This window comes from Amblyraja radiata, chromosome 6 (assembly GCF_010909765.2).
Source record: "Amblyraja radiata isolate CabotCenter1 chromosome 6, sAmbRad1.1.pri, whole genome shotgun sequence".
Classification (NCBI taxonomy): domain Eukaryota; kingdom Metazoa; phylum Chordata; class Chondrichthyes; order Rajiformes; family Rajidae; genus Amblyraja; species Amblyraja radiata.
Window position 1 is genome coordinate 65,093,541 of NC_045961.1, and position 72,089 is coordinate 65,165,629.

At 41.4% G+C, this 72,089-nt stretch overlaps 1 protein-coding gene across 4 annotated transcripts; it reads left to right on the plus strand.

Moving 5' to 3' along the window:
* The first annotated feature begins 9,168 nt into the window (after nucleotides 1-9,168).
* On the plus strand, nucleotides 9,169-53,080 carry slitrk6 (SLIT and NTRK like family member 6). Of its 4 annotated transcripts, XM_033022930.1 has the most exons (4): nucleotides 9,169-9,731; nucleotides 27,096-27,209; nucleotides 35,546-35,600; nucleotides 49,347-53,080. In XM_033022930.1, exon 4 carries the CDS (start codon nucleotides 49,376-49,378, stop codon nucleotides 51,929-51,931), a length of 2,556 nt encoding a protein of 851 aa, XP_032878821.1. In that variant the 5' UTR covers nucleotides 9,169-9,731; nucleotides 27,096-27,209; nucleotides 35,546-35,600; nucleotides 49,347-49,375; the 3' UTR covers nucleotides 51,932-53,080. The 4 variants fall into 4 exon arrangements, with proteins under 4 accessions (XP_032878821.1, XP_032878823.1, XP_032878822.1 ...); XM_033022932.1 differs by lacking the exon at nucleotides 35,546-35,600; XM_033022931.1 differs by lacking the exon at nucleotides 27,096-27,209.
* The last annotated feature ends 19,009 nt before the right edge of the window (nucleotides 53,081-72,089 follow it).

Consider the following 72,089-nt stretch of genomic DNA (forward strand, 5'->3'; position numbering starts at 1 on the left):
CCTCGTGTCGACCATGCTGCAAATATGAGTCGAGGGCAAACTCGTCTAAACTCGCGAATTATGTCACTGCAGTGGGACAGGCCCTATACTCAACGGCGCTACCCACCGGATTCTACTGCCCTCTCGATATTTTATAAAATCACTGTAATAACAACATATAGATTAATTGCTAGGTTATGGTGTCTGGTGATCCAATATCAAGATCAGTGAAAATACTGCAGTCCTCCCCTCACACAGCCTTTGCACGCTGCAGTTTCAGTCAAATAAATTCACAAAAGTTGGAACTGGGAATGATTGGGTTAAGCTGAAAACCTAAGCAGTGTTCCTTTGTCCTGACTCCTTGCCAGTGACCCGCTGGATTGTGAGCAAGTATAGATGTCGATGAGAACAGATCACTTGGCTGTGATTCCCCCTGAAGCTGCACAGACTCACACACTGAATAGCCATTTGGCATGAAGTACCAGAGTGCGGTCTGTATTTCGAAAACACCATTCAAGAGATAAATCAAAGATGTTAGTGTAGGAGCAACTGTGTTCATTAATGAGCAGCTCCTCTCTTATTCACAGCCAACTTTGGAGACAGGTAGGGAAGCATCCAAGTGGGTAAATTTGATATTGACCAGGGACACCGCCATACCCAGTCAAGGTCACTCAGTGGAGCTGGATATTAAGTAGTTTACTGAATAATCTACAACAGTAAGGTGAGCCCCAAAAGAATCCCTGCAGTGACAATAAAACATTAATAGAGTAATTATGTATTCTTGAGTTTAATTTGTTTATCCTTTCAATTTTTCATATTATGTGGGTAATAGTGTTCTTTAATGTTGAAAGTGCTCTCTGTAGATTACTTAATGCTTTAAAAGATCATAAGAGCTTCCATTTCTTCCTGGTCTGCTCTTAACAGCTGTCAAGAACACCCCATGAGTATTATAATGATCTTCACTTCAGAAACAGATTAAGTACGAAATCTATGAAAGTGACAAGTTTGTTCATATCTTTTGTAAATATACTAAACGGGTGGCACATCAGGGAAATTTGAAAAATATAGTTAACAGGGTTTCTCTGCTTCTGGCGATGTTACCTCTCTACACATGTGACTTTAGCAGCTGAGAATAGCTAAGCACTGAATCACTTATCTGCAGCAATACAAAACATAAACACAGTAGTGCAACATTTCTACTGTTTTACTTTTTAGTTTTAGAGATACAGTGCAAAAACAAGCCCGTTGGTCCACAGAGTCTGCACCAACCAGTGATCCCAGTACATTAACTACACACACTAGGGACAATTTTACATTTATTCCAAGCTAATTAACATCTTTGGAATGTTGCAGGAAACCGAAGATCTTGGAGAAAACCCACACATGTCACAGGGAGAACATACAAACTACGTACAGATAGCACCCATAGTCAGGATCGAACCTGGGTCTCTGTAAGACAGTAGCTACGGCACAGTGCCGGCCATCACCACTGCTTCATGGGAGGAATTCCGGGGGGGGGAATGGACGGGGGGACGGGGGCTGTCCCCCCCATGTTTTGAGAGGTGGGGAACAATCCCTCCAAGTTTTGTAAAAAATGTTGCAGCAAATCTGCCTTGGAATTTTACATTTTTATAAAGCTCCCGGGATTCATGAGTACTGCAGAACAATTGGCGTCGTTTATCACTTGATTCCTCTGAGACAAAAACGATTTGTTAACTGCCACTGTTAGCGCTTGTTAACTGTACCTGTAGATTGAATTGAATTGAATTTCCTTTATTATCATTCAAGCAAGTTTGAACAAAATTTCGTACAATGCAGTCATTGTAGTGGCCATTTGGCTTAATTTTGTGTGTCATAAATTATGACATTTGACTTTAAATTTTGTCTGCCTGTGATTATGTGGGTGGGATTTATTACGTAGTCGAGGCGTGTTTGCTGCTTGGATTCTGGGGAGAAGCTTATAGTTTTAGTTAATTTGGAGGAAGCATGGTGGGAAGGCATATCTTTCGACCATTCGGAGCTTTCTAACATGGAGAGAAGTTTTCTAACAAGCCGGAGTTTGACCATGCATGAGTTTGACTATGAATAACACCAAGATGTACCTAACAAGAAGGAGTTTGGATGACTATCTTACTGTTTTACTTCAACAATAAAGAAACTATTAATTAAGAGACTGTGTTTGGGAACATTTATCTTTCGACGGCTTTTAAAGTCTCGTGGAGAGCTCCCATGCATATACGACACTATCTCCCTACCCTGTGTTTTCTCCTAGTGGCTAGAGGGAGCAATTCCTTGAACGATATAATAATCTGCCACTACAGTCATAACACAGTAACAAAACACACAATTAACACAAACATCCATCACAGTGAATCTCCACCAGACACCTCTTCACTGTGATGGAAGGCCAAAGGTCTTATCTCTTCCCTTCTTCTTCTCCCGCGTCAGGCAGACAAACTGCTGCATTGAGGCAATTGAGACTCTTGATGTTTAAGCCCCTGCTGGGCGATGGTAGATCCCACGGCCGATTTTAAGCCACGTCGGGCGATGAAAGGCCCTGCGTATGGGCAGATTCAAGCCTTATGATATGGGGCGGACAAAGCTGCTGTTCCTGGAGGTCCTGAAAGTCGGTCATCAACCAGACACATGTGAATTCCCGATGTTACCGTCCACAGGGCCCGCGGCCGAAGCCTCCGAAGTCGAGTCGCAACCGCAAGGCCACCACAACGCTGAAGTCAGCCAGCTCCATGATGGTAAGCCCACAGTCTCTGCGACAGGAGCCCTCAAGGTTGATTCCAGTTGGAGACCGCCAGCTCCTAGAATCTAGCAGCCCGAGACTAGCTGCAGTTCCCAGGTCGGCTCGCCTGCCCCTGTACTAGCTGTAGAGCCCAGGTGGGCTCGCCTGCGTGCCCCGGGATTGTTGGTGGTGGAACTGCTTTGAAAGGCTGCACTGCAAAAAAAAAATGGCTGTTGTTGGTGGTGGTAACTGCTTTGAAAGGCTGTACTGCAAACAAAATGGCTGTTGTTGGTGGTGATAACTGCTTTGAAAGGCTACACTGCAAAAACAAATGGCTGTTGGTGGTGGTAACTGCTTTGAAATGCTGCACTGCAAAAACAAAATGGCTGTTGTTGGTGGAAACTTGACAACTTCCTGTATGCACTGTATATTGATTTTAGATAAAATGCTACCACTGGCGGCTGTGATTTTTGGCCATCTTACTCAGTCCCCCACCGCTCATCAGGTGCAGAGGATTCTTCCCATCAATGAAAAATAAAATGTTAGCGGTTAAAAAAATGTTGAGAATCTCTCTCCTGTCATTCACGCCATGAAGACCATGCCCCTTCCGGTTGGAGGGGGATTATAAAACCCTTAAGTGTGGGTGTGGCTCCGTCTCTGCAAGATGGGGGAGGGTGAGGTCATGATTCTGTCTGAGTTGTGAATCAACTGAACACACTGAATGTCTACTGACCTGTGAGTATGGTGTTTATGTGGTATTTTGTGTGGTTTTATAGTGCTTTTATGGTGGTCTCATCCAGCTTGAAATGGTATGAATATGCATTTGAACGTGGTGGCCTGGTACCCTGCATGAAATGGTATGAAACTGTATTTAAACATGGTGGCCTGGCACTCTGCATGAAATGTTATGAAACTGCATTTGAAACCAGTCCCTTCAGCCCACAGTATCCATACTAACGCTCCAGAAAGCCCCTCCCCCACTGGCCACCAATATACTATACCTGGCCATGATGCAACCAGTTAGGATACTTTCAACCACACATCTTTGAAGTGTTTTAGAATATTTGGTGACATCCTGAATCTCCTTAAACTTTCCGCGGTCAATGATTAAATCCTTGGTTTTGCTGACATTGAGTGAGAGGTTGTTGTTGCAGCTCTACTCAATCACGTGTTCTGTCTCTCTCATGTACGCCAACTCATCACCTGTGATTTGACCGACAACAATGGTGTTGTCTGCAAATTTGTAGGTGGCATTGTTAAAGTATTTAAACACACAGTCATGCATGTAAAGAAATTAAAACATATACTTATTTTAGGCAAATTTAATTATTTGACTGATGTCATCATTTTTAAGCAAATGCAATTATTGTTAATTAGATTTGTATGTTAAGAGCTCGCGATTCTTTTGTATGTTGATGCTGTGTTTCATTTTTGATAATTCTTATACTTTTGTTTTTTTAATGGTGCTGGTAATCAGGAAACTTCACAAGAACTCAAGATCTTTGATAACTGTAGCAATTGGTTCAAACCGGGGGCCCTCACAACTTCTGCTTTCGAAAAGCATTTCAGTGGTATTGGCAACAGGTGGAGCTCTTCTCTTGGTGATCAGCTTGGAGCCAGCTTCTTTGTGAAATTTCATGACAGAGATCCGTTCAAGCAAAGAGTGAATAGAAAGTGCTCAGCTACCTGGCAGTGAGTAATTTGGCTGAAGTTTAAGGCCAAAGTTTCCAGTCACAGTTTCTGAGGCTCAAATTTATTCTCACAGCTAGCTTGTGATTAAATGCATTTTATTTCTTACAGCCAATTAATGTAACTTAGAAGTTTTCATATCAGCTAGCGTTTATTTCTTCAGTGATAGATGTTGACTCATTTTCCATGTCAATCTTCTCTGACGTTTAATGTTGGAACAATTGCTTAGTCCCTGCCTCTTATACTTTGACCTAACTCTGAAAACTGAAGGATAAAATGGGAAAACCTAAAATGTTATATTTGCCTGGATCTGTCTTGGCATGAGTATACTATTCATACGGTGCTATTTGGTCACAAAAATAGCAAAAATAAATAATTCAAAAGACTTAAAATCTGTGAAAGCTGCACATTCGTTGTGTAATTCAAATTTTATTATTATTACTAGACTAAGTGGGACCCATTAGGGCAAATGTTCACACGTGAGGGCTGGTCCACAACGCAATATTCCACCTCTCCACCAATTCCAATATTGGAGTGCTAGTATGGATGTTGTGGGCTAAAATGACTGGTTTCCAGAGGGCTAGTATGGACATTGTGGGCTGAATAGATTATTGGGCTGGCAGCTCAGTCACTCAGGCCTGGTGAGCTGGCAGCTCAGTTACTCAGGGCTGGTGGGCTGGCAGTTCACTTGCAGTTATTCATTGAAATTCCATTTCAAGCAAAGTGCAGGCCACCAAATTCAATTTCCTAACATTTCAAGCAGAGTGCAGGCCACCAAATTCAATTTCATAGCATTTCAAGCAGAGTGCAGGCCACCAAATTCAATTTCATAGCATTTCAAGCAGAGTGCAGGCCACCAAATTCAATTTCATAGCATTTCAAGCAGAGTGCAGGCCACCAAATTCAATTTCATAGCATTTCAAGCAGAGTGCAGGCCACCAAATTCAATTTCATAGCATTTCAAGCAGAGTGCAGGCCACCAAATTCAATTTCATAGCATTTCAAGCAGAGTGCAGGCCACCAAATTCAATTTGTAGCATTTCAAGCATAGGGCAGGCCACCAAATTCAATTTCGTATCATTTCAAGCAGAGTGCTGGCCACCAAATTCAATTTCATAGCATTTCAAGCAGAGTGTACGCCACTAAATTCAATTTCATAGCATTTCAAGCAGAGTGCAGGCCACCAAATTCAATTTCATAGCATTTCAAGCAGAGTGCAGGCCACCAAATTCAATTTTATAGCATTTCAAGCAGTGCAGGCCACCAAATTGCCAAACAACTCATTACATTGTCATTAAGTGCTAACAAATCATTTACTGCAAGTACATTGGAGGCTCACAGTCCAGTTGATTCACAGCTCAGAATCACAGTTGTGGACTCTCCCTCGCGATCTTCCAGAGTGACTGACTCACGACCAGGCATCCGGGGTTTTATAGTTCATGAGATCTATATTCCCCCCCCCCCTTCTCCCCACCCGGAAGGGGCATTACCTTCATCGTGGCGATTGATAGGCGAGAGGACCAATAAGCTGATCTCATGATTTTTTAAACACTCATAACTTTTTTTTTGATCGATCAGAAAAATCCTCAGGGCTGCCTCAGCGGAGGAGGACTGCGAGTAAGATGGCCAAAAATCATAGCGATATATGATAGCGTTTTTTTCTAAAATCAATATAGAGCGCAGACAAAAAGTGGTCAAGATGAGACTTTTAGTTATATAGATTTTAAAGAAATAAACCCAATTCTGCCTCAGGAAGAATTATTCTGTGAGCTAAATACACACACACAGATTTCTAGTGTTCAACTTTATTGTAAAGACATTGGAACACCAGTTTTATAACCTAAATGATGCTATATGTTCCTTCAAGCTCCACATATACAATTGATTATGAGAATCATCCCAACCTTCAGAATGGTAGGGATGCTCAATTTAACTGCTTGAATATCAAAACCACAGAAAATCCTGGTTTACTTGACAGCGGTGATCACCGTCTTCCTACATACTTCCAACTTTTAGACTACCTCCATATGAACCGCAAAACACTGATGCATGCAAAATCTTCCAAAACTAACGGCACCAATGTTAATGCCTCTCCCAGGTTAACAGCCTCAACATTGAACTGAGTCACTCAAATGTACAGGCCACATTGTTCCTTTATCCGACACTTGACTGCGTTCTATTCCAACCTTGGTCTTGGCAAGAAATTTCTAGGTGAAAATAATTCTAGAAATCTAGATTCTAGAAATAATTTCATGGTATTCTGAAACCTTCTTTGAACAAGTGTAATATCCCTAATGACTCATGGAAACCCGAGTCTGTGATGACTTAAAATAGATAACAAACATTAGGGTAGGTGTTGCAACTCCTGTGGTTGCAGAAGGTACCTGGGGAGGTGATGGGTTGGGTGGGAAGGGATGAGTTAATCAGGGAGTTGCGGAGGGAGCAGTCTCTGTGGAAGGCGGAAAAGGGTGGAGATGGAAAGGTGTGACTTGTGGTGGAATCCCTTTGGAGGTGGCAAAAATATTGGAGGATTATGTTTTATATGCGACGGCTGATTGGGTGAGAGGTAAGGACTAGGGGGACTCTGTCCCTATTGCAACACTAGGGGGAGGTGGAGCAAGGGCAGAGCTGCAGGGTGTTGAGGAGACACACGTGAGGGCCTCATCTATGATGGAAGAGGGGAGCACCCTGTTCCCTAAAGATTGAGGACATCCCAGATGTCCTGGTATGATACACCTCATCTTGGGCGCAGATGCGACGTAGACGGAGGAATTGGGAGTAGGAGATAGAGTCTTTGCAAGAAGCAGGGTGGGAAGAAGTGTAGCCAAGATAATTGTGGGAGTCAGTGGGTTTGTAGTAGATGTCAGTCGATAGTCTATCTCCTGTAATGGAGACGGTGAGACCAAGAAAGGGGAGGGAGGTGTCGGAGATGTACAGGTGAGACCGCACCTGGAGTATTGTGTGCAATTTTGGTCTCCTAATTTGAGGAAGGACATTACTACTATTGATGGACTGCAGCGTAGGTTCACCAGGTTAATTCCCGGGATAGCGGGACTGACATATGATGAAAGAATGTGTCGACTGGTCTTGTATTCACTGGAATTTAGAAGGATGAGAGGATATCTTATAGAAACATATAACATTCTTAAGGGATTGGACAGGCTAGAAGATGCAGAAAAACTGTTCCCGATTTTAGATGATCAGCCATGATCATATTGAATGGCAGTGCTGGCTTGACGGGCCTTCTCCTGCACATCTTTCCTACACATATTTTTCTATTTTCGATGGTCAAAGTGAATTTGAGTGCAGGATAGAAATTGGTGATGAAGGAACATTAGGGGGGCATTTAAAAGACCAACATAAATGTCAGGAGAATATTGCTTTCCTAACCATCAAACACCTGTTTGTGACAGAGACAGTAGATTCTGCATTGGTGGCACGACACATAAGACTTGAGTGGAAGCAAGTTATTCCAGACCCACAGGACTGCCTGGATGTAATCAAATTAATATGCCATCAATCCCTTTATATCCCTCGCCTGCCGTCAGAAGGGGGCGATGTTGAACTGTAGTTGAAACGCGAATCGCTAGCTGGAATTCACTTAAGCAATTTAGTTGTTAACACGACTTGCAATTAACTTTGCATTCCAAAACAATCAGACCACGGTGAGGTGGTTAAATCAACAACTCCACGAACGCTCTCCCAAAAATATTCCACTTCGTTTCAAAACTGGCGTGTCGAACACTAAACTATTGCTATTAATAGTGATTTTATAAGCAAAGTAACTCGGTGAAATTTGATGACAGAAATATCGTGGTACATTTTACCAGGGCAGGTTTATTGTGCGGCTCTGCAGTATCTTCATTTCAAATCAGGCGCTCAGCCCAATTCAATTGTATTTTGAGAGACGGAGTGGCTTTGGGTGTAGCGGATTCACCTGTAATGGTTCGTCGATTTGCGAGGAAAATGTATACATCAGAAGATCTTTATTCGTTCTCATTTAACGTTGGAGAGGCTGTTATTTCTTATCACAGTTATAATCCGCAACATTTTTTAACATAATTCTGTGTTTTGAAAGTTCGGCGTTTTCCCCAAAGCGTTGACAGGATTAAACAGAACAAACAAATGAGGATATGGTGTGAATGGCGAGATTAATGATTTGGCACATTAATCCAACGCACTTGGAATGGGAGTTAGTCAATGCGAAAGTTTATTTGTGTTTTTTTTCGCACGATGCATAAATCTTGTTCGTGCGCAGTTGGATTCAAGTTCAGGAGTTCCTGTTGTGTTTTATTTTATGTTTGCGATTAGATCACCGTCCCTTCCGTCGACCCCCTGAAAATGCAAATAATAAAATATAAGCCTTCCATCGTGCTGAGAAAGTAATGAAGCAGAAACTCGCTAGGGTCGGCAATCTATTCTTACATTCCCATTATCTCCCTATAACTTCAACCTATCCATTAGTGGACCTAAGAGTGAGTGACATTTTCATTCATGCACTGTTCTTCGGTAAAGCCGCAATTCTAGTCATTTTATATTCGCATAAATCTCTCTTTTTGCCAGGCGTTTTTGTCATCGACATACAATAATTCTAACATATAGAAGCATGTTTCTGTGATCTAAACTCAAAGACTGGAGAACTGCGAGTTAAGTAGCGATAGTAGAATTCGGGCTATTGTAGTTACGATGCAGGTAATAAGAATGGATGCCCGCACCTACACGAAATTCCGGGTTTCGAGGCGGTATCTTATGACGGCGGGGAGAGGATGCGGCGTTGTACAAATAGTCATGTCCCAGGGTGGAGCTCGCAAGCTTTCTGACGAGAGGAATTAAATGAGGGTGGAGCTTCCGAGCAGATTCAGAAGTCAAGAAGTCTCCAAACGAGAACCCTCTGGCAATCTGATTACTTGGAGAACACCAGGAAAGACCAGCTCGCAGCTCCGGTGTGGATTTGGACTATGTTGTTGTAGATGATTGTTATTGCTCTTTTATATAACAACCCGCTCTCGTCTTTAGTGGACAGAATAGCTCTGGGGAGAACCTGTAAACTCAGAGTCTGTCGGCCAGGAGAGTGACTGTCCCTTGTAGCTTGACCGACGCTTTCAATCATTTTTTTGTTAAACTGATTTCCGCATATTTTCTTGACTTCCACACCGTGCGATTCCACCGATGGTCTGTTGGAAAACTGACAGTCGAGGTCACGATGAGTTCATTTTGTTTACCGAGGGGGAAAAACCGAATTGACTGAAACTCAACTGACGTTACTGGTTTTAGCCCTCTGCATTGCCGATAAACTAGACGTTCGGGAGTTGACTGCACTGTGTCGGTAAGTCAACCTTGCGTTACACTTAAATCCTCCACTTGGCGTTTCGGCTTGCTCTCTCTACTGCATGTCAGATCTAACTTATGTTTTGTGGGACAGTCCAGCTGGACCGCAGGCAAAGGACCCATTCTCACCGCTGCTCCACACCAACGTGAAGCAGATGGTACAACAAGCACCGATTCGCGTTACCGAAAAACACGTTTATTTTCTGCTATCTTTTAAATGTTTAGTATATAAGATACAGATCATGTTGCCATTCATGCCTTGGAGTATGATTTATAAATCTTATATATTAATTAACAGGCAGTTCAATAGTTGGGGGGGGGGGGGGGGGTCTTTTTCAGCACAGTTATAAAGGAGGATCCACAGTAAATTATGTTGGTGGGTTTGGGGTATTCCTTATACATCTTATGTAGGCATTTCAGGTTGGGAAACCAAGCACCTCGAAGGTAAACAGTAGCAGATATTTGTTGTGAAGGTCTATTATACAACCTCACAAGGAAATACGTTTGTCTTTGAAGCATCAAACATTCAGCTGTTATTCAGATACTTATAAGAAGAAACCCGTTTGTGCATTGTTCAATTGATACATTGGTTCTTGAAAGTATGTTATTGCTTTGGATGTTGGTGGCCAGCGGTAATGAGTGGAGCACCAGTGCAGATGACGAAATCTCCACTGCGCTCCAGGAACATAGATGTGTTTGGGGTTGGTGTTCCGCGCAGTCAACGTTTGCTTCGGGATTGGATGTATCGACGTTTTTCTTTTTCACAGTTTATCTTGCCGGCCCTCTTAAAAAAAAAAAAAATAATAATAATAATTGGGGGAATATTTAAAGTATCTACTTCTGGATAGAGAAAATCTTGTCTTGATTTCTAAGTAAAACTGCAGAATAGAATCCAACTAATAATATCCGATCAAAGGAGTTCACTGTCAAAAATCTAAGTAAGAGATGTTTCGGTGCCTCAGATGTGAACATGGACAGATCTGCGTGCGTGAACATAAAATCCTGGCAGATTGTTATGCGGATGTCTTTCAATCTTTGGTAACTTGATCAGGGTGAATGGACATCTGTTGTCGATTTCTTTGCGTGCATGTTGATCAACGTTTCAGTTGACTTCTATTTTGTGCAGTAGGTGAATGCAGACGAAAACAAATGTATCAATTAACCAAACCATTGCACAACTGTGGGGGATAATGCAAGGGATACAAGCCACATTGGTAACTACATGTATCTATTGCAACTGGCGCCCTCGGGAATTTCGCGCAGTTTCCCTGCATTTATGCAGTCAAACAAATCCAAAGTTTTTTTCTGTACACCAGCATCTGCAATTAGTTGTTTCAAAATGCATGTTTTAGCTATTTTAAATTTGGGAGTGAAAATCCAGTGGTAATCTCATATTTCCACCAGCTATCATGTTTTATCTTAAAAAAAGCCAAGAGAATGAACATTGAGGTAGGTCAGGTGCAGGATATCCTACAGAAGGTTTTTCAAAATATGTATATTTTTCACACGCAATAGGACACCAGGCAGAAGTGCACTGGGCCAATCCCCACTTGGAATGGAATACCTTATTATCACATGTAACTAGGCACAGTGATATTATTTGCTGCATACCCAATTTATACAAATGGCAGCCACCTACAGCGCTGACAAAGTTATAAGACACGCAGGCTCCTCCTTGTGTCCTCCCCCCACCCCCCCACCCCCCCCCCCCCCCCCCCCTCTCACAGTGGTTATCCCAGGCCGGGCCCCCTTGTCCTTTGTTCTTTCCCCTCCATTATTGTCCATTGTTGTGTCCCCCCCACCTCCCTCACGGTGGTCCACCCAGGCCAGGTCCACCATTATTTTCCCCCTCCCTCCCTCATGGCAGTCCCCCTCCATTGTTCTTTCCCTCCCCCATCATGGCTGTCCCCCATGCCGGGTCCTCCATTTTTCTTCCCCTCCTCCCTCATGGTGGTCCTCCACTCTCTCATCGACCGTGGGTCGACCCGCGAGGCTTCACCACCGCCGAGGCCCCATTGTTGCGAGGCTTTATCATTGCCACCGCCGAGGCCTCACCACTGTCGTTGCCCCACTTCACACCTCCGTGATGCCAACCCAGGCCCCAGCCGTGACCTCCATCGTGTATGTTGTCTCTGCAGTGCGTATTCTCTCCTTTTTGGATCACACCCACTTACCTTGAGGAATACAGTTCCAACAACATTAGGAAGGCGTAACACCATATTTGTGGAAGATGCCCATTCTAGAGGCATTCCTTTCCACCCCAAAACATTCACTGCCTTCATCTGCTGCACCATGAGTTTTGTAAATTATTCACAAAAGGCACTGTTGTAATTATTCAAGGCAACTCTACAGTACCTAGCAAAGTATGTAACTACTGCGGCTCAGAGAATAAAGGACACAGGACACAGCCACAAAGACAAACCGCTCAAGTCCCAATTATGACTTGAATGGGATCTTCAAGTCATGATTACTTTGAGTTGGAAATGTATTGCTGTTCTGTTATGAATACTGGGTGTGAATAGTGGCACTGCCTCACAACTATTTGGAATTATCATTGTCATTATCAATGCAGTAGTTCAGGAGAGGGGCTTACCACATTCAGGGGTAGCTAAAATTGTTGGCCTTTCCAGCAGCTGCAGTATCCTTTAACTGAGTAAGGAATATGTATAATTTGGATATAAACTTTATTTCAACAAAATAATTTATAAAGTAAACAGATCAGATGGATAAATACGACTTTTAAAAATAAAGTTCTTCAAGCTGATTATCATGTGGAAGTGCACAGTAAGTTACCTCTGTAAAGACAAATCTTGCACATGGCAGGATCATAGGCACATATACACAGGCACACATTTTTAAAAAATGCATAAATTATATATTAACTCCGCATAAAACTCCAGTAAAAAGCAGTTTAATGAAAGAAACAAGATATAAGTGCAACAACATAATTGGAGAGAAGGAAAAAAAAACAAATCCATAGATGTGCAAGTGGTGAGCGGTAGTGTTTTGTTGTTGAGGGAGGGTTAAGTTTGTGTAGGCTGGTTCCAGAAATTGATAGTTTTAGGAAACTAGCTGCTTCTGAACTGATGGTATGAGACTTCAGACTTTTGTACCTACTGCCTGATGGTAGCAGTGAGAAGAGGGCACGGCCCAGATGGTGGGAATCTTCGATGATGAACACCACCTTCTTGAGGCAGAGCCTCGGTTAGATGCTTTTGATGGAGAGGAGGGCTGTCCACATGATGGACTGGGCTGAATCAACAACCTGCTGCAGCCACGTGCATTCCTGTGCATTAAAATTTCCATACCAGGCCACGATGCAATTCATGATTCAAGATACCTCTGCAAAAAATCTGTAAAGTTTTATTAATAAGATTCAGAGACATCCAAAACTCTTTTAACTAAGAAAGTAGAGGCATAGGTGAGCCTTCTTCGTGATTGCATCAATGTGCTGGGCCAGGGCAGATCATCTGAGATGTTAATGCCCAAGAATTTGAAGCTGTTAATGGCCCTGTCCCACGGTACGAGTTCATTCCAAGAGCTCTCCCGAGTTTAAAAAAAAATCAATTTCCTGGTAAGCACGGAGAATGAACATAGCGGGTATGTCGGAGCTCGGGGACGTCTCTTAGCGGCTCGTAACACTAACGGCAGGTACTCGGGAAGACTCACTAATGGCAGGTAAGCTCGGGAAGACTCGTGAAGATTTTTCAACATGTTGAAAAATGTCCACGAGAGCCCCGAGTACCGACGAGCGGCCATTACCGTAAATCTCCGGATTCGAATCAGGGCAAACTCGGGAGAGCTCTTGGAATGAACTCGTACCGTGGGACAGGGCTATAACTCTCTCCACCACCAGACATTCAATAAAAACTGGTGAATGGTCTCCTAACTTCCCCTTCTGAAAGTAACAATCGGTTCTTTGGTCTTATTGAGGTTAAGCAGGAGGTTGTTGTTGCAGCACCACTCAACCATGTGTTCCATCTCTCTCGTGTACACTGACATCACAACAAGAGATTCAGCCAACCATAGTGGTGACGTCAACGAGTTTAATAGATGGATTTAATAGATCAAAGACCATAGGTTTACTTACTTACTTTTTATTACAGACTCAAGGTCCAGATAAAAGTCAAGACATCACATAGAATAAATTACATAAAAAAGCACATACATTACATACAAAAGCACAATAAATGGTTTAAGATCAAGAATTTAAAAAAACAGTGTCCCACTACGAGACAACTATAACAATGTCTCCACAGCTGGGATTGGTAGCATGTCGTGCTAAACCTTATGTTTGATAAGGCCAAGATTATTTTATTTTCAGAGTAATTAATCTGGCAAATAAATGTATACATACGATTTCTTAAGACAGTTTTTAAAGTATTGACTCCTGCAGCCACAAACATTACACTTGCACTACATCATCTTGGTCTCTTAAGTAATATTCTCATAGCATCATTATAAGCTCCTTTAAGTCAGAAAAGCAAGCATACAGAGGTGTGCAGTATAGAGTGGTGTACAATATGCTCTGAACAGAGACAACTTCATTGCATCTGTACACGCACTAAACCTGCTGTAGTTGTTGTGATTCAAATATTCTCAAACAGACAAAAACGCAAATACAATCAGTAATCAACCAGTAATCTTTATTTTGCCAGGCGGGTGTGGTAAGGACTCTATAGTATATAGAGCTTTAATCCCCACACAAAGGGGCAGCGATTAAGTATATGTATTTATACTCCAATAATCAGTGATTAAGCAATACCTTATCTACAGAGCATAGTACAGCCTCTTGCTTCTTTAGATTGACAGATTCTTAAGATTGACAGGTTCTACTGACAGAGGAAGGGTTAGCCATATATGGTTTTATGAGAAGGCTATTTTTCTGCAGATCAAGCATCTTGGGGTTTTATTTTACTAATGACGCACATTATAATCTTATAGAGCAAGGGTAAGCCGAGAGTGTCTGAACATCCTCTTAATGTTTATATTATAGAGGAGACATTCATGAAGTTGTGCTTGTTATCTCATTTGTTTTTATGGGAAATAGAACATAAACATCTTGTTAGCCTTGTAAGAGCTCTCTGCTGGCTTTGCAATTTAATAGGAAAAGGTGACAGCTTGTCTTAGTTTCAGCTGAATCCATTTTTGTAAAGTTTAAATCTTTTAAACTTCCACATAGTGGTCATTTGGCTTAACTTAGTATGTTATAAATTATGGCATTTGTCTTTAAATTTTGTCTACCTGTAATTATGTGGGTGGGATTTATTACATAGTCGGAGGCATGATTGCTGCTGGGATTCTTGCGCAGAAGCTTGTAGTTTTTTAGTTTAGTTCGGAGGAAGCATGGTAGGACGGCATAGCTTTCATCCATTGGTCAGAGCTTTCCAACATTAGTTGGAGCTTTTCAACATCAAAGGAGTTTTCTAACGTTTCGGAGCCACATGCTGGAGTTTGACTACGAGTAAGATTAAAATGAACTTAAACAAGAAGAAGTTTGGATGAATATTTCACTGTTTTACTTCGACAATAAAGAAACTATTAATCAAGAGACTCCGTTTTGAAGCTTTATCTTTTGACGGCTTGGAATGTCTTGCGGAGAGCTCACATGTGTAAACGAGACTATCTCCTTACCCCCGTGACCTCATACTGGCTAAAGGGAGAAATTCCTTGAACGATATAATAATCTGCAACTATACCTGCGTAAGAGAATGTTTGCTTGTGCATATGGCGTTGCCTATAAATATCCTCATCTGTAATTTGTTCTGTAATAAAATGTCCAAGATATTTTACGTTATTACAGACACTGATCTTTATCAGACAATTTAAAATCAGGACATTTTAGACATTTAAGGGCCTATCCCACTTAGGCAATTTTTTAGGTGAATACAGACGACTAGGCCGTCGTCATATGGTCGCCGGGGTGTCGCCTGTATGGTCATGAGTAGTCTCCTCAGTCGCTCAAAGAGTCGTTGCGTTTTTCTGGTCACCGCTGGATTTTGAAATGTTCAAAACATTTCTGCGACAGTGGGCTTGACGCCAGTGATCGTAGCTTGACTTCTCCTGATGTAGGTTGTCGCCCGGTCACTATGGAATTCCATTAGCGCCTACCTACGTCAACCGGCGACAGGTACCGTTGACTGAATTGTCTTAAATTGTCTTCAGTTGTCGCCCACAGGGTCATAGCTTGTCGCGGGTGGATGTAGGTTGTCGTAGGTTTGGTCGTAGGTGAACATCCTAATGGGTCACTAGAGTATTACCAATCATGCACCCAGTATTACAGGCTTTGAATTGCTTGGACAGATCATCGATATAGAGATTACAAAGAATTGGGGATAAAATTCCTCCTTGTCTAACACCATTGCTAACCCCAAATGGGACTGAGACCTATTGCCCCATTTTATTTGCATAGTCTGGTGGGCATACCAGTAAGCCAGAATTCTCACAATGTACAGTATTTAGGCACCTCTCTTTGACTCAATTTAACAAACAACTTTCTATGATTAACACGATCAAAGGCTTTGGAAGCATAAATAAAGCACATCAAAATCGACGAATTTTGAACTCTATATTTGTTTACAATTTCCTTTAAGGCATGTATACACATCAGTGCCATGTTTAGCTATAAACCCAAACTGGTTATCTGTGGAGTTAACAAACTCATTTAATCTATCAACCAGAATTCTTTCCAGGACGTTTGACAGTATGCTGGCTAAACCTATGGGTCTGCAATTATTTAGGCTGCCTACTTTACCAGCTTTGTCCTCAATGACTGCCACTAACAGAACAGACAACATTAAATCTGGTAAAAAGCCATGATTCATATAGCCAGTAAAACAAATAGCAAGGAGAGGAGCTATCCTCATACTGGCAAATTTAAGATGTTCAGCAGAAATATGACCTAAGCCACTCGCTTTGTTGTCAGACAGCTTGTTCATAGCTTGATACACCTCATGTGACATAATCACCATTGAATCATTACTCTCATTATTGTCCACCCTATACAAATCACTTTGGACACTGCTGAATAGAGTACTATAATGCTGTCGCCATAACTCCGCAATATTAGCTGTGCCAGAGATTCCATCTACAGTGCATGGTAGAGATGTTTTGCAGTCGTTAAGAACTCTCACTTCTTTCCAAAAATCAGTAGCATTGTTACTTAGCAGCTTCTTAGCCATGGATTCAGCCATCACGGCTTGCTCATTTTTACAGATGAAGCGAACAGAATACTTATATCTTGCATTAATGAGCTTCTTGTACTCAAGCGCAAGCCCTTGTCTGGGTCTACCTGCCATAGCCCATGATTTAGTGGCTTCACGGACTTCACCATGATACTCAGCTTTATACTTATTCCAACCAGGCCTGATGTTATGTGTCTTGTTTTTATGCTTGCAGTAGGGCTTACTGCCTACATATATTGTAAAGCACTTACTATATCATTATACATGGAGCAGATATCTCTCCTATGCTTCACATCCATACAATTAACATTACAACTCACAATTGCATCTTTAGGTAGATGAATACTGCTTAAGGTTTTATCTGTATGAGCATGATAGGCTAAGATGTCTTCCTTTGTGAGGGTTGACCAGTCCAGTTTTTCTAGTGTTAACACTATTTCCAACTCTTGATACCACAGGTAGATGTTCAACATTTATTGACATAGCAACAGGTATATGATCAGTCACTGCTGTCCCATACAGAATGCTCATACACCCCAATGAGGCATGTGCATCAGCTGTACTAATACAATAATCTAGCCATGACGTAGTGTGCCAGGCTTCACTAATATAAGTATAACTATCTGCAGGTAAAAGCACTTGACAATATAAAATTATTACCTTGACAGAACTGAGCCATATGATTGGCAAATAATGAGTCCCTGTCTGAGATATCTGCATTCATATCCCCAACTACATATACACTAGAATAATTATTGTTTTGAATATAGGAATAGATGAATAATCCTCCTTAAATATACATCCTCATTCTGATGACATTTGGTGTATACACATTCAGGATAACAAATTCCTTGTCATTGTGAGCAAAGTGTATTGCAATACACCAGTCAGCAACAAGCCTAACCACATTTATTGATGAGTCAAGCTTCTTGTTCCATAGAATAGCCACACACCCCTGATATCCTACCTCTGACTATTCCCATGCCAAGGTCAGTTGTAGACTCCCCAGGCCCATGAAAGTTATCATTGAGATAATTTAGTTTGTCCAAGTCTTACTTCGGTCTCTTGCATATATAGTATGTCACAGTTCTCCAGAGGTTCTCAACAACTATGCGGCGAGCTTTATCCTCTGCGCTCTGGCCCAAACGCAGGCCACGACAGTAGTACGACAAAACTAGAATAGTCATTTAGCGAGACAAGTGAGTGCCCCTAGCACTAGTAGGCACACTCATTCCCCCCGCAGCAGGTGCAGTGCTTGATCCGATGACTCCTCCCCTGTGCGGCTCATAATTGCGCCGGTCCAATGCCCCTTCTAGCCAAAGCTCCGGATTGTACATTTCGCCAACCTCATTGCATTCATCAGACTTTAAATGAACAGTATCTACTGTAGACAGTGTCAATCTTTTGACAGGTAACCTTACGGCCAAGTTTTTCTTTATGATACACAGATAAAGTTTCAGCGTCCTGGCCTGGTGAAAACTTGGGTGCAAAAACACTCACCAGCTTAGCCTCGACCATTTGATGTTACCCGCAGCTCCGATGCCAACAATAGGCATAATGTTACCGGATTTATTTTTTTGTCCGGGGGTAATAATGCGCAACCTTGGCTTACCAGCAGTGTTCTCTGGAACATGATGTTGACCCTTTTTCGCAACATGACCACCTTGGAGAGCCTAGCAAAGACGTTAATCCACTGGGACTATCCGTTGTCATAGCTCTCTCTACGTTTAAAGTGAGGCCCCTCCGGTGACCAAGCCCGAGGCCCCTGCCGGTCCAGCCCCCAGCGCTGTGCCGTCCATGCCAGTGGCTCCATCCATCGCCGCCAAAGCATCCGGACCACTGCTCCGAGCCAGGATAATGGGGAGCTCCAATGCACACACTCGGCGATTAATTCCCACTGTGATGGCATAAAAATATTTGCTTACATCACTCTGTAGCTGCATGGCATGCTTCATAGAACAGACCTCAGCACACAACTTCTCCATTCTCCCAAGTAGGCTCGAGACATCCATTTTGGTAAATGTCGAGTCCAAGTAATGAGAGACAAATCTGGGAGTATTCTCCCCACACTCATTCACTACTTTAAGGCAACTCTTTATGTTGTTGACTGTCTTTCTGTGTCCCTTTATGGGAAATGTCTTGCTGTGTAATGGGGCAGTGTTCAAACAAATCTTTCTTCGAGAACTCTATCCACTCGGAGTCAAAAGTGTTTGCAGCCAATAGGACGATCTCGTCCTGGCTTTATGTCTTAATTTTTACAGCGAGAACGTTAAGTAGCTCATCCTCCACAATAACTTTACCGTCAACAGTCTTGTAGATCTCAGGGTTTATTCGAGACTGGCTATAAACAGGAGCAGCTGAACCGCATGGTGCAGTGTCCGCCATCTTTGCAAATAATCTCTCAAAGAATGAATGGCAATACAGGCTAAATAGCACAGTTTCTAAGGAGTGTGCAGGGGATAAATGTTTTAAAATAACGTAGAGACTGGTGCAAAACATATGGGATTCAAAGAAAGAGGAATGAGGTACAATGCAGGGAGGGCATGTCGTGCTTGTTGTAAACACTGGAAACAAGGAACTGCAGATTCTGGTCAGTAAACACTGGCCAAGCCGCTGCTGGAGTGGGTTGTATCCTATAACTTGAGGAAGTTGCAGGTTTCCAGGACGGGCTGCACAAACTATTCCCGACAATGTTGTCAGGGATTTCAACGGTGCGGTGATGGGAGAGACAGCGACTGCCCGCCTGGGAGCTGCAGAGGATAGGGCAACGATTTAATAGGAATCTGAGTGGTAACATTTTCACAGAAAGGGTGGTGGATGTACAAAACAAGCTGCCAGAGGAGGTAGTTGAGGCAGGGACTATCCTAACATTTAAGAAGCAGTTAAACAGGTACATGGATAGGACAGGTACATGGATAGGATGGGCCAAATGCTGGCAGGTGGGACTAGTGTAGCTGGGACATGTTGGCCGGTGTGAGCAAGTTGGGCCAAAGGGTTTGTTTTCACACTGTATCACTCCATGGTTTTAATCATCATCACAATTGCACTCTGCTTTTTAATATTGAAGTGAAATCTCTGGCACACGCATGACATAAAAAAAATAGCTTCCAAGAACCAAAACTCTACACCTGCACACACCTCCATTATTTTTAACTGCAGTGTGATATACCATGATCAGCTAACTACTGTGAGTCCTACAAATGTTGGTATAAATTTGGGGGCTATGTATTAAGACAAGGGTATTTTCATATTCTAGAATGAACGTATTTGCATAAAGCTCTTGCATACAGCTCATGCCGATGCAGACACCACCCTTCAAAATTTGCAAATCATAAAAAATGCCATGACTATTTTAAAAGGCATCCAAAATGATAAAATCTGATCTCCCATATGCTGATACAAAATATTAAGTGAAAAGGAACACACCCTCTCTATCCAACACATCAATATCTGACATTTCTACTACCTTCAAAGTGAGCCCTGCACCAGTTGGATCTTCCCATCTCCACTCCTTTCTGCTTTCCATAGAGCCTACTCCCTCTGCAACACCCTGGTTCATTCATTCCTTCCCATCCAAACCACTCCCTCCCCAGGAACCTTTCCCTGCACCCACAGGAGATCTAACACCTGCCTCTAAACCTCCTCCCTCACATCCATTCAGGGATCCCAGCAACCCTTGCAGATAAAGCAGAGGTTCACATCCATATCCTCTAAACCTCATCTCCTGCATTTGGTGCTCCCAATGTGGCCTCCTCTACATCATCAAATCAAGCATAAAATAGGCGACCGTTTTGTCGAACACTTGTGCTTGGTCCACCCAGTCCTGATGGATCTCCCGGCAGCACACTATTTTATCTCCCCATTCCCATATTGATCTTTCTGTCCTGGTCCTCCTACATTCCTGGAGTGAAGCCACGCACAAACTGGATGAATAGCACCTCTCTCCAAACTTTCTCCCCACTACTACAATCAGTCTGAAGAAGGAAAACCTAGCCTGTCCATTGTTCTCCAGACATGCTGCCTGTCCCGCTGAGTTAATCCAGCACTTTGTGTCTTTTTTGGTGTAAATCAGCACCTGCAGTACCTTGTGTCTACATCTATGTATTATAACCTGCTTCTAACATAGTTGAAAATTAAATGGAACCTATTAAATGGAAAATGTTCTTTATCAACAGGAATTAATCATTAACTGTTCTCAAAGGAAAGACCATTAACATTTTCAGCACAATGCCTTTTTTTTGTTGTTGTTTTTTTTGTTGTTTTTGTTTTTTGTTTTTTTTGGTGGGCGGCGCGACTCGCGTCGCAGCTGCCTCTGCAGTCCGTCTGTCTTTTTATTCTTTTTTTTCTCGTTTGAATGTAGTTTTTATTATTTTTTATTTGTGTATGTGTGTGGGTATGTGTGTGGGGGACGGGGGGTGGGGGGAAACTTTTAAAATCTTTCCCCTGCACGGAGAACCCGACCTTTTATCTGTCAGGTCTCCATTGTCGTTGGGGCCGAGCACAGTGGAGCGGCCTCCAGCAGGAACGACCTGGGGCTCCAGTCGCGGAGCCTGCGGACCTACTCACCATCATGGAGCTGGCCGAGTTCGGAGCGGGTGGAGCTGTGGTGGTGCGCGGCTGCGACCGGACCCCCGGAGATTCGGAGGCTTACCGCAGGTCTGGTGGACAGTGACACCGGGAGCCCGCGGGTCTCTGCTGGGAGACCGCTTTTAGGCGATTCCGCAACGGCGACTTCACCCGCCCGAGTTGCGGGGTTGAAGAGTACCTGGAGCGGGGCCTTACATCATCGCCCGGCGCGGCTTGGAATGGCTGTGGGACTTTGCTAGCGCACGCCGGGGGGCTCCAACTAAAAGACCCGGAGCGCGGCCTTGCATCACCTGGCGCGGCGTTAATTGGTCGCGGGACAATTACTATCGCCCGCCGGGGGCTTTGACTCTGACATCGGGAGGGGAATGGGGAGTGCAGGGGAGAGATAAGTCTTTGCCTTCCATCACAGCGAGGAGGAGATGCGCTATGATGGATGTTTGTTTAAATTGTGTTGTGTCTTGGTTCTTTCTTGTGTGTATGACTGCAGAAACAACATTTTGTTTGAACCTCAATGAGGTTCAAATGACAAATAAATTGTATTGTATTGTATTGTAAATACATTATGTAATCTCTATATGCTGCTCCTGCAAATATAAAACATTGCAATGTCCAATTTAATATGAATAACATTATGGAATTATTTTAACATGTAAAGATTTGCATGTCATTTGAATAGATTTATTAGTGTAGTGTAGTGTAGTGTACTGTTTGTTTCCATCCCTTGGAAAGATATCTGAACAACGTTTGTCAATCCTGGAGAGAAAGACATCTCGTTAGATGTATTAATAAGCTGACGGTCTTGTTTTGCATTCAGAAAAATACAATGCAGCGATGGGGAAGATGTTGAAATTGTCATTACTTTAAGCTACACATTGATTTTGAGGAAAAATAAAGGTGTCCCCTTATTGGAAGAAAGTAAAAGTAATATGTATCCTCAAAATGTATTGGATATCAGCAAGAGCAAGTGCTTGACAACTGATTAGGGTCATACCTGATAGAAGTGGTGATAAGTTCTGAATGGAGATAAATTATGTGAACAAACAATTCGACAGAAATCCAGTCATACCAATGGGAGGTATTCAAGAGGTAGACTGAAGGACACATTCCCACAAAGTTAAAGATTGAACAACAACCCTTTTCCTGCTACCTATATCTCTTCATCTGGCTCCACATCCATTTTGCATATCAATGTTCCTTACCTCCTTATCTCAGTCTTTTCTCACCTTCCAATATCATGGCTTTGTCCACCCATCTGCCAATCAGCCCTCCCCCCTCATGTATGCCATACTACGGAGATGGAAGAATTAGATACAAAAGGAAAGCTTCTGTGAGGTCTCAATAATGTAATACAGCAGGATGCTGAGAAGCATATAGTGAGCGTGCCGGTTTAATTAAAATGGAATTAAGGGAAGCAAAGAGAATATTGGCTGGTAAAGTAAAAAAAATCCAAAGATATTTTGTGTCCTTAAAGCAGTGGGAAGGATTATGAATGATGATATAAATCTATTACAGTGATTCCACAGTGGGTTTCACAAGGCTCAGTATTCATCCCTTTGCTTTTCATGATTTTGACTTAAATGTTTGGGGTATGGTATAGGAAATGCTGACTAATACAAACTGTCTATGTGATTGACATAGAGGAGGAAATCTTTGATTTTTGGAACAATGTAAGTTGCCTGGTCAGGAAGACTGGAGTTTGGCAAATTAAATTTAATCCAGAGAATTGTGAAATTATACATTTAGGGGGACCAACAAGGCAAAAAAAAAACACAACTCTACATGGGAGGACATTAAGAAAAATGGATGAACAGCACTTTGGCATATATATCCATAATTCCTGAAACGCAATGGTAGAACATATGAAGAGGGTCACTTGTGGTTTCTTTGAGGCCATCACAATGAATGTAAGAGTATGGACATTATAATTGAATTGAGTAGAGTGCTTGTTAGGTTTCTCCATGAAAATCATGCACAGTTCTGGTCATTATTTTGGAAGAGGGATGTGATTGTACAGGAGGCAGAGTGAATGTTTGAAGAACCCTTTCCCCTGAATGGAGGGAATCAAGCATTTAAAGTTGATTTTGATTTAAGGTAATGAGGAGCAGGATTTGAAAGGAGATGAAGGGGGAAAAATCACCAGCGTGAGGTAGAAATTTAGAATTCACTGCCTGAAAGAGTTGGAGAGTCATAAATCATCAACACTTGTATAAAGTGTTTTTTTGTGTACTTGTGCAGATTAAATTTGCAGGGTTACAGATCAAATGCTGGAAGGTGGGATTTGGCTGGGTATATATATTGAAGAAAAGTCAGAGAAAACAAGCTTAACTAAGTAGATGTAGGGAAGAGTTATCTCCTGCAAATGCTCGTTGGAATATTTTCAGAGATTTTTGGAAGGGTGGTTAATAGTTTCTTGAAAATAAAGACAGTAGCAGGCATTATGAGAACATATATGTGGCTCATTGGAGAAAAAATAAATGCAAACACTGACCCGAATTGCCTCTTCCTATATCTTAAAAGTTTATCATTAACCAAGAATGAGATCATGCACTGGCTGGAAAATCACACTTTAGATTAGAAAATCAGACTTTAAAACACCTTAATATGGTAGCGATTGTTAGATTTTCTGAGATCTTAAGAAACTAAAAAATTACCTTTTTGTTTATTATGTAGCATGCCTGGCAATGCTTCAGAGCCCAACCAAGGCAGCATTTGACCAAAGGTTTCATTAGGATGCTTAGTAAAACAGATGTCAAGAGGCGCTGAGATAAAAAACATTCCGATGGTTGGAATTATACTTTGTACAAATAAAGATGGTTGTGGTTTTTGAAGGTCAAGTACCTTAAGAGCAGGTCATTGCTGGAGCAGTTGCTTAGAGTCATGTCCTAGGCTCAGCTATCTTCTGCAACTTCATCAATTACCTTCCTTCCACCCTAGATGGTCTGTTGGATATGGATCACACATGTTTAGTTCCATTTACAACTTTTTGAAAATGAAGCAATCTTTGTTTTTTACTTTCAAATCGCTGTAGCACCAAACAATGACAAAATCCAAAACGAGAGACGCTTAATGACCTCCCTTGACTGGAAGCAGCATTCGACCTTTATGTGTTTACATTGTGTGAGCAATAAATCTAAGCAATCACTAAACTAACTCAATTAATATTAATGAGCTAATTTACTGTTACAATGGTATGCATTGCACTAATTAAAGTACATCTTCCTAGGTCCACAAATATGCAGAATTGATATACTTATGAATATCAATGGGATTGAAAATTCATTTGCTTTACATACAAGATTCATAATTTTTTCAGTACCATTTCAATGCCACAAAGAGTTGAAATTCTACTCCAGAGGCTTGCTTGTGAATTTAGCAAACTTAATTTATGATACCCTCAAATTAATACCCTCAAATAACATTTCTGAATTTGTGAATTACTTCTATATCTACCTCTCCATTTCATGCTCCTCTTGAGAACTATACAATCTGATCCTTTTATCCTCTTGAATGTATTTCTGACTGGCAAAATGCTAAATCATGTGGAAGTCCAGAAAGAGGTATAAAGAACAACTATAAATATTATTGCAAGGGTATGTTGTATGAAATATTTCATGAAGTTCAATGTCATTCTGCTAGATAGAACTACATATTGAATAATAAATAGCTTAACTAAGGTACATTTAGGTGATAAATAAAAAAACAAGAGTTTAAGAAGACATGATAACAAAGGTGAAACTACTAATCTGTTATAGAGGACAGAAGGGATGCACACATTGGTGTTCTGAGAACAGTTAAGGGGCTGTCCAACGTGGGCGACCTAATTGGCGAGTTTAGAAGAGTTTGAAAAAATGACATGTTGAAGACCTCCTTCGACTATGAAGAAGACCTCCTTCGACCTCCATCGACTATGTTGAAGACCAGCTTCGACTAGCTACGACTAACTTCGGGAAAATTGGACATCGAAGAGTGGAGAGTGAAGACGACCTCCTTCGATCTCCTTCGACCTCCATTCGACTATGATGAAGATTATCTACAACTACCCTCGATTACCTACGACTAAACCTACGAGTAAAAAAAATATCGATTTTTTTCCATGGCAACCTTTTTTTACTCAAGGGTATTTTTTAGCATATTGAAAAAATCGCCGCGACCTAGCTGAGGCCTTGAGTACGCGGAGACCACTCTCGAGCATGAAGGAGAGTTACGAAGACCTCCTACGACCTCGTGTCGACCATGCTGTGAGTATGAGTCGAGGGCAAACTCGCCAGAACTCGCGTATTAGGTCATCCAAGTGGGACAGACCCTCTATATCGAGAATAAGGAGTTAATTTCACAGCATAATACTGCTGGAACTGTGGCTTGAGTTCTGAGACTCATGCTAATGGTATTACACTCTTCACTGCCACAGATTCTTACAATTATCTTAATAGGATAGAGAGATGATCTCTGGTCAGCTGCGGAACCTTTTTTAGTCATCTGATAAAAAAGATCTACGATAAGCCCAAAAGACATAGCAACTGAGTGAACAAGGGATCTAAAGATGGACAAAGCAAATATTTTGATTCTTTAAATATCTACACATTTAACAAAAAATAAGCATGGGCCATGTCTTTCTTTGTGTAAAAATATACCATACATGAAAAATTACTTCCCATAAGGCAAAGCTAAAATGCACTCAAAATATTTAATTGATATCCTTATTATTAATTGGTTCTACAGTGGGAAGAGATACATTGTATGCTTCCAGTGCCTAAAGAGAAGGGAAAACCTGCCAATTGTAATGTAAGTTTTGTCCACTTGGGACCATTTGGAAAAATCCACCCCCTTTCACCCTCTCAAAAACCTAATTATATTTGCATTTCCTTTGATTGTTCATTTAATATTTATGCAATGCACTGAAATCTAAATAAACTGTTGACGCACCTTGATGAGAGGTGTGTTTACATTTCATGGGAATTTTTTACAGCATGTCTGTGATTTTCTGTGAATAGAGCAATGGGGTCAATTAGCTGAATGGCCTTCTCTGTTTTTTATTACATTTTTCTGATAGCTGCAGGATTATTTTGGTAGTCCATATGCCTGAAGTTGATCCTTTAATCCCTGCTGTACTTCATGATCAAATTCTTAATTAAAGCAAGTTTTGTCAAATAGGAACAAAATGTAGTTAGAATCATGCTTTGGCATTTCCTCAATTAATTTGTGAGAAAGTTTGCAGAGATCTCAACACATACTTCCTGAGCCCTCTCCTTATGATTGATGGGAAGAACTGCGCTGAAGATAAGATTGGAAAAAAAATACCAACTTGCCATTCAAACAAAATCTAATATAGTTCTCAAATCCCCAACAAACATTTAATTTCTGCTGCTATAAAGCCTCCAAAGTTATTGAGTCTTTATTGGTGCTGTCATTTGAGAGAACACCAGTCCAGGAGCACTTACCACGGCTCAGATGGCACTGATTGAGTCGCCACTCTTGGACCATTCACCCTGGCAGCGCAAATTTGTAAACGCTTCCTCAATGTATTGGACAATAAGTGACATTGATATTACTGTAAAACTGTCAAAAATGAACAATGCTTTTTTTTTTTTAAGAACACGTTCAACTTATGCAAATTCACTAAAACAATCATGACAACTGAGAAAAACAGAGTGCTGGCATTACGCAGCGGGTCAGGTGGTGGAGAGAATGAACAGACAATGTTTCAGGTCAGAACCTTCTTCAGACTGATAATACTAATTAAAATGCAAATTGAGATGAAGTTGTTGAAAATAAACCATTTAGCTTCACCTCGCAGTTCTACAAAGGCCGGCGAATGATTTCAAATTATTGGGACTGCACAAGATGTGTCAACTCTGGCTGTTGTTAAACTGAGGGGACAGAAATGAAGTGGGGCCAGCCCTCCAATTGAAAACCTTACAGAATCACCCCTTCCTGTCAGTTTAGGGGTCCATTTGCATCTGGTGCTTCATATACTTCTGTATCTTTGTATGTGCTGCCACTCATCCTGAGGCTAGCTGTACAGGGCTGCTGGCTAGGCATTAAGTACAGGACTGCTGTCTAGGCACCACAACATTCATCATGGGTTGTCAAATTCAAAAGGCTGCATACAGAAAATAAAATAAGCATAACGCTTTATTTTCAAACCCAATTCATGGGTGCACATGATATAATCAATGCAGATTAAATATGCTTTTCAGACTTAGTGGAAATATACACTTAATATCAATAATGATTAGAATAAAGTGTAGTTATTGATTTAAAGATGGTTGATTGCAGCAAAAGTATTAGAAAGAAAAAAAATATTTTAGGTATTATTGAAGCAATTCTGACAGTTTATATCAGTAGGCACTATAATTTCACCCTCCGTTACAATCAAACGTGACATGGGAATGTATTAAACAAAGTAGAAGGCTCAAGTAATGTTCTGTGTGACGCCTCAATATTGATAATGCTAAATGGCCTCATGTCAATTTTCAGAACTTTTTAGTATAGTTTTCTTTAGACCTTAGAGATACAGCATGGAAACAGAACCTTTGGCCCACTTAGTCCGTGCTGACCAGTGATCTCTCCATACACTAGCACTATCCTACACACTAGGGAAATTTTGCATTTACAGAAGCCAATTAACCTACAAACCTGCACGGCTTTGGAATGTGGGAGGAAACCAGAGCACCCGTAGAAAACCCACGTGGTCACAGGGAGAAGTACAAACTCCATACAGGCAGCATCCATAGTCAGGATCAAACCCAAGTCTCTGGTGCTGTAAGGCAGCAACCTTACCGCTGCGCCACCGTTCCACCCTTTGATATATGAGAAATCTTTACAACTGGTATGTGTTATATAAAACCTGCTGGAATATATACATTCATATATGATACTATGATGGTGCTTGTTGGGTGTAAAAGGTTGCCCCTTCTGACGCTCAGTCTGGTTTCTATTGAGGAGCGGGTAATGGTTTCATTTCTAAGCCAGGATCCAGATCCTGTTGGCATGCGGAGGCCACAGTTCACTGTGGTACTGTTCACCTTTCAGAATGAGATCCTTCACCGAAGTTTTGCTTCAGAATCATTGCCGGACAGAGCTGTTATTTTCTGTTTGGGTATCCCCAGGATGAAAGCATAGCTGAAGAATCTGCCTCACCCAGCATCCATGTATGTATGCTGCGTGCCTTAGTGATCAATTGCAGAAGTTAAAGAAAACCCAGATGCTGCAAATCTTACATAGAAAAAGAACATGCTGGAAACATTAAGCAGGTTAGGCAGCATCTGTGGGAAATGACACAGTTGTCATTTCAGGCTCTGGCCCTTTCATCAAAACCAATTTCTGTAATAATAAACGGCTAGAATATTTCTATTCGAACTCTATAACTCCAATTGAATTTCTAGGATATGCAATCTCTTGGTTTACATTATCTCATATCTTTTCTTAGCTCTTATATTGCAGCAATGAATACACTTCTAAAATACTTGATTGGATTAAAGCACATTGATACATCCTGAAAGGATTGTAAAATATTCTGTATATATTTTTCCTTAAATTTATTTAATTAACAAGCTCATTTATAAACTGTTTCAATTGAATCTAAGCTCAACCTAATGAATAAATAACTGCAGCACAAGAATTTGTTAAACAGCGTTTACATTTTTGTTTGGACTTTTTTGTTTATTGTCTTTAATATTGGTTCTAAATTTGCTCTTCCTCACAAATTTAGCTCTTCCTTACAATTTCTCCAACGTCACCTCAGTAAAGTGGCCTTTTCACGGGGCGACTTGACGCAAGAGTGAACCAGAGTTTAACATCGTGGGAACCTCATGCGATAACAGTACGGCATTCGTGGACCACCGTGGACCACCGTGGCGCTAACGGCAGGTAGTCGTGTAACTTGGTCACTCGGGAGAAAATTCAAGAAAGTTTGAATTTCTCCAAGAGTGACTTGTACACTTGTGGTTGAGCATTGCAACATTGTATGAACATAGTGGCCAGTGCAATATCCGTGCGATATCCGTAATAACTCTTGCGGGTACCGTGGGAACTCCTGCGAACGGCGAGTAACTGAGCAGTTTGATTGTAAGTGCTTGTTTCACCTCATTGTTAAATAAATATATTTTTTACTATCAGATTGATGTCTGCAATTCTTCATTAACACATCACTACAAGATGAATGTCTCTAATGTTATAATCCCTCTCATGCTTAAACACAAAATAGTTGAAGGGAGGTGAAATAATCACATTTTCATTCTTTTTCATTTTTGAGTGTTCAGGTATCTCACTTGCTGAGCTATTTTACTCCAGCAGTTTGTGTCTCTTTTTGTCTAAAGCAGTTTCTAAGACTGTAGGAACTCCGCGGGCCAGGCAGCATCTACGGAGGGAAATGGACAGGCGACCCTTTCTTCAGGCTGCCTTATCTCTCTCCCCCCTCCCCCCTACTCCCACCCACACACACAAATGCTGGAGAAACTCAGTGGGTGCAGCAGCATCTATGGAACGAAGGAAATAGGCAACGTTTCGGCCCGAAACGTTGCCTACTTCCTTCGCTCCATAGATGCTGCTGCACCCGCAGAGTTTCTCCAGCATTATTGTGTACCTTCGATTTTACAGCATCTGCAGTTCCTTCTTAAACACAAATGCACCGAGTTCCTCCAGCATTTCGTGTTTTGCTCAGTATTCCAGCATCCGCTGTCTCCCGCGTCTCCAATAAAACAAAACTACTGTCAAAAGGATGAAGAATAGGGGCAGAGATAGATACATTCCTGATTAGTGCGGCTGTCAGGAGGTTATGGGGAGAAGGCAAGAGAATGTGGTTGAGAGGGAGAGATAGATCAGCCGCGATTGAATGGCGGAGTGGACTTAATGGACCGAATGGCCTAATTTTGCTCCTATAACTAACAAAGATAGTAATTGTTAGGGAAATGTAGTTATTAAAGACGAGGGGGAGCAGAAATGGGCAGTCTGGGATGGCTCGCGAGATACTTGCATAGAGGCACAAACGTTAAAGAAAGGGCAGATAAACAGAGAGGGGGGGGGACTTCCCTCAGTGCCCATCTGTTACCATTAATTGGACAGTTCGGTCTGTGAAACGCAACACGCCAGCCCCGACATCCAGCCCGGTGGTCAGTCCTTTGAAGATAGACACCAGTTGTTTGGAGCAACTCAGCCGGACAGGCAGCAAATCTGGAGAGAAGGAACGGGTGGCGTTTCGGGTCGAGAGCCTTCTTCAGACTGAGGTCAATCCCCTGCATGGATAACAGGAGTCCCAGCCAACACGACAATCGCCCGCTGCACAGTCTCGGAGCTTCCACTGCGAAAACGGTGCCTACATTTGAGCACTTATGTAACTGAACCATCCTAACACCAACCACAGAGCATTCCTGAACTACTACCTACCTCATTCGAGACCCTCGGACTATCTTAGATCGTATACTCACTGGCTTTATCGAGTTACAGTGTGGAAACCGGCCCTTCGGCTCAACTTGCCCATACCGGCCAAAATGTCCCATCGAAACTAGTCCCATCTGCCTGCGTCTGGTCCATATCCCTCCCAACCTGTCTTATCCATGTACGTGTCTAAATGTTTCTTAAATGTAGGGATGGACCCAGCCTCAACTACCTCCTCTGGCAGCTTGTTCCATACACCCACCACCCTTTGTGCGAAAATGTTACCCCTCACTCAGATTCCTATTAGATCTTCCCCCCTCACCTTGAACCTATGCCCTCTGGTCCTCGAATCCCCTCTGTGGGCAAAGGACATATATTACCCTGGACTCTGTCTATTTCCCTGCCTGTTCGTCTCATGGTTTTGTACACCTCTCAGCCTCTGTCCCCAGTGTGGAGTTAAGGGCTTGTTTATGGGCGCCCTGGGTTGAGAACTCTGGAGGATGGGTTTTAGACTTTATCGGGAATCGAGATAGACCCCGTAATGCAGGAGCAAAGAATCGCAGACGCTAATCTGCATTGGAAAGACACAATATGCGGGAGTAACTCAGCGCTGAAGAAGAGTCCCGACCCGAAACATCATCTATCCATGTTGTCTAGCGATGCTGCCTGACCCGCTGAGTTGCTCCAGCGCTTTGTGTCTTTCCACTAGACCTGTAATAAGTCTCGGCTGGGTGTTTACTGGGATCTCTGGTGTTTAATAGACGTCCTGATGTTGTTTTTGATCGGGTTTACTACTGACAGTATTTAATCAGATCCATATTAAATAATTTCCCCTTCACCTTAAACCTATGTAATCTGGGCCTCGATTCGCCTACTCTGGGCAAGAGACTGTGCATCTACCCGATCGATTCCTCGCATGATTTTAAACATTATCTTGCACACAGCGTTGTTCCCTTCACCATGTATACACCATTTATGGCTCGATTGTTACTATTTATTGTCTGTCTACTGACTGGTTAAACGTTTGAAAGTTTCACCTCTCAGTAGATAATAAAATAAGACAACCATCACGGTCAATGTGAGACAAAGTCTTTATTCCTATTTGACAAAATAAAAAGACGACTTCTTGCACATATTGAGAGAAGGTGCATCACACCAAACAACATTTGTCTAAAAAAAAACAGATTATTCTTCAGCTCATTAAAGAGCTCGGGTGAAATTCTGACAAAGTTTGTGAATGCACTTTTATCCTCTTCGCACAGCACATTAAGCAGCTGATCATATTGTCCAAATTGAGGTCTCCGTTGAAAGATGGGCTTCACCCAGTGAGACTTCCTCTTAATTCTCTTTTTAATTAATCTCACCCTTCTGCCTTCACGCAAGCGTTCTCGATGCACATAGTGGGCTGCTGCATACAGCGCGTCAATGAAAATAACCACCATCCTGTACTCGAAAATACTTAGTATAGGCATGTCTCCAAATGAGCCAATTCAACCAAGGGAGGAATATAGTGTGTGAAAAAAACCAATATAGTGTGTGAAAACAAAGTAACATCATTGTGCCACGTGATTAACAACACTACAGTTCACGATGTTCATTCAAGATTAACGGGAAAGCTCGGGAGACGGACAAGTCACTCGCACAAATAACAGAAATGCCGAGTACCGTGGGAACTCTTTATCTACCCCTCGTTATATCGTGCGAAACTCGTGCTGGACCACGACCACTTCACTCTGGTGACATCTTGCGTCAACTCGCCCCGTGAAAAAGCCCCATAAGACTGCTCCACGTTGCAAACTCCACACTTTTAGGTCACTTATTTTTTCTCAAGAAAAGGCACATTGCCAATTAGTTTCTTTCAGGTTAACACAACCTAACGCTCAGATATCAACCTTGTGAATTTATTTTTGTAGTCTTTCTGGTTATTTGATAATGTAAAGACATGAACTGTACATGTTATTTCAATTGCAGTCTGTAGTCTATAACTAAGTTTCATTGAAGCTACATCATAAACTATCTGCTTTTCATTTCCAACGCCAAAAAAAAAAGAATCCCTTGGATGTTGTCTAATTATGGTCATATGTATTTAGTTAAAGTGATTTATGGATTTGTACCCTGGCACCACCACATTTCTTTATGCTAAGTCTTTGCAAGTAAAGGGAATTCACTTATTTTCTTCCCAAACTTAATACCTCTTTGCTGCATCTATTTTGCAAATATGATTTGAGGCCAGTTCATTGGCTATATTTAAGAGGGAGTTAGATGTGGCCCTTGTGGCTAAAGGGATCAGGGGGTATGGAGAGAAGGCAGGTACAGGATGCCGAGTTGGATGATCAGCCATGGTCATATTGAATGGTGGTGCAGGCTCGAAGGGCCGAATGGCCTACTCCTGCACCTATTTTCTATGTTTCTATGTTTCTATGATATTAAAATGATTGGTGTAGAAAAAGAGTAATTATTGCCAAAGAATTATGTTTTTATTTCACATTAGAGTAAATATATGTGATATCAGAGTGGAAATAAAATGATTTCTTAAATCTTTAAATGAACTTTGCTCCCCTTTTCTTGAAGTTTTCTATATTACTATAAATATTTATTCTAAAAAACACAAACATGACAGTATCATTTTTTTTTCTTGAACCTTACCCAGAAAATTCATCATCCTTTGATAAACCTGCTCCGTAGTGCAGATATGATATGTTAGTATAAATTTCACATGTTCTTTGAGTGTGAAAGATGTAAATCTCGAATACTGTATGTTACTATCAGTATATGTGACTTTACACGAGTGAAAGAGTGTCTATCATCTCTGCAAAAGATAAAACAAAGATCTTGTCTGATTTTGGCATAACATTTTAACTCTATAATACTATGCTTATGTGATAACTGATGTGCATGGAACAGTGTTTGTTTTATTGGTGCAAATGGCCACTGTATATTGGGTGGTGATAAGCAGACACTAGTTTTGTACTGTAAATGTGCTGTCTATTAATAAAATGAATTGTCATACAGAGTTCTGTTGCTAATTTATTACGATATTTTATGCAGTCCAACAGGTTGTTTTGTTCCAAAAGTGCCTTGGGAGAAACACCTTTCTCAGCAGAGGTAGTTGAGGCAAGTTCATTGGCTATATTTAAGAGGGAGTTAGATGTGGCCCTTGTGTCTAAAGGGATCAGGGGGTATGGAGAGAAGGCAGGTACAGGATACTGAGTTGAATGATCAGCCATGATGATATTGAATGGCGGTACAGGCTCGAAGGGCTCAATGGCCTACTCCTGCACCTATATTCTATGTCTCTATGTTTATATGAACGTGGATAGATAACTTTTCGAATTGAGACCCTTCTTCATACATTGAAATTTTGCGAGATGTTTGCATTGACTGCAATGGAGGGGACACATTCAAGTGGGGGTCTAAATTTCTGTTTGGCTTCTCCCTTCCATTTTGGTAACTTCTGAGATATCTCTGTTAAAGCTGTAGCAAGTGAGTGAGAAGGAATGGGATGGAAGTTCTCCATCAGAGCTACATGGAAAAAGAAATACAGATGAGCTACATCTTACCATGATCATAAATTAGCAGGCAAGAATATAAAGAAGGAAAGTAAAAGCTTCCTTAGGTATGTTAAGAGAAAAAGATTAGTAAAGACAAATGTGGGTCCCTTGAAGGCAGAATCAGATATGGGGAATAAGGAAATGGCAGAAGAGTTGAACAAGTACTTTGGTTCTTTCTTCACTAAGGAAGTTACAAACAATCTACTAGAGATCAGAGGATCTAGGGAGACAGAGGAACTGAAAGAAATTTGCATTAGCCAAGATATAGTATTGGGTAGATGGATGGGAATGAAGGCTGATAAATCCCTATATCCTGATGGTCTGCATTATCAAGGAGGTGGCTCTAGAAATTGTGGACGCAATGGTGATCATTTTCCAATGTTCTATAGATTCAGGATCAGTTCCTGTGGATTGGAGGGTAGCTAATGTATGTTAATATAGAATGTAATAGCTAAGGCCCCAGCGTTCCTCCCCGAGGCAAACTACATTACTGCTTGCCAGCTTGAAAATGATCCATTTACACTTACTGCCTGTTTTCAGCCAACCTATGAACACATGCAGTAACCTGTTGCGTGATACAACAGTCCAAATCGCCCCAAAAAAATCAGCATGTTACATATCATCATCTCAAGAAAGAGAAGCAAAGATATTACTTCAGGGAGAATGCAGAATGGCCACAATGTTAAGCATCGATGAAACCATCCAGTTGATAAATTGATGAGAACTGGTAGAAAGAGGGAGGAAGTAAAGGGCAATGCAAATTATGTGAAACATAGGCACAAGCAGTCTAAAATACCTAGCATGTCGGCCAGTGTAATAGAGAGAGACAAACTGTGTTAGTAATACGAAAGGATGAGCAACTGCAAAACTGGTCATTCTGATGCATGCTGTGAAAATATACTATCTAAAATTGTTGATTTCTCTAGTGAAACCAAAGATTGTAAAGTATGCAAATGCAAGATGAAGAATAGTGGAGAAAACAACTTCCAGATACACCCAAATGGGAGATAAATTAAGAATTAAAGAGACAAATAACTGGAAGCTATGAGTACCTTCAAAGACTAAACTAAGGAACTCTAGGAAGTGCTCATCCAATTTGCATTTTGTTTCCACAGTGTGGAGGAAACTACAGGGTGAGCACAGAATGCAGCACATTAGATTGGAAGAAGTGTAAGTGAATTACTGCTGTTGGGTCCCTGGATTGTAGCAGGGATTAATGGGAAAGGAAGCTCACAAAGGGATAAGAGAGTATGGCCAAGTGTAATAGGGATTGATGTGAAAGGTGAGAAGCGTAATGAATTAAAAGTATTGTATATGAATGTGCGAAGTATAAGTAAAGTAGATGAGCTTGAGGCTCAGTTAGAGGTTGGTAGATATGACATTGTGGGGATTACTGAGACGTGGCTGCAGGAGGATCGGGCCTGGGAACTTAATATTCTGGGGTATACATCCTATAGAAAGGACAGGCAGGTGGGCAGAGGAGGGTGGGGTAGCTCTGCTGGTGAGGGATGGAATTCAGTCCCTTGCGAGACATAGGGACTGACGAGGTAGAGTCACTATGGATTTAGTTGAGGAATTGTAAAGGCAAGAAGACACTAATTGGTGTTATCTACAGACCCCCAAATAGTAGCCCGGATGTAGGGTGTAAGTTGCAGCAGGAGTTAAAACTGGCATGTAACAAAGGTAATGCCACTGTGGTGATGGGGGATTTCAATATGCAGGTAGACTGGGAAAATCATGTTGGTTCAGGACCCCAAGAAAGAGAGTTTGTAGAATGCCTCCGAGATGGATTCTTAGAGCAGCTTGTAATGAAGCCGACCAGAGAAAAGGCAATTCTGGATTTAGTGTTGTCCAATGAACCAGATATGATAAGAGAATGCGAGGCAAAGGAACCGCTTGGAGGCAGTGATCATAATATGATTACTTTTAATCTGCAATTTGAGAAGGATAACGTTAAATCGGTCGTATCAGTGATGCAGTTGAACAAAGGGGACTATGAAGACATGAGAGGGGAGCTGGCCAAGGTAGACTGGAAAAGGATCCTAGCAGGAATGACGGTGGAATAGCAATGGCAGGAATTTCTGGGCATAATCCGGAAGACGCAGGATCATTTCATTCCAAAAAGGAAGAAAGGTTCCAAGGGGAGTAGGAGGCAACTGTGGCTGACAAGATAAGTTAGGGATAGATTAAAACTAAAAGAAAAGATGTATAACACAGCAAAGAGTAGCCGGAAGCCAGAGGATTGGGAAACTTTCATCGGACAACAAAAGGAAACAAAACGGGCATTACGGGCTGAAAAGATGAAGTACGAAGGGAAGCTGGCCAGGAATATAAAGAAGGACAGTAAAAGCTTCTTTAGATATGTTAAGGGAAAAAGAGTAGCAAAGTCAAATGTGGGTCCCTAGAAGGCAGACATGGGTGAAATTATTATGGGCAACAAGGAAATGACAGAAGAGTTGAATTGGTACTTCGGATCTGTCTTCACTAAGGAAGACACAAACAATCTCCCAGATGTACTGGAGGACAGAGGATCTAAGGGGATAGAGGAACTGAAAGAAATTTTCATTAGGCGAGAAATAGTATTGGGTAGGCTAATGGGACTGAAGGATGATAAATCCCCTGGGCCTGATGGTCTGCATCCCAGGGTCCTCAGGGAGGTGGCTCTAGAAATAGTGGACGCATCGGTGATCATTTTCCAATGTTCAATAGATTCAGGATCAGTTTCAGTGGATTGGAGGATAGCTAATGTTATCCCACTTTTCAAGAAAGGAGCGAGAGAGAAAACAGGGAATTACAGACCAGTTAGCCTGACTTTGGTGGTGGGAAAGATGCTGGAGTCAATTATTAAAGAGGTTAAAGAGGATTATTAATGGAGCATTTGGATAGCAGTAAAATAATTAGTCCAAGTCAACATGGATTTATGAAAGGGAAATCGTGCTTGTCTAATCTTCTGGAATTTTTTGAGGATGTGACAAGTAAAATGGACGAAGGGGTGCCAGTGGATATAGTGTATCTAGACTTTCAGAAAGCCTTTGATAAGGTCCCTCACGGGAGACTGGTGACTAAAATTAGAGCACATGGTTTTGGGGGTAGGGTGTTGACATTGATAGAAAATTGGTTGGCAGACAGGAAGCAAAGAGTAAGGAGTGAACGGGTCCTTTTCAGAATGGCAGGCAGTGGCGAGTGGAGTGCCGCAAGGCTTGGTGTTGGGGCCGCAACTGTTTAACATATATATTAATGATTTGGAAGAGGGAATTAGGAGCAACACTAGCAAGTTTGTGGATGACACAAAGCCAGGTGTCAGTGTGAACTGTGAAGAGGATGTTAGGAGGTTGAAGGGTGACCTGGACAGGTTGAGTGAGTGGGCAGTGGCGTTGCAGATGCAGTATAATATAGATAAATGTGAGGTTATCCAATTTGGCGGCAAAAAAAAAGGGGGCAGATTATTATCTCAATGGGGTTAGGTTAGGTAAGGGGAGGTGCAGCGAGACCTGTGCGTCCTTGTACTGTCACTGAAAGTTGGCTTACAGGTACAGCAGGCAGTGAAGAAAGCTAATGGAATGTTGGCCTTCATAACAAGAGGATTTCAGTATAGGAGTAAAGAGGTTCTTCTGCAGTTGTATAGGGCTCTGGTGAGAGCACATCTGGAATATTGTGTACAGTTTTGGTCTCCTAATTTGCGGAAGGACATCCTTGTGATTGAGGCAGTGCAGCGTATGTTCACGAGACTGATCCCTGGGATGGCGGGACTGTCATATGAGGAAAGATTGAAAAGACTAGGCTTGTATTCACTGGAGTTTAGAAGGATGAGGGGGAATCTTATAGAAACATAAAGTTATAAAGGGACTGGACAAGCTAGATGCAGGAAAAATGTTCCCAATGTTGTGCGAGTCCAGAACCAGGGGCCACAGTCTTAGAATAAAGGGGAGGTCATATAAGACTGAGGTGAGAAAAAACTTTCACCCAGAGAGTTGTGAATTTGTGGAATTCCCTGCCACAGAGGGTAGTGGAGGCCAAGTCACTGGATGGATTTAAGAGAGCATTAGATAGAGCTCTAGGGGTTAGTGGAGTCAAGGGATATGGGTAGCAGGCAGGCACGGGTTATTGATAGGGGACGATCAGCCATGATCACAATTAATGGCAGTGCTGGCTCGAAGGGCTGAATAGCCTCCTCCTGCACCTATTTTCTATGTTTCTATGGATTAAGATAACAGAGAAGGTGTTGAATCGCCTGTGGTTGCTTGGGAAAGTCCTATAACGTGGAATATTTTGTAGAAATGGTGAAACAGACAAAAGTGTCACAAAATGGACAGTCCTTTGTGAATGCTGAAAGAGACAAATGGAAGATGTGTTAGATGGTGGAATCTCATTAAGGTAGTGGTGATTTTGAAGTTTTGTTCGTGGAACCTGGTGGCAGTGAATGTGGAGAACCATTGGAACTCTACCCTGTCATTATCCAGAAGGGATGGGTTAGAACAGAGATGTGAGAAATTGATGAGATGCAGTCAGGAACTGTGTCCATGATAGCAGAGGTGAAGTCACAGTTAAAGAATGGCCACATTTCATGTGGTGTCTAATTGAATGCTTGTCATAAATCCAAATTTGTTATATTCACTGGCTCCCTTTTTATCTGCCCCAATTGCTTCAATTTCAAAGAAGTCAAAGACAAATAGTTCAGCACGATTTCCTTGTCATAAGACGATATTGAAGCTGTTTAATCATGCTGCACTTTTCTAAGTGCCCTGTTACCTCTTCATTAATAATTGATTCCAACAAATATCTTTCCCACCTCAAGATATTGTCACAATTTGGAGAGAGAATCATATTCAACTGACATTTAAAAAAACAAAGAGACTTTACAACTTGATTCCTGTATGTAGGTCATTGCTCTATGTGCACAAGTTACCCCAAATATCTACTTGTCAAAAGTGGCATTGTTTTATAAGTAGATAGTAGTTTTGCAAACTGCTCTACAGTGTCTTGAGTTTGTAAAGGCTATAATATAAATGCAGGTGTCAAGAAATTCACCATTGGTTCGTAATGTTAAATGTGCCATATAATTGTACAGTGTGTTCTGTCTCTGAAATTCTAGCCATTGAATCCATTTAGCATTGAACCGAACTTTTAATTATATTCCTACTCTTACATAAAATGACGCTTACAGATTTTGAAATGCCTATTTTTTATCTAATCTTAATAACCTCACACATGTCTTGCAGATGCAAAAGAGGTTTTAACATATTTTATGATATCACATGTGCAAATACAGTGCAGGGCCATTCATTTCACTTGTAGGACATTTAGAACAGGGGTCTCCAAACTTTTCAGCATGAGGGCCACATTATATATTTGGCATATTTTTGCGGGCCATAGGAAAAAATGTTAGTTTTATAAATTTATCATGAAATATAATTATCATGAAATACAATTATCAAGCAAGTAAAGAAAAAGACGGTAATCATGTATTTTTACCGAGGTGGAGGCCTGGCACCAACTCGCCCTGACTCTCGCACAGCTCTGGGCACACGCGCACACACAAACACCCACTCATTCACTCACCCACTCGCACACTCACCCACTCACCCACTCACTCACTTCTAAATTTTAGAACATTTTAGTACTTTACGAAACTTCTCAGCAAAAACAATCTTAAACCAACCAGAACATGTTTTGGCAGCCCAGCTATACTTTTTTTTAAAGATTTAAAACCAAAAATAAAACATGAACCAGATGGACCACCCTTAATCACCCTGATATAAAACCAAAATTATCCTCTTCTACATCTCTCCACTCATACTTTCCCCAACAAATACATTAAAAAAAATAGTAGCAGTTATCCCAAATGTTCCATTATATATACTGCAGTTTTTTGCTCTTGTTGTAATCATCATTTGTATCAAATTTGTTAACACATGAATATAAATGTTAGCAATGTGTTGAACATGTGAAGTGTAAATTTCACATGCAGCATAATTAGCTCAATCTTCTGTCCAATTAAAATATTCATTGAAGCATTCTTGCATATTCATTAAGATGCCAATACCTGGCGATAAACACAAATTACACTTGAAAGGATTAACAAATCCTAAGCAAATAATACGTTATTTTATTAAAGGAATCCTAGAATTTCTTCATTGCTTTAAATATATGAAATTCTCGAGCTCATTTGAATTTTTAGCTCTGTAAAATGAGTGGGGGAGAGAGGAGGACCTTTTTGTGTAGTATTTTCCCAGAAATGGGGAAGCCATGACACTCAGGCTTATTATTCTTCAGATACCAAGAATTGATATTATCAGGGAGCCCTGGTGGATTGGAATATAGACACTATGCTTTGATTAAAGCTAAATACACAATGATTGAGAAAAATATGGGCGCTCTACAAATTCTAGTTCCAACCCCTAGTTCACATGTGTAAGCCTGGATGCAACTCAAAGTTTTGACTCCCTAACCATCTGTTGGTAGAACCCCAGCAGGAAGACTCTTTGGCTATGTACTTGGAGCAGAACCGACTATTGAAAAGTTAGTATCAACTCAGAAACATGCACGGGAATCTAAAAGGACAAAGAGGTTGTAAGATCTGGGAAGACAGCGAGACTTCTGAGAGGACCAACTGATTTACATGGACCTCAAAATTCCTTACTATTCCATTTGTGCGATAAAAGACCTGTTTATCTGGTGAAGTGAGAGGTTCGCATCTTGGACTCTAGAGGCTTCACCTATTGTGATTTTTAATTGGCAGTTGAAATGTGATGTCTTAAACAGAATTCTTAAAAAATATTTCTTCATTTGGCCTTTGCTGCAGCTTTATCCAAAACTTGACATCTTTTCTTTAAAATATAAAGATAATGGATTGGGATCAGTTTGGTTGTAATGCCTAATCCTGATGTGATAACTCTTCTCTTATATCCCAACCAATGAGAATTAAAATTAAGGCCCATTTATATACAGCAATCATGTTCAGTTGCACACATAGCCATCAGCCTTTTTAATAGGTATCAGCGTGAAGCAGTCCAATTGAAAAATGAACACATTATCTGAATGTAGTGTTTTTTAATCACTTTTGTACTAATCTATAGCTTGACATGCTTATCAGATGGCAGTTTTCCAGAATTCAATCAAAGAACATTTGTTGAGAAGGATGGTGAAAATATCTGAATATATCAAAGACCACAGTAGGTTCTAAATACTAGAAACATAGAAACATTGAAAATAGGTGCAGGGGGAGACCATTCGGCCCTTCGCGCCAGCACCCCATTCATTGCGATCATGGCTGATCGCCCCCAATCAATAACCCGTGCCTGCCTTCTCCCCATATCCCTGGATTCCACTAGCCCCTAGAGCTCTAACTAACTTTCTCTTAAATCAATGCAGGATTGTAACCAACTACCGGAGCACCCCTCCCTCGTCCGCAAGTGCCGGCACCTCCCTAGCTGATGACCTGAACTCCTTTTACGCTCGTTTCGAGAGGGGCAACACCACTCCAGGTCTGCCGACTATCGACAATACCGCCAGCGGGCTGGCTACCGAAGCTGAAGGGAGGAATGTGCACACATTCTCGCTGTCCGAGCACGATGTGAGGAGGGCTCTGACACGGGTGAACACGAGAAAAGCTGCAGGCCCCGATGGCATCTCGGGGCGAGTACTCAAGTCCTGTGCTACGCAGCTAGCTCCAGTGCTCACTACATTATTCAACCTCTCCCTGGACAAGTCCGTGGTCCCTGCCTGCTTCAAAAAATCCATCATTGTACCGGTACCAAAAAATGCCTCCCCAGCCTGTCTGAATGACTACCGTCCGGTGGCACTTACCTCGGTAGTCATGAAATGCTTTGAGAGGCTGGTGAAGAAACACATCTGCGCCTTCCTCCCTCGGAACATGGACCCGTTGCAGTTCGCATACCGTCCGAACAGATCCACGGACGATGCGGTCTCCCAGGTCTTGCACACCGCTCTCTCCCATCTGGACAGCCAGAAGGGGGGCTACGTGAGGATGCTGTTCATAGACTACAGTTCAGCCTTCAACACGATAGTCCCCACCAGACTGGCCGGGAAGCTAATGGAATTGGGGCTCAACACCTCCCTGTGTGCCTGGGTCCTGGACTTTCTCATCGCCAGGCCCCAGGTAGTCAAGATGGGAGGGAATACATCGAAGTCCCTCACCCTGAGCACAGGATCGCCCCAGGGTTGCGTCCTCAGCCCCCTATTGTACTCCCTGTACACACATTACTGTGTGGCTAGGTTCAGCTCCAACTCAATAATTAAGTTTGCTGATGACACTATGGTGGTGGGCCTGATCTCAGACAACGACGAGAAGGCCTACCAGGAGGAGGTGGCTGGTCTAGCACTCTGGTGCCAGGATAACAGCCTCCTCTTGAACATCAAAAAAACGTAGGAGCTGATCATGGACTTTAGGAGGGCACATCATCCGAGGACGTACACTCCATTGAGGATAAATGGGGATCCTGTGGATAGGGTGAACTGTTTTAAATATCTGGGAGTCCACATCTCCGAGGATATGACATGGGCATCACACGCCTCAGCACTCGTGAGTAAGGCAAGGCAGCGCCTTTACCACCTCAGGCAATTGAGGAAATTCAGAGTGTCTCCGAGGATCCTCCAGTACTTCTACGCAGCGGCGGTGGAAAGCATCTTGTCCAGGAACATTACCATCTGGTTTGGGAATTGCTCTGCCAAGGACAAGAAGGCTCTGCAGAGAGTAGTGCGTTCAGCCGAACGCACTATGGGAACTTCACTTGCCCCCCTGCAGGAACTATACATCAGGAGGTGCAACTCCAGAGCCAACAATATCATGAGAGACCCCTTCCACCCCTGCAACGGACTGTTCCAGCTGCTACGGTCAGGCAAACGCCTCCATTGCCATGCGGTGAGAACGGAGAGGTTGAGAAGGAGTTTCTTCTCAGAGGCCATTCGGACTGTAAACGCCTATCTCACCAGGGACTAACTCTACTGAACGTTTTTCCTTCCATTATTTATTATGTAAAAGAATATGTGTGTTACGATTGTGTTTATAGTTTGTTTGGTTGTTTGTCTTTTGCACAAAAGTCCGCGAGCATTGCCACTTTCATTTCACTGCACATCTCGTATGTGTATGTGACAAATAAACTTGACTTGACTTGACTTGACTTGATTTGGATTTCACTGTGGCAGGGAATTCCACAAATTCACAACCTACTGGTTGAAAACGTTTTTTCTCACCTCAGTCTTAAATGGCCTTGCCTTTATTCTAAGAATTTATTTGACTGGCTATTGATAGTTGCAAAAATCAACATTGAAATGCATACGACATCCAGCCTTCACTGATGTATCTTTCAGCATTTACAATAATGCAGTAGTTTACATGTATGGTTTTAAGTACAGAATTAAGAATACTAAATGATCATGTGCTAACTAACTACCTAGAAAATTAAAGAAACTAAGTACGAATATTATACAGGTAACTTGTGTAAACTATATTGAATAATATTTAAAGTATATACTGAAAACATAATCTAATGGTTTACAAACATTCAAGTAACAATTTACAAGAATTTTGCTATGAAATGGTGCCATGATTTGGGAGCTATTCTTGTATAGAGCATATCATGGGAAATTGTAGCTCTCAGGCTATGATTTTTCACTTATTCTTCTTAATAGATGAAAGATCCTACATAAACTGCATATTCTCTACTCGTACAACTTCACACACACTTGAACACAGGTGTTGCTTTAATAGGGCGTAAGAAAAGTAGATTGGATATTTATTGTGCCTGAGTTTCCTGGATAATTCGGGAAAAAAACAAAGTGGAAATATTACGCTCCTGTAAAGAAGTGCCCATCTAACATGTAGGCTGCCTTATGGCATGTGATTTTCCCTGCTTGACTTTCCTCTTTGTGGTATTATCCAGTAATTCAACATGCATTGTTTCTGTACATCACAGAACATAACATATTTATATTTGACTGCACAAAATTGTTCTGGTTAATCTTAGTATAAAGCAGGATGACTTGTGGAGTATAACAGCCCCCTGTGGAGGACATTTGGGAATTAGTTTGTTTTGGCAAATATTATGAGAGTGAGATGAATCTTGCAGGTTGTGGTTGATAGCTCCAAACACATCCAAGTGCATTCGACCATTTACCTGTACATTGCATGCATAGTTATCCAGTATTACTTCAATGTGGAAACATGGAACTTGTTGACAGATTCTTGCTGACATTCTCCAGCATTCAACTAGAAAATTGACTCAGAGACAGATCAGACCAATTGATTGATTTCAGAACTCATTAACAGGAAATGTAAGACCAAAAATTTAGGAGGTGGTAAAATATATTTTTACAATTGTGTATTAGTTTCAATTATTTCTACATGCTTTATAATTACATTAACCTACTTAAAAAACCCAATATACTTTTAAATTATGTATTTCTATTTTTTTTGTAAGCGCCTGAGTGACAGAAATATTTAAGTTCAGTGGGAACTTTGGCAGAAGACAAAGCTTTGTCCCTATCTACAAACACCAAGTGCTGGAAGAACTTAACAGGTCAAGCAGCATCTGTGGAGGGAATGGACAGACAGTACTTGTCATATCTGAAGAAGGGTTATAACTCAAATTATCCTCTGTCTATTCCATCTGCAGATGCAGCCTAGCCCACTGAGGTCCTCCAGCATGTGATGTTTTGCTCAAGATTCCTGCATCTTCAGTTTTCTATGTCTCTATGTCTTAACTTTCTCTTCTATCAGGAGTAAGTGACTTCACTTGTGCACCATGCTATACATGGCCCATGATACCTCTGTGCCTTGTGGCTGGACTCTTAAGATGCAGTAGACATGAACACAGAAGATATGCTCTGCTTGATTCAACACAATCTTCTTCCATTTTCAAACTTAAATTAAAGCCAGACTATTTTGGTTTTGACTTTGCAAACTTTTGGGTTGTTGTCAAGTGTCATCTATTGCTCAGCTGGTAGCATAGCTGCTTTTGGCCCGGTATGGCAAGTACATACGGGACAGAACAACTTCCTGTCCCATCTGCAACAGTTTGGCACCAACACATTGGTGTTTGGCACCTACTCTACTATGATTGGCTACAAATATGAAAATTAGAAGATTATGTCTCACGTAAAAATAATTGGTACAAATTCTTAACTGTGGCCTCCTACACTGTTAAACAAAGGCTCAATATGAGCTTGATCAACAGTTGTTAATATGGGCTAAAATAGAGATATATAAGATAGAGGATCAGGGCATTTGCAAAACTTGTTTGGTCAATTTATGTGCAAAGCTGAGAGCTGCAAATTGGTGCCAGGTAGTCTTGGTCCTAGGTTGAACTATCAGATAAGGTGAGGTCCAGATGTCCTCACAATTATTAAAATGTATGACTACTTTGCAGAGATCCCCAAAGGTGTTGCAACTGCATTAGCATGATAAGCTGGCTGCAGAAGGATTGTTAATAATGTTACAAGGTGTTTATGTTACTGTTTGAGGATTTGGAACTCTCTGCCACAGAAGGTAGTCGAGGCCAGTTCATTGGCTATATTTAAGAGGGTGTTAGATGTGGCCCTTGTGGCTAAGGGGGTCAGAGGGTATGGAGAGAAGGCAGGTACGGGATACTGAGTTGGATGATCAGCCATGATCATATTGAATGGCGGTGCAGGTTCGAAGGGCCGAATGGCCTACTCCTGCACCTAATTTCTATGTTTCTATGTTTCTATGTTCATGTAGCGAAGTCATCTTCTTCTTTCTTGTGGCGTGCACAGCCTAAAGTTGTAGGACAACTTGTTCTATTTGATCTTCCGTTTGTGCACGTCGAGTTGATTGCATTAGTCGAAACAGGGCGAACCACGTGAAGGTTGCAATCTTCCACCCCATCTAAGTCATTATCTGATGTACACTGCCTTAAATAATGGTGAAACTAATTTAAATGTTATTTGGGTAGTTTCTTGAGGAAAGCAAAAATATATTGGGATTCAGAGAAATTGGGGAATGGGAGTTTCCAGCTTGCTCTTACAGGGAGCTGAACATGGGCTGAATAGCCTCTTGTCATGCTCTATCAAATCTACAATACTATTACTTTACTTCTGTTGATATGCAGTTCTAAAAGATAAACACATTTTAAAAATGTCTTTCAGCGACGCAAGTGATATAAAATGTGATTTTAAAAATTGATCTCACAGTACGCAACTTTAGGCAGAGCAATGGAGGAAATTTTCATCCTTAGTTCTTCACAGTGTGGAGCTTTGCAATCTGACAGAACACATGAAGACTGCTAGAATCAGTTATTAAAGATGGGATAGCAGCACATTTGGAAAGTGGTGAAATCATTGGACAAAGTCAGCATGGATTTATGAAGGGTAAATCATGTCTGACGAATCTTATAGAATTTTTCGAGGATGCAACTAGTAGAGTGGATAAGGGAGAACCAGTGGATGTGTTATATCTGGACTTTCAGAAGGCTTTCGACAAGGTCCCACATAAGAGATTAGTATACAAACTTAAAGCACACGGTATTGGGGGTTCAGTATTGATGTGGATAGAGAACTGGTTGGCAGACAGGAAGCAAAGAGTAGGAGTAAACGGGTCCTTTTCACAATGGCAGGCAGTGACTAGTGGGGTACCGCAAGGCTCAGTTCTGAGACCCCAGCTATTTACGATATATATTAATTATTTGGACGAGGGAATTGAATGCAACATCTCCAAGTTTGCGGATGACACGAAGCTGGGGGGCAGTGTTAGCTGTGAGGAGGATGCTAGGAGGCTGCAAGGTGACTTGGATAGGCTGGGTGAGTGGGCAAATGCATGGCAGATGCAGTATAATGTGGATAAATGTGAGGTTATCCACTTTGGTGGCAAAAACAGGAAAGTAGATTATTATCTGAATGGTGGCCGATTATGAAAGGGGGAGATGCAACGAGACCTGGGTGTCATGGTACACCAGTCATTAAACGGAGGCATGCAGGTGCAGCAGGCAGTGAAGAAGGCGAATGGTATGTTAACATTCATAACAAAAGGATTTGAGTATAGGAGCAGGGAGGTTCTACTGCAGTTGTACAGGGTCTTGGTGAGACCACACCTGGAGTATTGCGTACAGTTTTGGTCTCCTAATCTGAGGAAAGACATTCTTGCCATAGAGGGAGTACAGAGAAGGTTCACCAGACTGATTCCTGGGATGTCAGGACTTTCATATGAAGAAAGACTGGATAGACTCGGTTTGTACTCGCTAGAATTTAGAAGATAGAGCGGGGATCTTATAGAAACTTACAAAATCCTTAAGGGGTTGGACAGGCTAGATGCAGGAAGATTGCTCCCGATGTTGGGGAAGTCCAGAACAAGGGGTCACAGTTTAAGGATAAGGAGGAAATCTTTTAGGACCGAGATGAGGAAAAATTTTTGCACTCAGAGAGTGGTGAATCTCTGGAATTCTCTGCCGCAGAAGGTAGTTGAGGCCAGTTCATTGGCTATATTTAAGAGGGAGTTAGATGTGGCCCTTGTGGCTAAAGGGATCAGGGGGTATGAAGAGAAGGCAGGTACAGGATACTGAGTTGGATGATCAGCCATGATCATATTGAATGGCGGTGCAGGCTCGAAGGGCCGAATGGCCTACTCCTGCACCTATTTTCTATGTTTCTATGTTTCTATGAAGGGGAATGGCGAATAAGCATTATCGTAAATTTTTCATCCATTAGGCTAATGTAGATCAAAGAAGCATTCAAACTACTTTTCCCTGCTATGATTACCATCTGTTAGAAGTTAATGGTTGGAAGTTGATAGGATCACATTTGAATGAACGCGAAAGATGAAACTTCATCTTTAGATATTTCATTTCAAGTGGAGGATATTGGAGATTGTAGGTTTATTGTAGCGCTTGTTCCTTTGTTAAGGTCTATTTTGACTACTACCTGGAGTCTGAGACTGACTGACACTGACTGATTGACACAAAGATTACTACACCCATATACTTGCACACCTACTAAAAGGAAATTTAGTGGGAGAATTTGAATCCTCTGTGAATTGGCAGAGATCACACAGAGAATCACTGTCACGCAGCACAGAAACAGGCCCTTCGACCAAATGAGGCTGCACTGAACATTTAGCACCATTTTCAATAATTATGTGTTAATCTTGTTCCCTATTCCCCTCCTTCTCATCAATTTCTCCAGGATTCTAACAATCACTTATGTATCAGGAGCAATTTACAGTGACCAAATATTGTGGAGAATAGCACACAGCTTATTGCATGGCTTGCTTAACCACTTGAGGGTTTTGGCATTGGTTTATTATTGTCACATGTACAAGTATACAGTGAAATGATTTGTTTACACGCTATCCAGGCAAATCATACAGAAGTACAGTCAAGCCATACAGAAGTACAATAGATAGTGCAAATAAATAAAACAAGCAGTGTGCTGAATAGAATTACAGTATTATACAACAGAGAAAGTGCAGATATAAAAATAAGTGTAAGGGCTGCAATAAGGTAAGGTGGGAGATTGGGACTACATCCTCACAAATGGAGATCCATTCAGTGGTCTGATAATAGTGGGGAAGGAGTTGGTCCTGAATCTGGTGGTACATGCTTTCAAGCTTTTGAAATATCTGCCTGATGGAAGACAGGAAGAAAGGAGGGAATGACCAAGAGTGTAAATGGTCCTAGGTTATGTTAGCTACTTTCCTGAAGCAGCGTGAATTGTAGATAGAGTTGGTGGGGGATTTGGGGATGGGAGAGGGGGGGAGGGGGGAGAGGGGGGGAGGGGGAGAGGGGGGGGGAGGGGGGGGGGGGTTGGTTTGTGTGATTGACCCTATTCCTTTTCCTAATCCTTCATGCCTCTGGTTAAGGTTGTGCTATTATATTTGAATTAGATATCTGTTGTCTTTCCTTATTGTGCAATGTTTATTAAATAATATGCATTTTGTTTCAACAGGTACTTAACCACTGTGAAATTCTGACAAAATGTTGACCTGGCCTCTTCGACTAAGTGTGGTTTTAGTTATAATCACTTCGCACATAGCAGATCCTTCTAATGCTTCAGATAAGGAAGTGTGTGAACGGCTGTGCTCCTGTGAAGAAAGAGATGGTTTGCTGCACATAAATTGTCAAAACAAAGACATCACTGAAATATCTCAAATAAAACCGCCACAGACATATAGCTACAATCTTAACCTACAAGATAACTTTGTGAGTGTAATATATCGCAATGACTTCATCAGCTTCAGAAATGCTTTGTCACTTCATCTCGGCAAGAATGATTTGCAAACCTTGGAGGCTGGGACTTTCACTGGCCTTAGTTCTTTGAAACGCTTGCATATAAACGGTAACTTTTTGGAAGTTCTGCATGAGGGCACGTTTAGAGGATTGGACAATTTGGAATTCCTTCAAGCAGATAATAATTTCATCCAGATTATTGAGCCTGGTGCTTTCAGTAAACTTCACCGGCTGAAAGTGCTCATCCTGAATGATAATGCGATCCCCTTTCTCCCCACCAACATCTTTCGTTTTGTACCCCTGACACACCTGGATCTTCGTGGAAATCACTTAAATTCGCTTCAGTATGTCGGCTTTTTGGAGCATATTGGCAGAATAATGGAGCTACAGCTGGAGGACAACCAATGGAAGTGTGATTGTGATTTATTACCACTCAGATCCTGGCTGGAAAACATGCCACCCCAGTCTAATATCGGGGATGTTGTTTGTATGCAACCATTTCGACTGAAGGGTAAAATTTTAACTAAAATCCCAATTGTGGAGATTTGTGCTACCGGTTCTGGGACTGGCTTTGAAGAACCAATAAATTCAATTCATTTGGTAGTGACTCCAGCTGGTGACACCATTCATATCAACATCCAGAATGCCAATAAGTCGGGTATTAATGAACCTAAAAAGGATCCATACTTTCTACAACCTGATGGACAGGACAATGGTAAAATTGTTACAACAAGGCCTGTGAACTATCCAAAATCGCCCTGCGTAGCAACTTGTCATTGCAGCACACAACCAAATGTTGGGCAGATAATGAAATGTCAAGAAAGAAACATTAAAAGTTTGTCAGACCTTGTGCCCAGTCCACCAAATCCAATAAAGCTTTATTTGACAGATAATGTTATCCAGTCAGTGAGAAAATCTGATCTACTGGGTTATGGTAGCCTAGACTTACTTCATTTTGGGAATAATCGAATAACAACAATTGAAGATGGTGCTTTTGCAAACCTCACCAAGCTTCACAAGATGTATTTGAATGGTAACAGTATTGTAAGATTAAGAAAAGAAATGTTCATTGGTCTCAATTGCCTTCAGTACTTGTATCTGGAGCACAATATAATCAAAGAGGTACTACCAGGAACATTTAGTGCCCTACCACAGCTCAAGGTCTTGTATTTGAACAACAATCTTCTTCATAGCTTGCCTCCACATATATTTGCTGGTGTTCCACTTCTACGCTTAAACCTTAAAAGTAACCATTTAATGCATCTTCCTGTGAGCAATGTAATAGACCAACTTGAGTTTCTGGTTCAGATTGATTTAGAAGATAATCCTTGGGATTGTACTTGTGATTTGGTAAGCTTGAAACAATGGATGGAAAGACTCCCTAAAAATGTTACTGTCAGTGAGATTATGTGCGAGTCCCCTGAAAAGTTTGCGAAGAAAGATTTGAAAATGTTAAGCAATGAATTGATATGCCCTGGATTAACAAGCATCCTGGGCCCACCAACAGAGGCGAGTAATATTGATTCAACCACGGCAGCTTCTGGTACTGACTCCAGCTTCCTGGGTTCCATCATGGGCACAGTCCCACTTTCTGTTTTGATCCTTAGCTTGTTAGTGGTATTCATACTAATTGTGTTCAGTGCAGCTGGGATGGTGGTCCTTGTGCTTCACCGTCGGAGAAGATCAAAGAAAAAACATAAAATGACTCCCATACAGAATTGCAGTCCTTTGCAGGTCCAATACAGTGTGTATGGACACAAGAGAACCCATCATACTGAAGAAAGACCAGATGGAAATATATATGAGCATCACACAATCGATGCAATTGGTCCAGTGTGCAGAAGCCGTTCTTATAATATGAGGGATATGGAGTTTGATAATGAGAGCAAAGATGGGAATGAGGCAAAAATGATCTACAGGAGTCACATAATGAGAGAAAATGACCCTCTGTTCACAAGTCCCAACATTAAATTCAACGCTATAGAGCAGGCCCCAGAGTTTATGACCATCCATGATCCTACTTCAATGTACAGAAATATTCTTGAAAAGGAAAGGGAACTCCAGCAAATTGGAATCACGGAATATCTGAAGAAAAATATCTCTCCTTTACAATCAGATCTAAATGTTTGCTACCCTTCCAGGCATGAAGAGCTGAAACTGATGGAAGCAATCATATATTCAAGACCTAAAAAAGTTGTGGTTGAAGAGACTAAAAATGAATATTTTGAGCTGAAAGCAAAATTACAAACTGAGCCTGACTACTTAGAGGTTTTGGAACAGCAGACAGCATTGAACCAACCATAACTCTTTCAAGGGCATTGGTATTTTTAACTTGCCTGTTACATTGTGATAAATAAGCTTATTTGCTGTACTAAGACAGTAGTGCCTTTACAGATGATTCTCTTTATCCTGCAAACAATACAGCAGTAATCCTTATTTAACTCAGGGATCGATAGAGAAACCACTGGGAATAGCCAATAGAGAATGTAGGTGCAGGTACAGTAACAGCCCACAGGATTTATTTCACAGTGTGGAGACTGTGCATTGCCAAGCACAAAGCTTTATTAAGCGTCAGGGCGATCATTTTATAATTGTTGAGACAATCCTATTAAAATAACCTAATGATGCTGTCAAGTGAACCAATGGTGATCGAAAGAGGGTTCCTGAAATGGTGATTGCTGCCTGTATGCACATTTACTCAGAAGCCTTATTTTCAAGGCCACAGGTTTGCAGTTTTCATGGAACAGTGGATGAAATCATGGAACGTGATCCCTAAAACAACAGTGACAATTCCCTATGACAAAACAGAATCTGATCTATTCAATTGACGTAAACCAATGACTTTGTTTATTGACTATGTTTTCATTTTAGTTAACACATATACTGTACTATTATGGTCTTCTGAAATGATTGTCTAATATGGGAGGTGAGTTACATGATTTCTGACAATCCAATCTGTTGCTGCTGGATTTTAAATTATAGACAACAGTTTGAACTTGCAGCAGTGTAAGTCTTGAAATAACTACTGTAAGAAGCAGGCCCAAATGTGGTGGCACATTGTATTTAGACTGAGTCATATTCTCTTTGTGACAATTCTTCCACGTCAATTAATTCCCAATTCCTTGAAGCCATGAACTGCATTCAAGGCTTTTATTTTCAAGAAAATCTTAAACTGTGTTGTTTTGTTTTGGTAAATCTTCCTTTTACAGAAGATTTTTAAACTGACACATATGGAGAAGAAAAGCAAAAACAAAGACCAAAATGTTGAAGAATATGATTTGTTTCAAATACAACATAGCATACAAGTCTGCAAGCTATATTTTCATTTACAAAATTGTAAGATATTCCTGTAAACTATTTATTCTGTACAGTTTTTAAATAAAGCAGGGGTGCCTTTCTTGTAAAAAAAAAAAATATGCGCACTGAACTTTTAGTTGAAATAAAGTCAGGATACAAAAATTTGTTTGCTCATTGTGCTTTTCTATCCTAGTCTGTTTCTGGCATTTGACAAGGCTTATTCATAGTTCTTTTCTGCAGAACATTCTTTTCTGGGTATTTCCTCAAGCTTGCACCCATTCCACCGACATTACCTTGGTCTATTAGGATGTTTCCACTTGTGGGAGAGTCTAAGATTAGAGGTCATAGCCTCAGAATTAAAGGACCTTCCTTTAGGAAGGAGATGAGGAGAAATGTCTTCAATCAGAGAGTGGTGAATCTGTGGAATTCTTTGCAACAGAAGGCTGTGGAGGCCAAGTCAATGGATATGTTTAAGGCAGAGATAGAAATATTCTTGATTAGTATGGGTGCCAGGGGATATAGGGAAAGGCAGGAGAATGGGGTTAGGAGAGATAGATCAACCATGATTGAATGGCAGAGCAGACTTGATGGGGTGAATGGCCTATTCCTGTTCATATCACATGACCTTTTAGCTACCGTACATGTGTTGAAAAGTAGGGCATTCTGCAATTGTGGTCAGTCACAACAGCTAATGTGGAAAGAGCTTTTTACAATCAGCAGCACAGCTTTAATTTATATTCCCCATCACCTACACTCATTCATATTTATCACTGGTGAGACACATAAAACAAACCATTCACCAATTATTACAGTGAATGTATTAAACATGTCAATCAATTTGTGCCCATTAGTACCCATTCTGCTAATTCTACACAAGCTATGTCAGATATTTGCATTGTTGTTAATTAAAGGGAAATCGTAAAATGAAACCATCAATCTGACTAATAACGCTATTTATTGACACTGAATATCAAATGATCAGAAATCAATGGTACCATGTCTGCAGAGGTAGCTTGCTATATATTCTGTGTACAGTTCAAGTTATATTGCATGCAAAATATATTTGTGAGAAGGAGGAATTCAAATAAAATAACCTAAAGATAAGTTGCAATTAGTCATTCGCTTACAGATCCTGTTATCATATTTGTAATATAATTCTGTTCAACATTTGACAAGACAATAATCCAGTAGAGATTATTTTATGGTCTTCTGTGCTACAAAAGACTGAAAGAAGATGGTCAGAAGCAAACTGACATGTTGAGATTATTTTTTAATAATTAAAATCCAAATACATAAATGTATCAACACAACAATTGTACTAATACAGAGATTTTTTTAGCATTACTGGAATAGGCCATCCCAATATGGGCAGAGTCAAAGATGAAAGCATAGTTATAGATAATAATCAAAGATGAAAGCATAATTATAGATAATTATGTGCAGCAGTAGAGCATGCACTGCCTCAAATTCTTACTCAGGGGGAGGCAAAGCTATGTAGAAGTCTGGACCTGATTAACATGTTTCCAGTAACTTGCAGGTGTCAAGAGCTGGCCCTGAGTACTTATACAGATCTATGTTTAAAATCCCAGCATCCATTTTAGAAACTATTGAACATAGTTTTTGGCCTTGAAAAGCCAATCTCAAATTCAGAATTTTTTTTTAAAAATACCATAATTTTAAAATAATAAACCCTAATTTAATCTTATCTTGATATTTCATCTTCATCACACTACATGCACACATCCTATCTTTTATTTTGCTCTCTTTTAATTTCATAACATATTATAACATTTAGCTTTTTAGTTCCCCTGGTTGATGACTGCCATAATTTACAATTTGATTTGCCAGTAAGCCAGTTGAATGACCTGCTAACAAATTATATCAGGATTGGTAAACCCCATGCTGGAGAGTCTGCTGAATTTTGTAGACAAATCTTTGTGAACCAGTACCAAGATCTTTAGACACCAGCCTAACAATCTTGAGGGTGATTTCGTGCTTTGGAGCTCTTGGAATTGACCATGAATGCACTTTGAGAAATTGTGCATTCCCGGTTCATAGTCTTCAGTGTTTTTGCTGGAAGTGAAATGTTTCTCTTTAATTATTTTCTTCTGACCCCCTTTAATTCATTTTCTTTGCCATCATAATCCCAGTGTATAGAATCCTGCACATCGGGACCGAGACCATGCCAGATTTTCCATTGACCTGTATTTTGAACAACATATATAAATCATCTTTTTAGAAAGACATTAATGTTAGGGAATTCAGGGAAATTAATAGTGAACCGAACATGACAGAAGAGGTGGTGCTGGAGTACTTAAAACTGCATACAGGTAAATAAATCTCCAGTACCCAGGTATCTAATGGAAAGCTGGGGAAGAAATGATGGGGTCCCTGACAGTGTTATTTGTATCATCATTAGCCACAGATGATTTGAGTATAAGAACAGGGAGGTTCTACTGCAGTTGTACTGGGTCTTGGTGAGACCACACCTGGAGTATTGCGTGCAGTTTTGGTCTCCTAATCTGAGGAAAGACATTCTTGCCATAGAGGGAGTACAGAGAAGGTTCACCAAACTGATTCCTGGGATGGCAGGACTTTCATATGAACAAAGGCTGGATAGACTCGGCTTGTACTCGCTAGAATTTAGAAGATTGAGGGGGGATCTTATAGAAACTTACAAAATTCTTAAGGGGTTGGACAGCCTAGATGCAGGAAGATTATTCCCAATGGTGGGGAAGTCCAGAACTAGGCGTCACAGTTTAAGGATAAGAGGGAAGTCTTTTAGGACCGAGATCAGAAAATCATTTTTTACACAGAGAGTGGTGAATCTGTGGAATTCTCTGCCACAGAAGGTAGTTGAGGCCAGTTCATTGGCTATATTTAAGAGGGAGTTAGATGTGGCCCTTGTGGCTAAAGGGATCAGGGGGTATGGAGAGAAGGCAGGGATGGGATACTGAGTTGGATGATCAGCCATGATCATATTGAATGGCGGTGCAGGCTCGAAGGGCCGAATGGCCTACTCCTGCACCTATTTTCTATGTTTCTATGAGGTGCCGGACGAGTGGTGAGTGTCTAATGTACCTCAATTTTAGAATGAAAAAGTCTGGGAACTACAAACCGTTGAGCTTCACATAATTGGTGGGTAGTTATAGAAGGGGATTCTGATAAACAGGAGCTGCGTGCATTAGGATAGGATAGCACTGGTTTGGGATAATTGGCATGGATTTTTGCATGGGAAATTGTATCTCTCAGATTCTGTGAAGAAGTGACCAACAAGATTATTAAGGGCAGAGCAGTAAATGTTTCTACATGGACCAGCATGGCCTTTGACTGGTATTGTCATGGCAGGCTCTTCTAGAATGTGGTGTCACATGGAATCTAAGGTGAGCTAGCAAATTGGATCTAAAATTGGCTTGAATTAAGGAGAGAAGGGTTGGTTGTAGAGGGTTGCATTTCAGACTGGAGACCTGTAACAAGTGATGTGCCACAGGGATCGGTGCTGTGTCTCCTGTTGTTTGTTACTTACATTAATTCAAAGTGAATATAGTTGGTATGGTTAGTAAGTTTGCAGATAACACTAAAACTGGTAGTAAAATGGAGAATGAAGAGATTATCTTAGATTACAATGGGATCTTGATTCTAAAAAGATGTTTCGGACTAAATAGAGAACAAATTATGCCTTGGAGGCACAAGGAGCTGTAGAAAATGCTGGTTTACAAAAAAAGTCACCAAGTGCTAGAGTAACTCAATGGGTAAAGAGCCTGTCCCACTTAAATGGGGAGGAGGAAAGTTGCAAAAGAGGAGGTAGCAGGACAAAACCCGACAAGTGAGTGGTGGATACAGGTGAGGGGGTTTCATTAGTTCATGTCATAGGAGTAGAATTAGGCCATTCGCCTCAACAAATCTACTCCGCCATTTAATCATGGCTGATCTATCTTTCCTTCTCAACTCCATTCTCCTGCCATCTCCCCATAACACATGAGACCCTTATTAATCAAAAATCTGTAATTCTCCACCTTAAAAACACCCAATGACTTGGCCTCCACAGCCATCTGTCAATACATTACACAAATTCACCACTCTCTAACTAATGAAATTCCTCTCCATCTCCTTTCTAAAGGTATACAATTTTATTCTTGAGGCTGTGCCCTCAGGTCCAAGACTCTCCCACTAGTGGCAACATCCTCTCCACATCCATTCTATCCATTGTTCAATAACTCCCCTCATCTTTCTAAACTCCAGCAAGTTCAATGTCCCCTTATCTTTCTAAACTCCAGCAAGTACAGGCAATGTGCCTTCAAATGTTCATCATACATTAATCCAATCATCCCCAGGATCATTGTCATAAACCTCCTCTGGACCCTCTCCTATGCCAGCACATCCTTCCTTGCCCATCAAAATGCTCACAATACTCCAAATGCAGTCTGACCAGTGCCTTATGGAGCCACAAAATTACTGTGGTAATATTTTCTCAATGATATTCTGGTACTCTCAAAATAAATGATAACATTGCATTTGAATGAATGAATGAATAAGTTTATTGGCCAAGTATTCACATAAAAGGAATTTGCCTTGGTGCCTTCCTTTTTACCAATTCAACCTGCAAATTAACCTTTTGGGAATCCTGCACCAGCATTCCAAAGTCCCTTTGCACCTCAGATTTCTGAATCTTCTCCCCATTCAGAAAATAGTTTCGGCCTTATTTCTACTACCAAAATGCATGACTGCACACTTTGCTATGCTGTATTCCATCTGCCAGTTCTTTGCCCACTCGCTCAACAAGTCCAAGTCCTTCTGCAGACTCCCTGCTTTCTCTATCCTACCTGCCGCTCCACCTATCTTTATTTCATCCACAAACATGGCCACAAAGCCACCAATTCCATCATCTAAATCATTGATATAAACATATATTACAATCCTCCAAAGTATAAAGGACGATGTTTCAGGCCCTCGAACGGAAGAACACTCTCAGTGGCCCAGAGCCTCCGAATCAGCCACTTCCTACCGGAGACCGCGGCTTCCGAAGTCCACAGGCCGAGCTGGGAGATTCAACGCTGGCGACCTCAGTGAGTGATCCCAGGGCTCGGCGATGTTAAAGTAAGTGCCGCCCGCGGCTGGAAAGTCAGCGCCGCAAGCGGCTGGAAGCTCCACAGACCACAGCTCCACGGTGTCAAAGTCGGCAGTCCCAGCACTCCGGAGTTCCAACACAGCGACCCCGGTAAGGCATCGCTCGCTCCGCGGTGGAATCCAGTGCTGCACCGCCGTTGCTGAAGCTGAGGCTCTGGCCAGTCTCCGAAAGGAAAGGCCGCGCCAATCCAGGTGGTAGGCCGCGAGTAGGGGGGCGAAGATGCGGCTCGAAGAATAGTCGCATCCTCGACCAGGAAGTGACTAAGAAAACAGTTTCCCCCTCCCCCCACTTAAAAAAGACTAAAAGACCTCCAAAAACAGACTAAAAATAACAAAAAGAATGAAAGGGCAGACAGCTGCAGGCTAGGCAGCCACACTCGATGGCGCCACCACTCAGAAGTTCTCACAATTAAGAAGCCGTTCATTAGGTTGGAAAATTATTCATAATTATCTCCTCAATTAAGAAAGATGGGAGAGGGATCAAATGATTTCAGATCCATCATTCAATTTTGCTTGAGAACTGTTAGAATATATAATTATGGATAATGTGAATAACGGACTGTAAACCCCCAGCTGGTCAGAGAGACCAGGACATGCCTGCGAAGGATAAGTCATGCCTAATGTCGGATAGTCCTGATGAATAGTAGTCCAGCATCTTTCTATTGCCTTAAAAACTACCCGTTTTCCTTTTTGAATGTTCTCCTTCAGCACGATTTCCGACAATACAAGCACTAAAAGATGGAAGGAAAATGACCTGTAGGAAAACAAAACAGGAATAGATCATGGTGAACATTCATGGCATGGAGGAGCAACTTGTAAAGCTACTGCCAGGCATCTCCAGTGAGTTGCAATACAGATCTCTGGTGCTCTCGGCATGGAAGGTGCATGGTCTCCCTGTGACCATGTGGATATTCTCCAGCTGCTCTGGTTTCCTTCCACATCCCCATCAGGTTGGCAGATCAATGTGTCACTTATATTGTCCTGAGTATGTTGGTAGGTGATAGAATATTTTGGAGGAGGTGGGGGTTGATGGCAAAATGGGGAGAATAAAATGGGATTGATGTATGATTGGTATAAAGGGGTGCTTGATATTTAGCATGGTGAAATAGACCTAGTGGCCCTTTTCCATTCTGTTTTACTTTATACAACTGGAAAATATCTTCCATGGTACAATTACTATATGTACCCAATTATCTATATTACTAAATGTCTGATCTTGACTGCTTTTGGCCCACTGTGCTGCGATTTCCGAGAGAACGCCGCCACCTACGGCCGTCATTTTAGGCCACCTCGCTCAGAGCCTCACTTCGCCTTCCGTGACTGGAGGATTTCTCCCATCTATAAAAAATCAGAGATATATTAATGTTTTTTAAAAATCGCCATTCTTTCTGCTGCCCCCGCTGGCGGCAGGGGGAAGGGACTATAAAACCCGGAAGTGTAGTCCCTCACTCAGTCTCTGCCAGTCCCAGGAAGCGAGAGGTTCACGGCTCTCTGAGCTGCGAATAATACTGAACGCACGTCTACTCCACGGTGAGTCCCCTCGATGCGGCTGTAAAATGGCTGCTGCCCAATTGTTTGCCACACCTTTTTTAAATGTTTGTGTTCACAAAATGAAATTTGTTTGTCAGGTGGCTGCTGCCCAATTGTTTACCTCACCTTTTTAAAAAGTTTGTGTTCACAAAATGAATTTTGGTTGTCAGGTGGCTGCTGCCCAATTGTTTACCTCGCCTTTTTAAAAAGTTTTTGTGCACAAAATGAATTTTGGTTGTCAGGTGGCTGCTGCCCAATTGTTTGCCTCGCCTTTTTAAAAAGTTTGTGTTCACAAAATGAATTTTGGTTGTCAGGTGGCTGCTGCCCAATTGTTTGCCTCACCTTTTTTAAATGTTTGTGTTCACAAAATGAATTTTGGTTGTCAGGTGGCTGCTGCTTAATTGTTTGCCTCGCCTTTTTTAAATGTTTGTTTTCAAAAAATGGGTGAAGACGTTTTTCCTCATCTAAGTCCTAAATGGCCTACCCCTTTTTCTTAAACTGTGACCCCTGGTTCGGGACTTCCCCAACACCAGGAACATTTTTCCTGCATCTAGCCTGTCCAGTCCTTTAAGAATTTGTCAAGTCATAACATTCTGCAGCTAAGTACTTTGTGATATAATCTTTTCCCAATGTTTTCTCATGCACTATTCCAACCGGCAACATGGTACATGGTTGCAGAACTGAATATCAGCAAGTTGTTTTCTTTAACAAAATTACAGATTCACTTTTCTGTTTGCATAGGACCATTAATATTGGTATGAAGCAAAACAGTTCTGACTGAGTATTGATATAGCCACAAACCTTGCTTGAATAGAAACTACCAATTATTTGATTTATCTGCCTGCCATTGAGAAGATCTTTTAAATACTATGCACCTATAATGTTTATCTCTAACTCTGCAAGTACTGTATATATAGCATTGATTGGCTCCTGATTTAATTTATTTTTAGAACTGTTTCGTGTTCTCTGCTTGCCAAGCCTTCTGAAAAAATGGTCTTGTTATTTTGTGAAATCTGTTTTTATGATGTGACAGGACTCAAAGATTGTTAATTGCAGTGTTTGTAGACAAGAGGTGGATTTCAATGAAATTGCTGCAGAGCTGTTCTTTCTGTACATTTTATACATTTCAGTCTATTCTGTTTTCATTTGCAGTGCTATATTTCCTTCTCTCTGAATTGTACCATTTTATTTTTGCAGACCTTTTAACCTTTCCGAACAAGGAAGTTATTTTTTGAATAATTTGAATTCAGTGCAGTTGGTTCATTTGTGATACCAGTATTCCAGATGGTTATGGACCAGCAAAAAGAGCCAGTTGTAAAAATAAAGTAGTTTTTTATCCATGACCTCTCATTTACATTGTCAAAGAGATACACGAATCTGATATAATCCAACATTATTGTGCTGGAGAAACTCAGTGGGTGCAGCAGCATCTATGGAGCGAAAGAAATAGGCAACGTTTTGGGCCAAACCCCTTCTTGAGACTGATGGGGGGATGGGGGGGGGGGAGAAGAAAGTAAAAAGGAGGAGGAGGAGGTGCCCGAGGGCTGAGGGAGAGCTAGGAAGGGGAGGAGACAGCCAGGGCTAACAGAATTGGGCAAATTCAATGTTCATGCCACCAGGATGCAGACTACCCAAGCGGAATATGAGGTGCTGTTCCTCCAATTTACGGTGGTGCTCACTCTGGTCATGGAGGAGGCCCAGGACAGAGAGGTTGGATATGGAATGGGAGGGGGAGCTGAAGTGCTGAGCCACCGGGAGGTCAGGTTGGTTAATGCGAACCGAGCGGAGGTATTCGGCGAAACGATCGCCAAGCCTCCGCTTGGCCTCAACGATGTAGATCAGCTGACATCTAGAGCAGCGGATGCAATAGATGAGGTTGGAGGAGGAGCAGGTGAACCTCTGTCGCACCTGGAATGACTTATATTTGGCAGCTATTTGTGTTTGTATTCTCCTTTGGAATGCTCTGAATGGTTTGCCTGCCCTGTACAGAATTGAAGGAAATCATGTAGCAAGGAACTGCAGATGCTGGTTCAAACTGAAGATAAACACAAAATGCTGGAATAACTCAGCTGGACTGGACCCGTCTGAAGAAGGGTCTCGACCCGAAATGTCACCCATTCTTTCTCTCCATTGATGCTGCCTGTCCCGCTGAGTTACTCCAGCATTTTGTGTCTATCTTCAGAAGAAATTTATTTTGTTCTATACTATCTTCAAAGAAGTTTGTTGCATCCTTTGAAACATGTATTACAACTGACCAACAATCATTCTGAAGCCAACAGACAAAAGTAACTGTTCAGTAAATCATCAAGGCATCTCACTACCCAAGATTTAAGTCTCAAAAATCAATTTAATATGGAAAGTCAATGTGGAAATACCACTGGGGCATTTAACATTTTTTTGGCAGTGATTATGAAAGCCTGTGAATACTGTGACTAGATAGTCAGTTTGTACCTTTGTGGAGCTGGAAATTGGCCATCAAACATGTTGGAGAATCCACCAATTTTCCCCCCATTGGTAATTGAAAGGATTATCTGTCAGTCTTCAAAATAGGCAATGGTGGGGAGGTCAATTGATCCTTCCTACCAATTGTCTTATCAATGAGCTGCCCAACTAATGGATAGTGTCAGATTGCAAAGAAGTATGGTTGCATTCTCCCATCATCTGTAAACAAGAAGATAGTGTGTTGGCACATAATATTTTCCAGTAAACCATACAATTCATTTATTCTGCCATGGACTTTGCTAAAATAGAACTGGATGCCAGTTGTGAGCACTCATTTTCCCCTTGAAATTTATTAATTCCTGGTCCATAATACTAAACCTCATACATATAACCATATAACCATATAACCATATAACAATTACAGCACGGAAACAGGCCATCTCGACCCCTCTAGTCCGTGCCGAACACATAATCTTCCCTAGTCCCATATACCTGCGCTCAGACCATAACCCTCCATTCCTTTCCCATCCATATAACTATCCAATTTAAATATCATCCAACTCATTATCCCATCCCTGCCTTCTCTCCATACCCCCTGATCCCTTCAGCCACAAGGGCCACATCTAACTACCTCTTAAATATAGCCAATGAACTGTGGCCTCAACTACCTTCTGTGGCAGAGGGTTCCGGAGATTCACCACTCTCTGTGTGAAAAATGTTTTTCTCATCTCCGTCCTAAAGGATTTCCCCTCTATCCTCAAACTGTGACCCCTTGTTCTGGACTTCCCCAACATCGGGAACAATCTTCCTGCATCTAGCCTGTCCAACCCCTTAAGAATTTTGTACGTTTCTATAAGAAACAAATGCGTTTGCCTCCCTTACATAGAAACATAGACAATAGGTGCAGGAGGAGGCCCTTCGGCCCTTCGAGCCAGCACCGCCATTCATTATGATCATGGCTGATCGTCCCCAATCAAAAACCTGTGCCTGCCTTCTCCCCATATCCCTTGATTCCACTAGCCCCAACATATTAAATGTTACTACGAAAATTCGAAAATTCAGTTCCATTGAAGGTAAGGCATTAATTTCAGGGAAGGAGTACAATGTTATCATATAACATGATTTTGGGGAGTGTCAGGTTTCCAGTGATGTTACATCAGAAGACAACATCTGAATAAAGACTCTTAGAACTGCGTATATGCCAGGTCAGATAAATCACTGTAACTGGATTTATCTTTGTGGAAATTGGAGTGGCAGGTTAGAATGCTATATCAATAGATGAACTAGAAAGATTAAAGTGAGGGACTACGTGAAGAGCCTGCCAGCCCGCATGCACGTCAATCTTCAGAGCAACTGTATGAAACCACAGACCACTTGCACGAACTTAAACTATAGAAAGATTAATAACCCTTGAATTACCGAATGATCTTTATGAGATTCAGGGTTGGGAATGGAGGGCACGTAGTCCCTCACTTCAACTTCTCATAAATGAAAGATCAAACTTCAAACGGTAAGTTCTCGTTTAATCTTTCTATTTTATATCGAAGTCACGTGAGTGATTACGTGAAACCTTCAAAGCTCTGTAGTTTCATGCAGTAAACCAATCTGTGTGTGAAACACTTAAACAGATAAACCATAAATGGCAGAAAAGACATGGGTTATAAACAACATGATGCTAACTGAAATTCATGTCCCTTGCCCTTAATCGGACCACAGTCCCAATTGGCTTTGAGTTAGACAATAACTCATGCAACACTGTTCAGAATTCTATCTGCAATCATCCAGATATATTCAAACACATTTTATAACTTCTGAAGATGCACTATGTAAGCCTCCTGCTGTTGCATGATGCACAAATGAGAATTTCCATTCTATTGGCTGCTAATGAGCCAGCCCCCTTGGAAGGGTGAGACTTGAAATTATTTGAATTCACCCATGCTATTAGCTGCTTACCCTCTATTCGTGTTGAGATAGTCTGTACCAGCAATCTCTTGAGAAAACTATTAAAAAAACAATGAAGAAACTATCCTTCAACTCATAGGTACTAGTAAGCTCATTGTACCTGTAAACATAATAACACCCCCAATCTCCGATCTGGTAGGTATGCTGTCAACTCGAAATTGTACACAACCGTGCCCGGTTTGCTTGATGAGATTATTCCCGTAACAAGCTACCCTCATGTCAGTTATGACCCAGACACCGAGCTGGACATTGAATAAATACTGTGTTCTTTGTGCTGAAATCAGTTGCTAAAAGCATAATTAACTTAAAAGATACTGCTCCCATTAGGAATACAGTAGATGAGTATCTGCCTAATAATTTTTCTGATACACATTCCACATTACTATGAGTTTAGGCTTCAGAGTGTTCATATAAAAGACACCTTGCATAACGTTAGTCAACAGTGGGTGAATAACCAATTATTTATTGTCCCACTTATAATACTAGAGAGAATGACAAAGCAGCACGAGCAGTGTCAATTGTGCTATAACATAATCGCTTCTCTAAGCCCAAACTGAAAGAACCACAAACCTCTGCTACTTCTGTTTAAAAGTAGCTCACATTTGTCTTCTTCACAAACTTTCCGTACAACCATGCAGAGCTAGGTGCATGAGAAATAGGCTGAACTAGCCATCACTCGTGACCGAGTAAGTAGAAGCTTCTTTCAGCCGCATTTTACAATGGACATCCTGAATGACTAGGCCAAATTGGCACTATTAAAATTCATATCGCCTCATTTATAATATTGTAAGAGGCATCTACTGATAAAACCCCTGAGTCTTATCAGCTACAAAAGCATGACTTCTATAAACTCCATGACACAATGCCTTTATTATCTGAGTAGAGCAGCATTCGCTTTAGAATCTTTGTAAATAGCCTAGGCCTGAAGACAACCCCTAGGTAGAGCCTAAAATTTCCACCACTGGCTTGTTATCAAAAAACACCAGATATATCTGTGCCTCTCGTGTATAGATATGGAAAAGTATGCATCTTCAAGATCGATTGAGGCCCTAAATCCTCTGAATCAGCTAAATTGCTGAAAGACAATTATCCATCTTAAACTAGTAACCAAACACATGATCAGACTATCCAAATCTTAACATGATTTGGCATGCCCCACTTTTCTTCAACCTTGAGAAAAATATTAGAACTATACCCTTCTTGTTCTTGGGCAGACTACTCATCCTTTGTGAGATGTCTCTGTTTCCACTTGGATAACCATAGTTTCCATTATTGACCATAAGGATGGACATGTTTTGGCTTCTCTTGCCATAATCAACCAGAAAAATGAACCTTATAATTCGGTGTGATTTGCAAACTGGAAAAATTCCAGAGGTTATCTGTCCCCACTTGTTTGTCGAACCCCGACTTAAATATCGACAGCAGCTCTCATGTGACTAATGTAATAACATTTGCATACTCAAACCACCTCCAGCTCAATGGTGCTTTGCTGTCCATGAGAAGACAGATGATGACTGAAGATGAGATCAAGGCAGTTTCTGAGAAAGCACTTGCTGTAGCATCCACCAAGAAGATCCTTGGCCTCAGACAGAAGACTAACAGTCAGCTGATCCTAGACTTGCTCTGTCACTTTGCACATACATCATGACCCGCTGGGGACACTGCTGAGTATGAAGAAAGCACAGCAACCATGGTGAGCGCTGAACCTGTGGATAGAAGCCATCTGGCTTTGATAGAAGAGTAGGCCTGGTGCTCCAACTAGCCTCTGTGGAGCGGTATCCTCTTACTTGAAAAATGTTAGCATAAATTGGATAGGCCTCAGGCCTGTACCATCATAGACAATTTGAGTTGAGACTGCGTACAACACAGAAGACCCTCTACTGACCTTGTACAAGGTGAATCCTTCCCTGAGAAGTCTCATAACTTTCTGGGTTAAAGCCTTTCAACTTAGATTTTGCCTTAACTGATGGCATTAACCTACAACCTTCAGTGTCTGACTGAATCAGAACATACATCAGATCCGTATGCGATTAGAATTGAAGCGTAGCATCCGCTTGGTGTGGGAATACGAGTTCCCTGTCAACTCTTCAAAGTCAGGATCACCCTCAGAGTGGAAAATATCATAAAGCAACCCTGATCCATGAATTGCTGCCGCAGTCCTCTGCTTGGAACGACCAATCTCAGTCGCCAGAGAGCACAACCCATTCTCTTCACCAAGGTGAGTGCGATGTCCCTGGGCTTAACAAAGGCCTCAGGCTAGGTCTGAATTGAGTAGGCCAGGTGTTCCAAGCCAGCCCAATTGAGTAGGCCAGTCTCAGAGCAGCACTTCCAGCTATTAGTTTATATATCGAGGTGATATGCCAAGATACTGGAGCCCTACCCACATAGGGTGGTTCTACCACCCCCGCAGCTGCCTAAAATTCTCCCTGCAAGTCTTAACCTTGCTAACATTTCTCCTCTCCGAAGAGATACATTGCAGGCTGCTCGTTACTGGCCCTGCATAAACGAGCAAATATTTTGGGAATTACCTCAGGCCTTGTCACATTTTGTGGAGGCAATTTAGCTCAAACTGTGTATTACATAGAAGTGCTGAAGCAACTTCTGCACTATCGAGCGCTGAACCCATCTACTGCCCTTACAAAGGCTGAAATGATGTCAGTTAATAGTCTTTGAAAACGCTGAAATTTAATTATTGTGCCAAGTATCACCACTGAGATATTCCAAATGGTGAGATTGACTTTTGGAACATCCAAATTCTGGCAGTTCATCAGGACTGGTATATTTCCCAGCCGTATCCAACACATTCCCCTCCTTAGCTGATGAGGTTAAATCACTGATGCTCTTAGCCAGATCTCCTCCAGTGGATCGCCTATCCCCGAAGGGATGGCAAATTATGTGACAAGAGCCGGAACTCCTTCATATGTTTAATTGCAGCAGATTCCCCCATAAGTTCAGGGGATTCAACTTCCTTGACGACATCCCCATAGTCGGAGTTACTTATGTAATTATCTCAAGTACTCCCCTCTTCTGAGCGGGAGATATTGTAACGCAAACCTGAGCTAGGTATTGCTTCCCCTCTTCTGAGCGGGGGATATATAACACAACCCTGAGCCAGGTGTTGCTTCCACAGGCATCTGACAGGAGCATCCTGTAAGTGTCTACTGAGCCAGGAGCACAATTCTATTATATACACACTGGGTAGATCGTGCCTGCTAATGACTCTGAGTCCAGGCTTACTCCCTTCTGGGGCCTCAACGGAGTCTAGAGGGGAGGAATATAACACAAACCTGAGCCAGGTGTTGCTTCCTTAAGGCATCTGGAGCCTCAACCAGTCGCCTGCTCCCTTGGAGCCCCAAAACCAGCTCCCTCTCCGAGCCTCAATGGCGGAGCCACCGGCCGTGCCATCAGCCTATTGAATCCCGCCGCATGATCCCTCTTGGAGCCTTAATGGCAATAGCTGCACCAGCCGAGCAGTCAGCCTAATGAATGAAGCTGCCTGCTTCCTTTTTAAATGTATTTATTTATTTATTGTTATTATTATTATTTTATTTTTTTCATTATTATTTATTTAAGAGCCTCGAAGGCGGTTGTTCCGGCCGAGCCGCCAACCTTATTAAATTCCAGCCGCTAGCTCCTTTACGGAGCCTCCACGGTGGCAGCTGCACAGATTGTGCCAGCTTCTCCGGGCCCGCTGCCCCTATTTTCAGAGCAGCAGCCCGTTCCTGCAACAAAAAACCCCCTTACCTGCCGGAGCAGTTTCAAACTGCTCCGATTCTCACGCCATGCATCGACGTATTGACGCGCATGCGGGCTGGTGGGCTCTTCCCGTAGTCACTCACATGACTTTGATATAAAATGACTAGTTATCCTTAGCGTTAAAGCACATATCAAGATATCCTGAATTAAAGTCTTCTTTGAATTAGATTTTCTGCTGTATGGTTGAGAGTCTTTATTTTAGGTCTTGCTATATCATCACTCTTTGTGAACATGACCTTCAGTGATATGATCAAATCTAACATTTGCGACCCAAATTCCAATGGTCCAGTTTGTGGGAGTTGAACTGCAATCAAGAAAACAAACTATGTCAATAGGATGCAATTTACATTTCATAGGATAATGCCAGCAAGTACGTACGCAATGATATTTTTCAACCCATCTTATTCCAGAAAACTACTGCATAGAGTAAATGACATTACAATAAAACTGGCCATTTAATATAGAACACAGGCTTTAGTCAAGACTGATTAGTTGTTAAATATTAAATGTATTTCTGGTCAATTGGCACCATGTATTTGGAAAAGTTCAGAAAATAAAAGCATTTTCTGAGGTTGATATTAATGAAGTAACAAAAAACAGACCTTTAATTAATAATGGTCCTTGAACTGTTACTGAGTTGTAATCGAATTTAATGATATATAATTGTAGATTCGTGCAGAATTATTCCCAAGGAACCTTTTAACTGGTCTCATGATAAGAATCATTTAGCTGTTTGCATGGCTCATTGCCAAGTATTGATTTCTCATCTATCCATGACTGACTTACAACAACACGTGTTACGGATTATAATCAATATCTGGTGGTTACTGAAGTAAAACAGTACAAAGTAAAAGAACATTTGCTGCAATGTTAGCTAAATATATTGTCTGAGGCATTGATTGTTTATTTTTCTCTCTGTTCACTTCACTCTCGGCCCATTAAGGAATGTAATATACTACTTCAGTTTTGAGCCTTGAAAATACGTGGAACATTGCAGCCCTGGCTTTGTCAAATATTTTAAATAAATTGTAAGCTACATATATTTAGTATATATTACAGATCGATTACCATTAATGCATGATTGTGTTGTGACAGGGTGCTTGAATCAGCCCAATGTTGAGTGAATAAAACTGTCTGCAGATTCAAAGGGTATACAATAAAATTACCAGCAGAAGTGGAATTAATGCATGTGCAATAACCAGATAAGTATTCACAGGTGTGGAAGCAGCATCAATGAAAGTGTTTTGCTTAATTGCATGGAGTGAAGGGCCCGGAATAATTATTTTTTTGATTATAAATAGATAGGAGTTAAAAAAGATAAGATCATATTATGTGTTTTGGAGATGTTGCGTGACCTTAAAATGAATACCTAAGCTGACAGCATACTATTACAACTCTGACAACTAATTGGATGCCTGAGGGAAAACAAAGGCATGTAATTCAGGGTTTTATTTAAACTACTGTCATGGAATGGAGGGGGTGGAATGACTAGTGATTTTCTTTCCTGCTGGAGGTTCATTGTTTGATAAATGAAAACAAATCTGTACTGTATCTACATACATCCTCTACTCTATTAATGATAGTAGTAATAACGACAAATTAAGATTTACCATTTTTAAGTGAGTGTAATTATATATAAACAATAATTCACAAGAACAAATATAATCAGATTCTGTATGGAATGTCAATCATGTGGATAGAGTCATAGAGTGATACAGTGTGGAAACAGGCCCTTCCGCCCAACTTGCCCACATCAGCCAACATGTCCAAGCTACACTAGTCCCACCTGCCCGTGTTTGGCCCATATCCTTCTAAACCTGTCCTACCAATGTACCTGTCTATCGCTTTCTTAAACGTTGGGATAGTCCATGCCTCAACTACCTCCTCTGGCAGTTTGTTCCGTACACCCATCACTCTTTGTGTGAAAATGTTACCCCTCAGATTCCTATTAAATCTTTTCCCCTTCAACTTAAACCTACGTCATCTGGTCCTCGATTCACCTACTCTGGGCAAGAGATTATGTGCATCTGCCTGATCTGTGGCATCTGTGATGGATATGTGACATGTGATGATGGACTAAAATATCATCTGCCATTTTACACTGTATTCTCATTGAGAATATTACATTCGCTGATATCTCATCAGAATCAAGACTCGTCAAAAGTGTTTAATTGTAAAATGCACCAGGAATGTAACAATGAAATTCACACTTGCTTCAGTTTTACAGATACATTAACACAATAACACAAGAACTAAATAAACAATAATGCAACAAATTGTCAATAACAAAAGGTAACCACGCCATAATAGTGCAAACCAAAATATGTAGTACAACTAAGTTAAAGTCCATCATGGATTGTTGTTGAGGTAGGGTTGTCCAGTATGGTTCAAGAGCCTGATGATTGATGGGAAGAAGCTGTTCTTGGACCTGGAGGCTATGGTTATCAGGCTCCTGTATCTTTTTCCACCTTGTAACAGCACAATGAGAGTGTGGCCAGGTTGGTATGGGACTGATCATATGAGCTGCTTTTTTAAGGCTGTTCTTCTTATAGATTCCTTTGATGGTGGGAAAATAAAATGCCATGATGGACCAGGACATGTCTATCACTTTCTGATGCATACTTCATCCTCATTGGATGTTTGAGTTACTGAAGCAGGCTAAGATGCAACCAGTCGCTATGCTCTCTACCATACACCTGTAGAAGTTCGATAGAGTATTTGGCAATAAACCAAATCTCCTAAAACCTCTGTGGAAGTAGAGATGTTGATGATTGCATCATTATGCTGGGTGCAGGACACATGTTCAAAGATATGCACATCCAAGAATTTGAAGCTATTGATTCTCTCCATCACTGCCCCATCGTTAAAGGCAGGTTTACCATTTCTGAAGTCGACAATCAGCACCTTGGTTTGCTAAAGATGGCAACAAGATTGTTGTTCTGGTACTATTCAACCAGATGATCGATCTCCCTCTTGTACTCTGACTCATCATTATTCGTTATTTATCCAACCACGGTGGAATCATCAGCAAATTTAAAGATGACATTTGAGTTGTGAATGGCTTCACTGCCATGGGTATAGAGCGACTAGAGCAGGCGAATGTAGACACAATGGACTGCAGATGCTGGTATGCTAAAAAAGACACAAAATGCTAGAGATGAAGCAGTATTGTCCCTGCAACCACAGGAGATGTAAAACAGTAAAACATGTTCCTGTATTTCCTCCCTCACATCCATCCAAGGACCCCAGCAATCCTTCCAGGTGAGACAGAGGTTCACATGCACCTCCTCTAACCTCATCTACTGAATTCAATGCATCAGATCTGCACCTCATATTCTGCATAGGTAGCTTACAACTTAACAATATTAAATTTGAATTCTACAAGTTTTGGGATACTAACTGACAAAAACATTCCCCTTTCCCTGTCCCCCTTTCCCCCTCTTATCTGTGCCCCACCTGAATGCATACACATTTCTTCCTTTCCCCTTCCCCCAACTTCTTCCACCTATATTCTTTCCTCTGGCTTCATGTTTCATGCATCTTCTATCCTTATCTCACATTTTTTGTCTTTTCATCTCTGGCCTTTGTCCAACCATCTGCCAATCTGTCAACAACCCAATCTGTCAACAACCAATCAGCCATGATTTCCCAAAACATAACACCATATGCATTAAACTCCATTAACCATTCCTCAGCCCACTTGCCCAACTGATCGAGATCCTACTATAAATTTTGATAACCATCTTTGCTATCTACAATTTCTCCTACTTTAGTGTCATCTGCAAATTTTCTAATCGTGCTTTGTACATTCTCTATCCAAATTGGGCTGCTGAGTAAGAGAGCTGAAAGGAATTGGTGGATCTTCTGAAGTTAAAACATTTCAAAAACAATGTGGAAAACAAATCTGCATGTCAGGCAGCATTTGAAAATAATGCACAGGACAAGTTTGATCCTAATGAGAGGGCTGAATATGCTCTAGGGTTTGATTGCATGTATTGATTACAATATTGCAACATGCAACCCAGCTCTGTCACAGCTTCCTGGTGAATCAAAGCCTCCATGATAATTGCTTTGCAGGTAAGTTCACTTGCATTAGCCTTGCCTTGCATTAAATACTACTTTGTTAGAACAGAAGTAGCTGGAAAGTAGTACCAAAAGACATGTCATGACACGTTTTTTCTGTGTTCTTTCTCTCTTTCATGGTGTGTAAAGAAGTGTTCTAATAATATTGGCATAGGTCCATTATTCATGTGTACTGAGATATAATGTAAATCTTTAGTTTGTGTGCTATCCAATTAAATCAGCCATGATCATATTGAATGGCGGTGCAGGCTCGAAGGGCCGATGG

Excerpts from the sequence above, each read along its gene's own strand:
- slitrk6 (XM_033022930.1), top strand. The coding sequence starts at position 49,376 with ATGTTGACCTGGCCTCTTCGACTAAGTGTGGTTTTAGTTATAATCACT.